This window comes from Nicotiana tabacum, chromosome 5, assembly GCF_000715075.1.
Source record: "Nicotiana tabacum cultivar K326 chromosome 5, ASM71507v2, whole genome shotgun sequence".
NCBI classification, from domain to species: domain Eukaryota; kingdom Viridiplantae; phylum Streptophyta; class Magnoliopsida; order Solanales; family Solanaceae; genus Nicotiana; species Nicotiana tabacum.
This window is the reverse complement of record NC_134084.1, coordinates 2,254,224-2,326,312: the sequence shown is the minus strand read 5'-3', so window position 1 is coordinate 2,326,312 and position 72,089 is coordinate 2,254,224. Positions and strand designations below refer to the sequence as shown.

Below are 72,089 nucleotides of genomic sequence, written 5' to 3'. Positions count from 1 at the left end.
TTTAAAATTTTTTTTTTTATTTATTTGTTTATGAAAATGCCAAAATAAAAATAAAAATAAAAAGGGTCGGGCGTTGAAAGTGGTTTTATTATTTGTTGCAAATATATATATATATATCTTTATTTGTTGCAAAAATATTTGTCAAAATTTATATATATCTTTATTTGTTGCAAAAATATTTGTCTTGCCAAAAAGTCTAGAAAAGTTTTTTAGACCCCCAATTTTCAAAACAAAAAATCCAAAAATATTTATTGACTTCTTTAGAAAGTTTTTTTATTAAAAAAAAAAGATAAAAAAAAATTATAATAAAATAAAATAAAAATCCGAAAATATTTTCCTTCTTCTTTCAAATTGAAAAGAAAATTCAAAATTCAAAAAAATACTTTTAGAAGCATTTCTTTCATTGAAAGTAAAATTCCAAAAATGCTTTCTTAGAAATCCTTCTTTGCAAAAATGCTCCCTTTCTTCTTTATAAGTCTTTCCTTCAAAAATAGTAATAAAAAAAAAGTTAGTTCATTTGCTTATTCATGATATGCCCGAACTACGCGGGTTTGATTCTCACCGGATGTGAGATACGTAGGCAACCATCATCGGGTCCAACCCCCCCTTTTGCTAAAAAAGCCAAAAACAAATAAATAAATAAATAAATAAAAACATGTCATAAATAAGTCGGGTGATGTCCAACCCCACCTTTTGCTAAAATAGCCAAAAACAAATAAATAAATAAAAAAATAAAATATCAAAATTTTAATTTTATCATAAAGAAGTCGGGTGACGTTGTTTTGTCAAAAAATAGCCGAATGTTCCAGAAAGGGACGTCGGAAGGCTGACTTTGCATAAACAGCCACTTTTTGGGTCATGTTTAAGATTTGGTCCAGTTGACCCCCACAGCCTTAAAAATCTTCGTCCCCGAGGCGTTGAAAGGCCGTGTTTGCAATATTGAGTTTTCTATTTTGAAAACACGATAAAAAGAGTCATAAATAAGTCAGGGTGATGCTGTTTTTGTCAAAAATAGCCGAATGTTCCCGAAAGGGACGCCGGAAGGCTGACTTTGCATAAACAGCCACCTTTTGGGTCATGTTTAGGATTTTGGTCCAGTTGACCCACACAGCCTTAAAAATCTTCGTCCCCGAGGCGCTGAAGGGCCGTGTTTGCAACACCACGTTTTCATTGTAATTTGAAAAAAAAAACTAAGAGTCAGCGGTCAGGTGAATACCTTTTGAATATTTAGTTAAAAATAAGTCGAGCCAGCTTCGGCCGCGTCTTAAACCGTTCTTGCCGAAATAGCCTTAGAGTATCTTTCAGTTGTCGAAAGGCTATTTTCGTAAAAGAACGGACAAGTTTGTAAAGTGTCATAAAATAATCCTCCCCGGCCTCAAATTCATGTGAAATTTGGAGGGGGCCACGTTTGCAAAAAAATAACCGTTCGGTTGCATTTGTCAAACGAAGAAAGGAAGCTGGCCATTTGTTTTTGGAGTTTGTAAATCTTTTTATTAGAATATGTGGGTTGTTTGATTTTCGAGATTGTAGGTCATCTTCAAACCTTTGAAACCCAGTTTTGTTTAATATGAAAATTGAAAAAAAAATGTCTATTATTGTTTATCTTTTATTGGTCTGAACTACGCAAGGTCTGATTCATGCGGGGTCATGATACGTAGGCAATCTCCATAAGATTCGACCACGACAAAAAAGAAAAAAAATGAAGAATAATGAAAAAAAGAATGAAAAAATGATGAAAAAAAATCGAAAAATCGAAGAAAAAAAAAGAAAAAAAAATGTTGTTAATAATGAGGACCGACTGAGTCCATTCTAACCTGTTTTGTTTTGAATCACAAAGAAAGAAGGTGGTTGGTTTGTGGTAAGCCGGAAATACAAGATCCAAAAGCACACTTTGCGGGGATCAGGCCTGATGACAGAAGCATTCGAGTCCTATTGGGAACTTGTTGACTAAGGTTGATGATATTGAAGCTGGTAATGGTCTTGGCAGTATTGATGCAAAGCTCAGTGGCTAAGATGTCAGTTTTGATAAAGTGGGAGGACGCTCCGTTCCTTGGTTAGCAAGAGAGAAGCGTGTGGTGGCTTATTTTGTTGTCATTTATGTTGTCCGGATTATTCTTAGGGTTGTAATCCGAATATTGTCTTGTGTCAAACCTTCTTATCTTTCCAGTTTGTCATATCAGTTTGTTTAAGTTTTGTCGAGGCTGTGTTAGGATTTTATTCTGGTTGTTTTGTTTGCTTTATTATTCAAACCATTTCGCCGGTAGTCTAATATAAAAGCCAGTCTTTTATTGTTTTCAGTCATCTTTTTGTTTAGTCCTTTTATTATTTTTGTTCAGCACCGATTCTCGTGACATGACATGCGCACACAGTTTGGGCCTAATCTTAAAAGTAAATCATAAAACCCTGGGAATGTGATCAAAGCATTTAAAGGAAATAAGAACGGTTTGAGATTATTTGAAGCCCGAGTCATGTGGAACTGGGGCAAGTAAAACATAAAGGAAACCGTTAAATGCAAGATTCGCCAAATTGGCATGAGGGTCGTGCATGAGAGTGAGAGTGTTGCCCGACAGTGCTTTAGAAATGACAAATGAAAAAGCAAGTGTTTAACATAATTGTCAAGTCCAGCACCATCGGAAGAGACTATAAATCTATGTTCAATTGTGTTGTTTGCACTTGGCATGTTTTGAAGACTGGAATGACGAAGACATTTTGTTCTGCTACCTAAACACTTTATCCTTCGTTACCCCTTTTGAGCCTTATTTATTTCCTTCATACACCTCGTTCGGAATCAATAGCAACGACAAGGAAATACGAGCCTGGAAGGTAAAAACAAAATCAACAAAAAAAAAACAAAAAAAAAAAGAAGAGAAAAAAATGATAACAAAAAAAAACAAAAGAAAGTCAGAAGAAAACAGAGGAATTGGGAACTACGTTTGACCTGATTCCTCAAAGAGGATACGTAGGCGCTTCACGGCTCGGTCATAGTTTTGAAAAAATGAAAAAAAATCAATTAAAATATCCCCAAGCAAGAAACTGGGGCAAAGGTCGCGTTCGTTGTAAATAAGTCTAGTTTCGAAGGTTGTAATTTTGAACCCCGAATTTATTTTGTTTTTGGGCCTTTAATACCCTTTCTTTCTAGCCCTATCCAAAAACCCACATTACGGTCCAAAGAAAGACCTTCTGATCAGTCTTCAAAAGATGCCAAGTCAGACAAATGAGAGTCTTACCGGTGAACATAACATTCTGTTCCACAGCAGAAAGGACTCTAATCCCCAGCAGGAAGAGTCATACCGGCAACACTCCAAATCCCCAGCTGGAAAGTAATGCAAATGAGAGAGTCTTATCAGTGAAAACCTTCACAGGAACCATAAGGCGATGAAAGCTGAGAGAAAAAAAAAACTAAAATGAGAGAGGCTTGATAGTGAAAACCCTTTGGGCACTACAAGTCGAATAAGATTGAGAATCAGATGGGGAATCGTCAAGGGAAGGTCTTGAAAGACGATGGACGACAGAGGATAGGCCACATATGCATGTCATCACCATTAAAGTCGGTGTCTGCGTTTGATAGGTTTTTATTTATAGTTTCTTTTGTTACAGAGTCATCTTTTTCATTTGTCTTTTATTCTGTTCCTTTTTATCTTTCTCATTTCATAGAAAATTCCCCAGTAGAGTCTGTTTGGTCAGAACAAGTGAGAAATGACTTCAAAATAGGTCATCAGCTTTCCAAGATGAGATCTGACTAATACATCCAAGTGGTATAGTCAGCAAGGAACAAACGTGAGGCCAGTGACAAGAAAGATATCTCCAGCAAAAGGAGATTGACAAAAGGACTGACGAGTGTCAAGAGGGATATCCTTGCCAAAAACCAAAGGTTATAAACCTCAAGGCTGAGACCCGTGGACAAAGCCAGGAGAGCAGTGAGCATGATTTGGGAAATTCATGCGGGACTAAAAGGTAGGGAAAATGCAAGTTTCCGAGCCATGCCACGAAAGAAGAGGGATATCCCCAGCAGAAAGGGATTATCCCCAGCAAATAATATCATCCCCAACAAGTTGTGGAACACATAGCAAGGAAGGAGAAAGGGAAAACCATCCCAGTAGGAGTATCACAACCAACCACCACGTTTTAAAACTAACAAATTTTGTTTGATTTGAAACAGGTAAAGGAAATGGCATTGATGCCAGAAACGCATGCCACAAGGGATATCATCAAACTGGGGCAGAAAATTTTCCTTCCATTTAGAAAATTTTTTGGAAGTCAGGTACCCATTTGGGGAAAAATAAAGATAACAAGGGAAGTGATCTCTGAACCAGTGTTGCCCCCAACATAATAAGTTTCAATGGAGGAAGTTGTTCCCCAGCAGATAGAACAAAGGGATGAAGCTTGTGCTCAGAAAAACAAAAGGCCAGTATCATTCCCATCAGCCTTTCGAAGAGTGATGCACTAGTTCTGAAAGAATCAGAATCCCCCAGCAGTGTTATCCTCGACAGCGTTATCCACAGCTGATAACATTTTATCCCTCAACAGGTAAGTAAATAATTCCCCAACAGTCTCGAGGAGTCCAACACAAGTTTAGTGAAAATCGGTATCCTCAGCGGTTCCTTTCGGGGAAAGGCAAAACGAGTCGTAAGGGAGGTAGTCTTCGAAGGAAGAAGCTATGTAAAAAAAAAAGAAAAAAAAAAGAAAGAGAAAAAAAGGGGGGAAGTAGTTTGCAGAGGAATGAAACATCCTACTCAAAAGGAAGTAATTTTGGAAGGAGTAAGATAACATATTTACTCAACAGAGTTATCCACAGCAGTGTTATCCCCAGTGGATCATCGAGATGTAGAAGCATCCTCGACAGAGTTTCGGGCAACCCAGAGTGGGTAAGGAAGAAAAGGAAAAGTCATCCCCATCAAAATAATCCCCAGCAGTTTCGAGGGAAGACAACACAGGTAAGTAAATAATTCAGGAAGAAGGAAATGGTTCACCCATAGGAGATGCATTTCCTCCTAAGTTTGTTTAGTTTCACCCATAGGAGAGGCATTTCCTCCTAAGTTTGTTTTAGTTTCACCCATAGGAGATGCATTTCCTCCTAAGTTTGTTTTCACCCATAGGAGAGGCATTTCCTCCTAAGTTTAGTTTTACCCATAGGAGATGCATTTCCTCCTAAGTTTAGTTTCACCCATAGGAGATGCATTTCCTCCTAAGTTTAGTTTTACCCATAGGAGATGCATTTTCTCCTAAGTTTAGTTTTACCCATAGGAGATGCATTTCCTCCTAAGTTTAGTTTTACCCATAGGAGATGCATTTCCTCCTAAGTTTAGTTTTACCCATAGGAGATGTATTTCCTCCTAAGTTTGTTTTTACCCATAGGAGATGCATTTCCTCCTAAGTTTGTTTTACCCATAGGAATGACGTTTATTTTCAAAATTGTTGTTGAAGTTGGGAGCCCGCCCATAGAACAGAGGCATACATTTCAGTATTACATTTCAAGTGTTGAAGTTGGGAGCCCGCCCATAGAACAGAGGCATACATTTCAGTCTTTATATTTCAGTTGTTGAAGTTGGGAGCCCGCCCATAGAACAGAGGCATACATTTTAGTCTTTTCATTTCAAGCATTGAAGTTGGGAGCCCGCCCAGATAACAGAGGCATACATTTCAGTCTTTACATTTCAAGTATCGAAGTTGGGAGCCCGCCCATAGAACAGAGGCATACATTTTTCAAGTGTTGAAGTTGGGAGCCCGCCCATAGAACAGAGGCATACATTTCAGTCTTTTCATTTCAAGTGTTGAAGTTGGGAGCCTGCCCATATAACAGAGGAATACATTCAGTCTTTTCATTTCAAGCGTTGAAGTTGGGAGCCCGCCCATATAACAGAGGCATACATTTCAGTATTACATTTCAAGTGTTGAAGTTGGGAGCCCGCCCATAGAACAGAGGCATACATTTCAGTCTTTTCATTTCAAGTGTTGAAGTTGGGAGCCCGCCCATAGAACAGAGGCATACATTTCAGTCTTTTCATTTTAAGTGTTGAAGTTGGGAGCCCGCCCATAGAACAGAGGCATACATTTCAGTCTTTTCATTTCAAGTGTTGAAGTTGGGAGCCCGCCCATAGAACAGAGGCATACATTTCAGTCTTTTCATTTCAAGTGTTGAAGTTGGGAGCCCGCCCATATAACAGAGGCATACATTTCAGTCTTTATATTTCGAGCATTAAAGTTGGGAGCCCGCCCATACAACAGAGGAATCTATTTCAAGATCAAATCAGAAGACAATAAAACAGAGGTTACAACAGGAATCCCCAGCAGGAAACAATAAAAATCCCCAGCACCGGGAAGTAGAAGATTGCAACAAGAGGTCCCAGCACAAACTCAAGTGCATGTGTCAAAAGGAAGAAAAGCATCGGAAGAAAAGCACCGGAAGAAACGCAAACAGACAAGAAAGCAAGGCAACAAGAACAAATTACAGTCTAACCTAGCTTCTTGTTTTCTTTTAAGCACGGTGTAACAAGGAGATCGGTAAGCAGTGGTAATAACATGCAACAACAGTAACATTGCAGTCCCACGGTAGTCCCAGCTACCAAAACTTCCCGAACTACATTGACCTGATTCCTGTTTAGCCCAGGATATGTAGGAAACCTTTGAAGCAAAGGTTCGGTCAAATTTTTTTCAAAAAATACTTCACACGGAGTACTCGGATGGGCAAAAATCGCTCGCTTTATCTTTGCACGAAAACCCTTCGTGTCTTCGGGCAAAGAGGGGCAGCTGTAAGCACGTGATTTTTGCCCTATATGAGAATTACTCCCAAAAATTCAAAAAATAAAATGATTTTCCTTGGTGTGCAATTTTGTGGTATTTTTGTGTAATTATTTGTATGTTTGTCTGTGCATGTTTATTTGTTAAATTAATAAAAATACAAAAATATGTCGCATTTTGCATGTAAGATTTAATTCTACAATTGTTAGTAATTAAGTTTGTTTTACAAAAAATAAAAATCACAAAAATAAGCATCGTGTGTATTTTTAGCATTTAATGTCCAAATATACAATTTTATGCTTAATTATTACTTAATTGTGCGTTAATTGTTATTGGGAGTTAATTTGCGCTTTTATAACTTAATTTAGTTCTTAATAATAATTTAAGTATTTTTATAATTTAGTTTTAGAGAAATAAAAGAAGAAAAGAGAGCGAAAATATAAAGAAAGTCGGAATTGGGCCTCTTCTTCGATTTCAAGCCACAGGCCCAAAAAATGGCCCAATCTTCCCAAACGACCCAGTCCATTTCGAATGGGGTCGACCCAATCCATACCCAAAGACCCAATACCCCTATTATCTTACATTTTTACAAAACAAAACAAAAGAAAACCCTAAAAAAAGACCTAACCAATCCGCCACCCCCCCCCCCTCCATTTTCCTTCTTCTTCCTCAAGCTTCACCAAGCTCCATCAATGGCTTCCTTCCTTCCCCTCACGCTACACACACTCACTCACGATACACACACACACACTCACGGCACACACACACACTGTTGCGTCGTCTTCCTCCTTCAACCAAACGACCTTCGCGCTGCCGCTCCATTATTTTTCCATAGCTGTTGCGTCGTTGCTCCAGCTTTCTTCATCGCCATCTTCCTCCTCGATGACCATAGCTGCTGAACGCAGCAACAGTTGACGACCATAGCTTCTTCAGCTCCTTTATCACTGCTTCTACGGCCTCGTCCGCTGCTGCCCGTCCGAAGCCACCATCGCCGCTGCTTCATCGTCTTTCTCCTGTTGCGTCGCGGCTGCTTCCCTTCCTCCTTCCAGCTGCTATTGCTTCATGCTGCTTCTTCTTCCTCACTCGACGGACTGCTGCTGCTGCTCATCGCAGTAGTTGCTCCTGCTTCACGTTGCTTCATCTTCTTCGTCTCGTCAAAGTTCGAAGGTCTTTCGTTGAGTCGAAGCTCGGACAGATTTGTTTACAATCGAGTTCGTCGTTGATTCATCTCCGGTTAGTTGTTTTTGAGTTTTGTTTTTGTCCATATTTCGTTTTTATATTTCTCGAAGTTAAAATCGTTAAATATTTGATTCTTGTTTTGTTCGTTGTTCATCGTTGAAATAATTTTCTAGTGTGTTCATGTGTTTTGATTGAATTAATTTTCAGATTTCAAATGGAAAGTTAATTAGTGGTTTTTCATGTTTATTTCATGTTTGTTTTATTGTTTAGGTAAGAATTTGTTAGTTTGATGTTTGTTAGATTCAAATTGAAATTTAATTGATTATTTCTTCAATTTGTTTCATGTTGTTATATATTTTCCAGAAATTATTAATGTTGTTTGAGTCATTTAATCCGTCATGTTTGTTGTTTTAAAAAATAGATTCATTCATGTTCATACTTTGTTTGGTTGATCTTGAATCCGAAATTTGTATAGTTTGATTTCTTGTTTATCACTTATGATTATTTCTTGAATTTGTCTCATAATCTTATTTAAAGTTTAATATAGGAATTGTTTGTTGTAATGTTGTTAGAGTTGATTTTAAGTTCAATATTATTGAATTTAGAAATCTGAATATACTTGTTTGTTATTGTTGTTGTTGAATCTGAAAATAGGATTGTTTGTTGCTAAAAAAAATATTGTTCAATCAAATTTTAGTTGTTCTTTGTTGTTCAATTTGTGTTCATGTGATTTGTTGTTGAAATGTTGAAGAAATCATGTTCATGTGATTTGTTTTTTAAATTTGTGTAGAAATTGGTCATATTGGCTATATTTTGGTTGAGTGTGATTAATTGATTTGTTATAGCTGATGGGGTAGTTTGGTAATTTGCAGTACGTTCAGGGGGTAGTTTGGTAATTTCAGCAAGGTCGGAGGGGTAGTTTAGGAATTGTACATTTTTGTAATTTTGTATGTGAAGCATGGGGGACAAAATGTAATGGGGTGGGTTGTGATATAATTGTTTAATATAAAGGGGGGACAAGACAAAATTTAGTGGGGAGGAATCTTGTATTTGTTTAGTGAAGCATGGGGAACAAAATATAATGGGGTGGGGATGATATATTTAGTTAATGTAATGAGGATGAGTGGGAAGATAATGGGTTTGGTAGGGGAAAGAGATTGATTTTAATTGATTAGAGGGTTAGGATTATATATAGGAAGTCTTGAACACAAGAGAGAGAGATAGAGAATAGAGAGAGAAAAAAAAGCTGAATATTTAAGAGAGAAAGAAAAAATCCGAAAAATATTATAACTTTCAAGAAAGGAAAGAAAAGAAAAAAAATACAAATAAAAAGAGCTGAAAATTAGAAGAGAGAGTAGTACACACCTGATAAATATTCTGATATACGGGTTTAGAAATTAAGGGTTAAACATTAATTAGCTTTTCAAATCTGAAAATTCCCTTGGTTTCTGACCGTTGTTTGTTGACAGTGTTTCTGGATTTTATTTTGATTTTCAAATCTGTCACTGAGATTTTTGTTGACTGGATTGCTGGTTATTATTGTTGTTGTTGTGTTACGTACTGCGTGGCTGACTTTCTTCTTCTTATATTGGCAATACCAGGTACACAACTGTAATTTTGGCATTTTGTAAGCTGAAATGAAGAACGGAATGTTAAATTTCTAATTTAGTTTTAATTTTTTTTAATTGTATTTATATTATTTCATGTATTATTATTCTGTAAATCACTGTCATTAGGCATGTTATAGCGATATATTAAATAACGCCTTAACCGGATTATTAGGAAATATATTTAAGCCTGATTACTAATTAAAACTGTTTAATAATAAAAATAGAAGAAATAACGTAAAAATGGCGTTATGGAATCAGTTTGGCAAAAATTGACTAAGTTCTTTATTCATAAGGTTTTTTTTTTGTCAACGTTAAGTTAATCAGAATCATGTAGTTAATTTCAGTTAAAACATGAATTAGTTTGTGAATCAAGTATTAGGACATGATGTGAATTAAAACAAGGTTAGTTAAGGTTAAATTGTTTTAATTTTAGAAATATGGTTTAGTAATCAAGTTTTTTTTTAATTTTCAGCATTTGTAAATAATTAATTTCAATAAGCTTAAGTCATACTAATAATATGAATTTTAATCCAACTATGGGATAATTAGTTTTTTTTATTCCATGTTGTTTGTAATTATAATTTTAGTAATATTACTTTCCATTAATATTTGTTTTAAATTAGTAATTAATATGTTATTTTTAAGTATGTAGAGATTGACTTCATAATTATAGATAAACTTAGTAATAATAAAGATGTAGTCATTAAAGGGTATTCATAAAATAAGGGAGGATCTCGCTAAAAAATAAATAAATAAATATAAATAATACAAAAATTGCGGTCCTCCAATCTTATTTTTTTTTTAAATATAAGAAAATACCTAGATTCCGAGATGGACAATTTAGTAGAATTCACAATCCTACCTAATAGTATCATAACGCGTTGTATTTTGGCGCATATTTAATAAGGTTATTTTCTTAAATACGGGTGTACATTTATGTAACCCAAATCACGATCTTGACGAAGTCAAAAATGCGTCAACAAATCACGTGTGCACTGGTTGTGGCGTGGTTCGAGATGTGTTTTCACGACGTTGCAATTTTGTATAAACTAAATAATGATAAAAGCGGTTTTTAAAAAAGTTAAATTTGCATATAAGTTCTTAATTGTTTAAAAATCAGATAAATGAGCCAAATATGACAATTGAGCGACCGTGCTAAAACCACGGAATTCGGGAATGCTTAATACCTTCTCCCGGGTTAACAAAATTCCTTATCCGGATTTCTGGTTCGCGGACTATAATACAGAGTCATTCTTTTCCTCGATTCGGGATTAAAATTGGTGACTTGGGACACCCTAAATCTCCCAAGTGGCGACTCTGAAATAAATAAATAAATCCCGTTTCGATTGTCCTTTAATTGGAAAAAACTCCTGTACCCCCGCGGGGGCGGAAAAGGAGGTGTGACAGGCATTAGTAAAACAGTAGTTCTCAGCCCAAAATATCATTTATAAATATCATATAAGTTTCAAATCTGAGTAAAAGTGGCTGAGTTTGTAAAACAGTAGATATCAACAGGACTGAGTTCAAATAATAAGTCAAAGAAGTGAGGAAATAGTGATAAAAATCCCCGAAGGCTTTAAATAGTTGGCACGAAGCCCCCTAATATGGCAATCAGCCCAAATCATGATGATAACAAACAAATTTCAGTCAAATACGTGGTAAAATCATCAATCAGGATGGACCAAGTCATAATCCCCAGTAGTAAAAGACCCCACGCCCATCATCCAGCGCGTGTCTCGCCTCAATATAGCACTACGATGTGCAAATCCGGGGTTTCAAACCCTCAGGACATCATTTACAATCATTACTCACCTCGAGCCGGCTACAACTCTAGCTCGCGACGCCTTTGCCCCTCGAATCGGCCTCCACGTGCATCGAATCTATCCAAAATTAGAACGAATACGTCACAATATGCTAAGGGAACAAAACCCAAACGAAAACATTCAAAAAATATCAAAAATCCCGAAATTAGCAAAACCCGAGCCCCGGGCCCACTTCTCGAAACTCAGAACTTTTCACATCATTAGATTTCTCGTCTTTCCACGAGTTCATACATATCAAAAGCACAAGAATCGGAGTTCAATTGACCCCTCAAATCCTCAATTTAAGCCCTCTTAAACTCAAGCCCTAAACCTCCATTTTAGTCCTTTAATCTCTTAAATTTCAGTCCCAATCCATGAAATATTACCATAGAAGTATGTTTTAGGTCCTAAATCCTTACCTTATCGAAGTTCTCTTGAAATCTCTCTTCAGAATCGCCCAAAAACTGTCCGAAGTTGAAATGAATAAACCTTTCAAAAATCGCGAAGAAGAAACATATATACCTTCTGCCCAGACAAAACCGCATCTGCGGTCCAATAGCCGCTTCTGTGGTACCGCTTCTGCGATCATTTCTCTGCATTTGCGGAATTTCACTTACGGATCCACACCGCATCTGCGGTCCACTCGCCGCATCTGCGGCTTTGTAGGTGCGGTTCCTTTTTTGCATCTGCGATACCAGGCCTCCCTCAACCCTCCGCTTCTACGACCCTAACAACGCATCTGCGAGACCGCACCTGCGGTCCCCAAACCGCAGGTGCGAAAACACCAGAAGCTGCAAAAAATCTGCAATCACTCAAGTTCCAAAACTTCCCGTTAGCCATCCGAAATCACCCCGAGGCCCCCCAGATCTCAACCAAAAGCACCAACATGACCCAATACCTTCTTCGAACTTGTTCCAATCATCAAAACACCTCAAACAACATCAAATTTCCCAAAATTCATCGAATTCAAGCCTAAGTTTTCTAAAAACTTCCGAAACATGCTTTCGATCGAAAATCCAACCAAACCACGTCCGAATGACCTGAAATTTTGCACACACATCCCAAATGACATAACGAAGCTATATCAACTCTCGGAATTCCATTCCGACCCTCGGACCAAAATCTCACCTATCGGCCGGAGATTGCTAAAATACTAACTTCGCCAATTCAAGCCTAATTCTACACCGGACCTCCAAAACCAATTTCGATCACACTCCTAAGCCATAAATCACTTCCCAAAGCTAACCGAATCATTGAAACTCTCATCCGAGCCCCCCTAACACATAAGTCAACATCCGGTAGACTTTTCCAATTTAACCCTTCTCAAAAGAGACTAAGTGTCTCATTTCCTACCAAAACCACTCCGAACGCAAACCAACCATCTCGACCGCAAAAAACACGGATAACGAAGCATAATGAAGTAGAAATAGGGAAACAAAGCGGTAACTCATGGGACGACTGGCCGGGTCGTCATACCCGAATTCATGAAGATGGCATGGACATTAGCACACAAAAAATTGACAATCATGCTTGATGATAGACTATAATTATGTATTTTAGTCGCTTATTACACTCAAATTTACTACACTTTAATTGAGTTTGAGCTTTAATCGCTAGTGTCTTGCACTAATTGTGTGTTTTATGCCTTGTAGGAGTGATTCCGAGCTATGTAGATGTAATGGAATGAATTCAAGTGATTTGGAGCTTTGAAGTCTGAGTAAAAGCCCAAGTAATTAAGTCGGGATCGTATTCCTGGATCGACAGATGATAGAGCAACCAAATGAAGAATCGAGTAGGCATATTGCATACTGTATAATAAAATGTACATAACCTTTTACTCATAACTCCATTTGGGCTCCACAATATATGGTTGAAAAGCTAACTCAAAGGAATAAAACGTTCATGTTTTACGTTTTTCCAAATTCCAAACGGAATAGGGTGAAAATGCAGTCAAAACCGCAACCGCGGGCTGAGGCAGTATACTTGCCAAATACCGTGTCCGTGCCGCACCCCGACCGCGGCCGCAGCCATCCAGGACTGAAAACTTGTCCTTTTTCGCTTAGGAGAAGGCATAATTGTTGGGGCCCGACCCTAATTGGTATATATAAATGGAAAAATGGTATTTTGAGGGGAGGAGACCGATTTTTGACACAGATTAGACCTAAGGAGGCAGAGACACAATAGGAGCAAGGCGGAGAATTCTTCTACGAGTTTTTCCTTCCTCTTCCTATTTTTTCATTGTTGGTTATGACTTTTAGTATTGTAGTTTTACATACTATTATGAATAGTTAATTTGTTATCTAGGGTTTTGATAGAACCTTTTGTAGGATAAATTCTTGTTATGTTTTTATATAAGCCGTTGGATTTCTCTGCTTGTTCAACTACGTGTTTGTTGTTGTAGATTGAATGGACATCAATTGACTGTGCTTATTTAGTGTGCAGTGCTCGAGAGAGAGAGAGTACATATTTACGTAGTTGTTGAACAACGACACTCCTAACGTATGTGAGAAATCAATACAGTGGGTTTAAAGGCAGGTTTAGAAATAACAAAGTTTTGACGTGGTCATAGTGAGCGGTTAGATAAAGCCAACTAGCGTAGTTCGAGAGAATATGTCTAGTAAATTGTTGTAGTTGCTCGAGAGAGAATTACAACATCTAAAGTGCTCACGATCAGTAGAAAATACATTGGCAAAATTGTAGGGAACATAGCTAGAAGGATTCCGACAATTGGGAAAATCATAACTCTAGACCTCCTTAATTTAGTCTCCAACCCTTTGTCTTGTTAGTTGATAATCTTACCGTTTTCTAGTATTTTCTAGTTAATTAGTTAGAAATATAAATATCAATCTTTATAATTTAGAAAATTGTTCAAACTTGTCTTTTTAGTGATATTAAACTGATATAGCTAAGACTTAGTTCTCTGTAGGATTCGAATCCGAACTTTTAGACCGGATTATATTTGTAGCGACCGCTTATCCTTTTTAGGACTAGAGTTGGGCGTGATCAAATTTTGGCGCCGTTGCCAGGGAATTAACGATGTAGTTGTAGCTGTATATATTGCTAGGGTTCAAGTTTGAACTTTTATTTTGTTTTTTTTTTGTTTTTTTTTTTATAATTGTTGATTTGAGAAACATGACATCTTGGAATTATGGGAATTTAGGTGTAGATAATTCTACTATTAATCTCCATACATATTGTGAAGGAAACCACCCGTGGTAAAAGTTTTAAAACGTTCCTAAGAGCGAGTTATGTGCACCAGCTCAATCTTATTTATGGACTGCGTGTGATGTGTGTGGTGGTAAAAATGGTCACTTTTATGGTTGTGCTTATATTCCTTATCTTTCCCCAATCCCTTACTATGATAGTTCTACCTTTTCTTGAGAAGTTAACAGGAACAAAGAACCTGAGAATGCAGACTTGAAAGAGATCAATGATATGTTAAAGTGCCTTCTAGAACAAAATAATGAAAAACAATTGTAGATAGAAAGGCAAGAGGCAACTATTCGCAAGTTGGAGGCTCAATTGAGTCAAGTGATTGGAGCTTTTAATGCTCAACAAGTCAATATTGAGGATACTAGACAAGAAGAGCATTGATTTAAGGTGTTAATTGGGGAGGTCAGAGTAGAACATCAACAACCTAGCCAACTACAATTTGATGATGTCAATGTTAAAGAAGTGAGACTAGAGCCAGTCAAGGACTTTGAGGATATAAATTTTGTTGACTCTAGTATCATTGATGTTGAGGATGTTGAAAGTCCTGAAGTTCATGTGTTTGAGCGCATTGGTCCACACTCCAAGCATTTCTCCACATTATGTTTGGATGATGATATGGAAATAGAGTCATCCGAACCAATTGAAGAGTCAAGGAATGAGGAACAAATTGCATATATTTTGGATTTTTTCTTGCCAGAAAGTCAGGATTACATACCTCATACAAAGGCCAATGAGTGCAAAATACTACATTATTTCATTGGGCCAGTCAAATTCGTTCCACCACCCCAGGAGCATGATCATAGAGCAGACTCAAAACTTGGGGTCCAATTTATAAGTTCGAGGTGGAGACAAAAAGTGATTTGCGTCGTGCCACGATGTTAAATCAAGCGTTTTTTGGGAGGCAACCCAGCTTTATTGCTTTTATTTATTTATTTATTTATTTATTGTATTATTTTTGTAGTGTTAATTTTTTTATTTTCTAGGAGCATGAAAAGCAAAGGTATTGGAAGGATGCAACAACAAACCAAATGGTTGGAACTAAGTGTGAAGTACCCGCACAAAGGACCAAACTTGGGAGAAATCTGAGTACCCCATGAGCTGTTAGTGCTTCAGCCTTTGGCCTATCAAGGAGTCTTTGTTACCCTTTTATTAGTTATGGTGTATATTGGGGACAATGCACAATTTTAAGTGTGGGGTGAGGAGATTGTCTGGGTGACTTTCTATGCTATTTTAATTGTGTTAGTTTAATTGAATAATTTTTATTTTTTTTTAAAATAGAAAAGATTGGACTTTTCCCGACGATGGATCTAGTAGACAATTTTCTTGAGGTATTTAAGTCTAAAGAAAAAATAAAATAAAAAGATTTTCTTTTGTTAGGTAGTGTAGCAATTTCCTCTTGGTTTTTCTTTGTGCCGCGGTTCTTTTCCAGGGATTTTATTTGAACCGGGTGTAGTTAGTTTTTTTAGGTATAAGAGCCATTGTGTTGTGTTTTGAAATGAAGCAATATCTCTTGACTTTGTTATGCTTTGAGAATAGTGAGTACTTTGGTTGTGACGCTTAGGCTCAGGTTTTGACTCTTGTAGAAGTACCTTAAATTGTATGATCTTAACTTTACTTAACTTCTTTGACTAGAGTATCTATAAAACCAATCCTAAGTGAGTTATGTGCCACGTGTGGGTAAGTATTTGTTATATTATGTGCATTGCATTTGATGCCTAGAACTTACCCTGTGTGTTTGCAAAACGAAATAGTAGTTCTATTTAGTCTAGGAAGTGATATAGCCATTTCTTTGTTGAGCCAGATATGTATATTTCATCCGCCTAATTATTATGTATCGTAGTTAACCCCTTTGAGCATGTAATCTTGTTTCTTTGACAACCACATTACAAGCCTTACCCATTTGTTTGAATTAACCATCTATTTGAACCATTGTAACCTCTCATGAGCACTCGAATTGTTTATGAACTTTGTAAAGGTTAAAGTATGGGGTGGTTGGTTTGGCTTTTGAGTGGAACTAACTAAATAAGGAGAAAGGTGCACTGTTTTGAAAAAGTAAGAGACACTTGAATTGGAAAAAAAATAGTTGGATTGTTGTGAAAAAAAATTCCTTGATAAGTGGTAGCTCTTGATGTAAGTGTGCTTAAATAAGAATGGGGTAATATACATTAATGTGAAGGCGGAGTTTGGTTTGACATAAGTATGGGATTTGAATGTTAAAGTATATGTATTAAAGTGCTTAGGGAGGTGTATTCACTCTTATGTATAAATGTATCCTACTCGTCCCGCAGCCTACATTACAACCAAATAAAGTCCTAGTTGATCCTAGATTAAATGAGCTCGATTAGTGGAGTAGTACACTACGGGCAAGCGTATGGTGCATCTTTTGTGGCATATGAATGTTATTTCTAAGAGTGAGTGAATTCTTTCTATCTTGAGTTGCTAAGTGTTCTTAAATTTTATTGTGTGGAACTACTCTCTTTTGTTGTGTGAGGGCACTTGATTCATGAAGGAAAGGTAATGTCAGTGAATCTATGTTAGAGTAAATGGGTGAGTTGTGAATAATGCGTGGTACTTGTGAGTCAAATCTTGAGGTGAAAATGTTACGCTTTTGTGCTTAGTCTATTTTAAATACTCTTGGTGTGATGAGTTAGGAGAATTGTTTAAAAAAGTCGTGTCTATAAAAAAAGTACAGTTTGATTGATCAAGGACGAGCAATGGTTTAAGTGTGGGATGTTGATGATAGGATGTAATTATGTATTTTAGTCGCTTATTACACTCAAATTTACTGCACTTTAATTGAGTTTGAGCTTTAATCGCTAGTGTCTTGCACTAATTGTGTGTGTTTATGCCTTATAGGAGTGATTCCGAACTATGTAGATGTTATGGAATGAAATCAAGTGATTTGAAACTTTGAAGTCTAAGTAAAAGCCCAAGTAATTAAGCCGGGACCATATTCGGGGATCGACAGATGATAGAGCAACAAAATGAAGAATCGAGTAGGCATATTACGCACTGTCTAGTAAAATGCACATAACCTTTTACTCAGAACTCCATTTGGGCTCCACAATATATGGTTGACAAGCTAACTCAAAGGGATACAACGTTCATGTTTTACGTTTTTCCAAATTCCAAATGGAACAGGGTGAAAAATACGGTCAATACCGCGACCACGGACCTGAGACGGGCTGAGGCAGTATACTTGCCAAATACCGCGTCCGTGCCGCGCCCCGACCACGGCCGCGGCCATCCAGGCCTGAAAACTTGTCTTTTTTCGCATAGAAGAAGGTATAATAGTTTGGGCCCGACCCTACTTGGTATATATACATGGAAAAATGGTATTTTGAGGGGAGGAGACCAATTTTTGACATAGATTCGACCTAAGGAGGCAGAGACACAATAGGAGCAAGGCAGAGAATTCTTCTACGAGTTTTTCCTTCTTCTTCCTATTTTTTCATTGTTCATTATGTCTTTTAGTATTGTAGTTTTACATACTATTATGAATAGCTAATTTGTTATCTAGGGTTTTGATAGAACCTTTTGTAGGATAAATTCTTGTTATATTTTTATATAAGCCGTTGGATTTCTCTGCTGGTTCAACTACGTGTTTGTTGTTGTTGATTAAATGGCCATCAATTGACTGTGCCTATTTAGTATGTAGTGCTCGAGAGAGAGTACATATTTAGGTAGTTGTTGAACAACGTCACTCCTAACGTATGTGAGAAATCAATACAGTGGGTTTAAAGGCAAGTTTAGAAATAACAAAGCCTTGACGTGATCATAGTGAGCGGTTAGATAAAACCAACTAGTGTAGTTCGAGAGAATATGTATAGTAAATTGTTGTAGTTGCTCGAGAGAGAATTACGACATCTAAAGTGCTCACGATCAGTAGATAATACATTGACAAAATTGTAGGGAACATAGCTAGAAGGATTCCGACAATTGAGAAAATCATAACTATAGACCTCCTTAATTTAGTCTCCAACCCTTTGTCTCGTTAGTTGATAATTTTACCGTTTTCTAGTATTTGCTAATTAATTTGTTAGAAATATAAATCTCAATCTTTGTAATTTAGAAAATTGTTCAAGCTTGTCTTTTTAGTGATATTAAACAGATATAACTAAGCCTTAGTTCTCTGTGGGATTCGACTCCAGACTTTTAGACCGGATTATATTTGCAGTGACCGCTTATCCTTTTTAGGACTAGAGTTGGGCGTGATCAGTGTTTAATTCCTATTTTATGGCTCTAAAATTCCAAACATGAGGAACAGTCATGGAGAAGCAATGACTATTGTTCATTAGGTCCTTTCTGATAAACCCATAACATTTTAAGCGATTCGGGGCTGATAGCCCGAATTCGTAAGAATGGCGTGGACTAATGCACATGAAAATTAGAAATCATGCGAAAATCCTATTTTATGGCCCTAAAATGCCAAAAATTGAGGAAGAGTCATGAGGAAGCAATAACTATCATTCATTAGGTTGTTTCTTACGGGTCCACCAAATTTTAGGCGATTTGGAGCTGTTCACTCGAATTCATGAAGATGGTGTGGATATTAGCATATGAACAATCAGAAATTGTGCTGAATTCCTTTTTTAGAGCCCTAAAATGCCAAGAAATGAGGAAGGGTCATGGAAAAGCAATGACTATTTCTCATTATGTCATTTTTTATGTGCTCACAAAATTTTAAGCAATTTAGGGTTGGTCGCATGAATTCATGAAGATAGCGTTTACATTAGCGCACGAAAAATTAGAAATTATGATGAATTCTTATTATATGGCCCTAAAACGCAAAAAAAAAAAACAAGGAACGATCATGAAGAAGCACTTAGTATTGTCCATTCGGTAATTTTTGATGGGCTCACAAAATTTTAGGTGAGTCGGGGCCGATCGCCCGAAGTGATGAGAAGATGGCGTGGACATTGGCACACGAAAAATGGAAAACCATGATGAATTCCTATTTTATGGCCTTAAATACCAAAAAATGAGGAACATTAATGGAGAAGCACTGACTATTGTGTATTAGATCGTTTCTGATGGGCCCACAAAATGAAAGGTGATACAGCACCGACCGCCCGAATTCATGAAGATGGCGTGGATATTAGCGCATGAAAAATTGAAATCGTGCTGAATTCCTATTTTATGGCTCTAATACGCTAAAAAATGAGGAACGTTCATAGAAAAGCAATGACTATGGTTTATTAGGTTTTTTCTGATGGGCCCACAAATTTAAGGCGAGTCGGGGACAGTCACCTGAATTCATGAAGTTGGCGTGGTCGTTAGCGCACGATAAATCGAAAATCGTGTTTAATTCCTATTTTATGGCCCTAAAATGCCAAAAAATGAGGAACGATCATGGAGAAGCAATGACTATCATTCATTAAGTCGTTTCTTATGGACCCACAAAAATTTAGGCGATTTAAGACCAATCGCCTAAATTCATGAACATGGTGTGGACAATAGCACACGAAAAATCAGGAATCGTGTTGAAATCCTATTTTATTTCCCTGAAACGCCAAGAAATGAGGAATTGTCATCGAGAAGCAATTACTATGGTTCTTTAGGTCGTTTTTGATAGCCCACAAAATTTTAGGTGATTTGGGACCGGTCACCCGAATTCATGAAGATGGCATGGACTAGCAGACGAAAAATCAGAAATCATGTTGAATTCCTATTTTATGGCACTTAAAACGCCAAAGGGGAACAAACATGGAGAAGCAATTACTATGGCTCAGGAAAAATGAGAAATCATGCTGAATTCCTATTTTATGGCCCTAAAATGCCAAAAAATGAGGAACAGTCATGGAGAAGCAATGACTTGTTCATTAGGTCGAATTCATGAAGATAGCATGGATATTAGCACAAAAAGAGGTCGGTCGCCTAAATTCATGAAGATGGCATGGACATTAGCACACAGAAAATCGGAAATCATGCTCAATTCCTGTTTTATGTCCCTAAAATGCCAAAAAATAAAGAACGGACATGGAGAAGCAATGACTATTGTTCATTAGGTCATCTTCGATGGGCCTACAAAATTTTAGGTGATTCGGGGCTGGTCGCCTGAATTCATGAAGATGGTGTGTACAATAGAACAGGAAAATAGGAAATCTTACTGAATTCCTGTTTTATGTGATTATATTCACTTTTTCGTGTGTATTAGTATATGCTGATTTTATAGAATTTATTTGACGGATTCCGATTGGCATGAAATTTCGTAGGTTCATAGGAAACAGCCTAGTGACCAATACTCATTGCTTCACCGTGACTTTTAGGTTCATTTTATAGCATTTCTGGGTCATGTAATACGAATTTATGATTATATTCACTTTTTTCGTATGTATTAGTACATGCTAATTTTGTAGAATTTTTTTGATGCACTCCGATCGGCCTGAAATTTCGTAGATCCTAGGAAATGGCCTAGTGACCAATACTTATTTTATGGCCCTAGATATAATTACAAATTCGTATTGCATGACACTGAAACACCAAAAACTGAACTCAAAAATCATGGCGAAGCGATGAGTATTGGTCACTAGGTCGTTTCCCATGGACCTACAAAATTTCATGCCAATAAGAGTTCGTCAAAAAAATTCTACAGAATTAGCTTGTAGTAATACACCAAAAATTAGATATAATCACAAACTCGTATTGTACGACACCAAAATACCAAAAATATGAACCCGAAAATCATGGCGAAGTGATGTGTATTGTCACTAGGACGTTTCCTATGGACCGATAAAATTTTAGGCCAATAAAAGTCCGTCAAAAAAATTCTACAAAATCTCTTCTTCTTTAGATCCCTTGTTTCACTCCGATAGTAGTATTGATCATGTCAATGCAGAGGAAATGAATACATTTACAAAATATTTAATCTTATAAGTGAACTAGATAAAACGGAATCTTGATTCCGTTTTATCTAGTTCACTTATACTGGATCTTACGGAGTCTGCTCATGTACAACATGATTCGGACCTGATGATAGAAAAGATTCTCTTTAAGCGAACCATCCTATCCTCTGATACACATGAAAAAATGTATAATCACAAATCCATATTGCATGACCACGAAACTTCATAAAATGAGCCCCAATGTCATGGTGAAGCAATAAGTATCGTTCACTAGGCCATTTCCTAGGATCTACGAAATTTCAGGCCGATCGGAGTGCATCAAAAAAATTCTACAAAATTAGCATGTACTAATACATACGAAAAAAGTGAATATAATCATAAATTCGTATTACATGACCCAGAAATGCTATAAAATGAACCTAAAAGTCACGGTGAAGCAATGAGTATTGGTCACTAGGCTGTTTCCTATGAACCTACGAAATTTCATGCCAATCGGAATCCGTCAAATAAATTCTATAAAATCAGCATATACTAATACACACGAAAAAGTGAATATAATCACAAATTTATGGTGGGTAAACGCCATATAGCAAGTTAATTATAGTATTTTCCAAGTTATTATACTTCATAGATGATGTATGTCTGTTACTTATATACGGTTACTAGTTGTTACAATTAACTTAACATTATGGCATAAAATTGCGATAAGTTGGCCATGCACAAAACTTGAACTCGTACGAAAGTATAGTATACAAAATAGCTTTTTATCTGCACGTCTAAAATCGAAAAGAAACGCACTTCTTTATGTTTCGTAGTACTAATACCTAAAGTCTTCTTTTCTTTCTTTTGTACTTAACTAGCAATTAAGTCAAATTATTAACTTTGTACAGAAGTGAAAAGATACTATATAGTAGAGAAAGGGTATGTTTATTCTTTACTAATGCGATGCAGTTATGTTTGTATGAACAAAAAGTAATGCAACAATGCAACGCGCAGGATTTTGCGTAAATTCTTCAATGCTTAATTGGCAATCTATTGGTTCAATAGAAACATGAGATTTCATGATAGTATATGATATGCCAGACTTGGAGAATTACAAATTGAAAATAGGGTTATATGCACATATAGTCAGTAAACTTTACAAACTGTAACAGTAAAGTCATAAAACTATTTTTTTGCCCATATTAAAGCAAATGAACTTTACCCATTATAACATTAAAGTCAAACTGTAATGTAAGAACTAGGAGTGGCACTTGGGCTAGGACTTCCCAAAATATGTGCACTAGGTTTTCCCTATAACCTGAACTATAGCACTGGTACCAAAGTGATTAGGGAAGCAAAATCAGCTACGTTATATACACCCTCATGTCACATCCTTAGTCTTAAACTAAGTGCACGTGCGGTACTTGACAACTCACTCACGATCTTGCATAACTTACTCACATTCTTGCTATGCCAAGTCAGCCCTACTACACTCATGATCGCTAAGAAATGTTAGAACACATGAGAATTGCCAAAGGAAGCTTTTGTATTAGAGAGAACTTGATTGTTTTGCTTGGTTGATGAATTACAAATGAATGCCCCCTATTTATACTAATCACCTAGGGCTAGTATGTAAATAATAATTGTTTTACAAGTCCTTCCATATTTACAACTAAATCCCTTCTCTAGAATATTCTACACATCTAGATTCTTCCAAGGATTTTCCTAACAATTCTATAGGAATTCTAGGGTCTTCCTAAGGAAACCTCTATATTTCTCTAGAACCTTCCTACAAATGCATAAATATCTAGAGCTTTTCGAAGAAAATTCTACATAGTTCTAGGATATTCCACCAAGATCTTGTCCCTAACTTATGTAACCCTTCCATATGGCAAAAATATATGCCAAGTGGAATCTACGTGGCATGACGATGTGGCGGGTCATGACACTCTCCCCCACCCAATTTTGTGCCATCCTCGGCACAAAACATCGACACGTATGCGCGCACCTCACCTTGGCGTCGCCGAAGATCTTTATCCATTACCCTTGATGGTCTATGAAGCGGTTCGCCTTACCATTTAACAAGGTACTGGTCACCTCTCTTCTTATGCCGTTTGTACTTTGGACGGCTAGCAATAATGGCCTCGATCCTCCGCCCATCTGATGTCTCCCCTTTCTCTTGGCCTGAATCTCCCCATGACTCAACCAAGTCCAGAAGCTTCTCAAGCATCGGGTTTATGCTTTCACTCCCTATTTGGCTGCCCTCCGTGGTCCCATCCTTGCTAGCAAACTTAACCCCTCTGCTTGGTGCATCATCTAAGTCTGATAGTGTGCCATCATTTTCTACTTACCATCCTCTTCAACTAAGTCCGCCCAACTTTTCTTGCTACCACCATGCTCTATTTGCATGGCGCCAAGATAAGCTTCGGAATCCCCTACTTTTGGCTTAGATTCCAAGCGCATCCCTCCAATGCAGGCGGTCTCTCGTGTGTCACCCTTGTGTCCCTGAGCAAAATTCCCGATCATTGTTGCAAGCTTACCCAACTCTGGGCATTCACTTGCCCGATGTGATCCTTTACAAAAGTAGCACCCTCCCTTAGGCACGTACTCGCTATTGTTTTCCGGCCCCTTGCCGTTTCTCTTGGACCCCTATCCATTATATGATGACCCCTTGCCATTACCCTTGTATGCATCGGCTATGCCTTTCCCATTGTCCTTGTCATGATCTCCCCCATCCCTCTCGGCGTTGCCTTCTTTGGACTTGGCAGGCTCCATCTTGAACTCAATAAGTGACTAGGCTACTCTGATGGCCCCGTTCACGTTGGCTACTTGATGTCTTCTTAACTTCCGCTTTGCCCAATTTTGCAACCCATCCATGAAGTAGAAGAGGAAATTTTCCTTAGACAATGACGAGATTTGCAGCATTAAGGTAGTGAACTCGCGCACATACTCCCGAATTGTGGCCTCTGTCGGAGCTCCCTTAGCTTCCGCCAGTCTGCCACCTCGCGTGTCCCGTGCACCGCCATACTGCTTTCAATTAGGGACCTTCACGTTGATCCCTTCTGCAAGTACCAAGCCCTTGGCAATTCTTGCCACGGTTCCCTACAAAACTTCCTTATAACAATCTCTTGTATTCTTTCTAACATTCCTTAGTCATAACATTTGCTATAATACCACGTTGTCACGCCCTTAGTCTTAAACTAAGTGCACGTGCGAATAATGCATTACTATTGACAATTTAAACTTACAAGCGAGTGAAGCGATTTAGAGTAGATTAGAACCTCATATAGGCATGCTTTCTATGTGTTTGTTAACTTAAAACATGTTATCTAGGTGTTGCATTTTATTGCGAACGCGTTATCTGATTTCACTGGTTGTTAAAACCTATAACATGTTTGCCTAATGAGAGGCGAGTATACAAGAATCAGAAAGGACTTATAGGCATATTATCTACATGCATGTGCATCCTATTAACATGGTATCTATATACGAATGCAGAGATTCTTATAGTCATGGTATCTAAATGGGAATGCAGAAGTTCTTATAGTCAAGTTATCTACATTAATGCAGAAATTCATAAAGACAGGTCATCTTCAGGAATGCAGAAATTCCTATAGATAAGTTATCTATGTGAATGCAGAAATCAGAAATTTCTATGAGCAGGATATCTATATAAATGCAGAAGTGCAGAAAACCCTATGAGCAGGACATCTACATGAATGTAGAAGTGGTGAAACTATAGACAGGGTATCTGTATAAATGCAGAAGTGCAGAAAACCCTATGGGCAGGACATCTACCTGAATGCAGAAGTGCAGAAACTATAGACAAGGTATCTACCCCTTGCATGCATGGTTACCCTTCCCTTTTCACTAATCACCCCAAAAGTTTATTACAAGTTTATTACAATCAAAAAATAAAATAGAGAAAATACATCAGAAAATTGAAAATTACAACCCAGGAGAGCCTGATTCAGACTTCTTGTCTGAAGTATGAAGTAAACCAACTCCCAAGATCAAGACCCAAAGCCTTTCTATCATTTGGATGTGTCAGAGTTCCCTAAGAGCCTCATATGGACTCCGGGCAGTGCTCACATCCAAATACATTGCAGGATTAAGTCATAGTGCAGTGTGGAAGGGCCAGCCCTCAAGTGTCCAAGTTCAGATGGAACTCAAGGCCCCAAGGCAAGGCTCACATGAGGGGGGCAGAACTTAGAAACTAAGAGTGAGTGCAAGTGCAAAGTTCTGAGAGGGGGAAAGGAGAAGGAAGTAACTTAAAACCAGTGCACATAGGGGTATAGGGGAGTGAGGAATGCTGGAAGAGTAGGCAAAGGGGCATACCCAGCAATAAGACATACTGGCACACCCTCCAACCTACTTAAAGGTTAAGACCTCAGGAGTTCAAACCTCAGTTCATAGACAACAATTCTTGTTGCCAGCCCTAAGTCTCGACTTACAAACATGTAGGGGTAATGGGATAGGGAGCAAGTGTTCACAGAAAGAGGCAAGCAGTAGCACATAGGCATATTAAGTTAGATGCTAAACTTTACAGAAAACAACAAAGTAGACATGGATACAAAGACTGTAAGTAAACACATTAGCGTGATGTTGAAAATTATGTTAGGACATACCAGTTTCAAAGGGACAAGTAAAGAAGATAGCAGTAGTCTTGTAAAAGCCAAAGTGCAGACAAGAAGCACGAACACTCTAAATATGAATTCAGAAGAGGTTGTGAGCTTGTGAAGTCTGAAGTGTGTAGTGGTGAAAAGGGGTCGTGCCTTTTATAGTGTAGAAAGTAAGCAGAAATAAGGTAAGAAAATAGTTTGAAGACTGATTACACAAGGTTTCCCTTAATTAAGGGATTCAGATTCAAACGGGTAAAACTAATTAAGGAAAGAAAGTAGTCAAACACTTTGTGCAAAGTAGTAATTAGAGGCAAATAGATAAAGGTTATTTAAGGACAGGGTCTTGACAGTACACGATTTGTGCAAATTAGGCAAGGGAATCAGTTAACAGCCAGGAAATCAGAGATCACAGATTTGGTATGGATGAACCAAGTCAGAAAGGTGGAAAAGGTTTTAACTTAAGGAAAATCAGTAACAATCAATTAGACCTATTAAAAAGGAATTCTGAATCAATCACTAGTTTGAAAACCTCTTTGAAGAAAGAATCAACATATATAAAAAACATACAGACACGTTTAAACATGAAAGAAATTTGTCATGCCCTTGTAAAATCAGCAGAAAGAATCCAGTGTAGAAGAGTTTAGCAAAAAGGTTCAACATTGTATGAAAACAAAGGCGTCCAAACTCAGTTGAGAGATTCAAAAATCAGTTTGAAAGAATTAAGGGTTCTATAAAAATAAAACCCTAGTTCACATAATCAAACCTCGGCGGAAGCCCCAAATTCAAGGGTTTCCACCTTGAATCAGATACAGAGATGAGGAGGCAAGTAGTCGAAGCATACTTAGAGGTTTCTTTCAGAAACTCATGAGAAAACATGAACAAGTAAAAAGGTCTAAGCAAACAGAGTGAAGAGACTAATTTGAGGCATAATGAAAGAACAACTGATAGTAAAAGAAACAATAGAAGCAAAACATGCTTAAGCAGGTTTTTTTAGAAAAACTTAAATAAGGTAAAATAGTAAGAACACTTAAGAACATGGTAGAAGGAAGCAATAGGCGAAGCATATCAGATCGTAGTGGAAGAAAATAACAGAGCATAGTGAAAAGCATACAGGCACATAGTGTAGAAACACAGTAGAAGAGCATGGGTGGTAAAAGAAGAACATAAGAACACAGTAGAGACACACATACACAAAGGAAAGGGAAAAGAAAAAGTCAGAGAAACGCTTTAAGCATTTTCAGAAAACCCTAAATCGGAAAGAAGTGATTTTGAAAGTAATTTTTGAAAGAAAAGTTGGGGAAATCGTTTGAAAACTCAAGTAGAGCATAGATACATAACAGATCTAAAAAGATCGGAGAAAACCTCGAAGAGTTAGGGTTTCAAAAGAGCCCTAGAAATGAGAAAGGCTTGGGAAAAGGTCTGATCTGAGTCGGAGACGTCAGAACCAGGCCCGAAACACCATTGTATGCCGGAGCAAGGCCGGAGATGGTCGTAGAACCTTGAATCGGCGGAGATCTGAGCGAAAACCTTTGAGGTCAAGCCTCGAATCTTCAAGTATAAGAGCAAATGGAGGTGAGTTTAAGACTCTTATGGCCTGAGAGGCCATGGATTCCGGTAGTTTCAAGGTTTGAAGACGGTGAGAGGGGCTAGGGTTAGGGAATGTTCGAGAAAGTCTGAGAGAGGAGAGGAATTTAGAGCGGCGGGTTAGGGCAAAATGATTTTAGGGTTGTGTGTATGTGAATTAAAAAAGAAAAGGAATGATTGTGGTCGTTGATCAAAATGATCAACGGCCTAGATCAAAAGGGGAGGTTGGGCGGGTTAGATTAGTTGGGTCAGGGGCGGGTTAAATAGAAATTGGGCCGGTCAATTTGGGATTTGAAATAGGGTTAATTGGGGGTTGATTCAGGCTATAATTGAAATGAAATAGGGCTAGCATTTAAATAACCACTTTCTCCCTTTTATTTTATAAAAATAGTAAAATGATTTCTGAAAATAAATTAAAGGTACTAACTTAATTAATAATATATAAATATTAAATTAAAAATACTGGAACCAATTCCATAAGTATAAAATGCAATTAAATCGTAAAATAGGTTAAACTTGCAATTATATGCAATTTAGCCTTAAAATACTAAATAAATTTGTAAAAATGTGCAAAAATTACCTTAAATATATTTTGGTATAAATATAAGAATAAAATACAGTAATCACCAAAATGATAATTTGAGGAACAATTATTGGTTTTTGTATTGTTAAAATAGGGCAATAAATTGATTTAAAAATCTTTATAAATTAGGAAAAATACTGAAACACTTGGGCATACTTATATATGTATATATATGCTATTTTGAAAGTATTTTGCATATATAAAATATACAAGAAAAAATTGGGTATCAACAGAAAGCAGACCAGCTGCCTTTGGACTTATTGCTCGATGATCATATGCCAGCAGATCATCCCCAGCCAGAGCAGTCACAGAGGCCTCCAAAGAGAAAGAAGATGATTCCCAGAGTGGACGATGTAGTCATCTAGTTGGCAGACCCACCGGAGGCCTCCTCTAGTCAACCACAAAATGCACCTCAGGAGCCTGTCCAGGCCCACGTCCCAGCAGCACAGTAGCAGGCCATAGGGAACCAGTCTGAGGTTCCCGAGCGCAGTGAGGACCCAGGGGCCACCCAGGAGCCCATGCAGGAAGACGGGCCATATGGAGTTTCTATATCCTTTTCTCTTTCATTTTGGTGCTTTATTTCATTTAGTTGGCATTGGGGACAATGCCATCTTTTATTTGAGGAGGTAGGCCCTACTTTTGATGGATTCATTCGGAAGATTGTATATATTTGATACTTTTTATGCTTTCTTTATTTTTAATCTTTGGTTTGTATATAATTTTAGCATTTCGTTACATTTCTCGGACTTTTATTTTAGTTTGGGCCTGTATATAAAGTTATGTTACATTGTACATATTCATCCCATCTATTGTATATTCGACAAATCCCCTTTTGTATATATTCATTTTACTTTCCGCAATTTTTCTTTCCATAGCTTCTTATTTGTGATTCGTAGCTTCTTGTTTTGAAAGTTTGCAATAAGCCTTTGGTTTTTCTTAATGTCACGGTTCTTTCCAAAGGTGGAGTGTTGTGTGAACCGGGTGGCTCTTCCCAATGATGGATGAAGTGACAACCTTCTTAAGGGTTTGAGTCCGTTTTTCTTTTGTTTTTAGTAGTTAGTAGTTAAAGGTGTCTCAAGCAAAGCTTCACTTGAGCCTAGCACATTTGTCTTTGATTTTATGGTCAAAAACAAATTGTTGTGTTTAGGATGGTGAAAGTCATGGCCGTGAGGCTCTTGTGTTGGCCGATAATCATCAAGTGGTTTTTCGGGACCATTGTGTGCTCAAATATTATCACAACTTACTCACGATCTTGCATAACTTGATCACGTTCTTACTATGCCAAGTCAGCCCTACTACACTCATGATCGCTAAGAAATGTTAGAACACATGAGAATTGCCAAAGGAAGCTTTTGTATTAGAAAGAACTTGATTGTTTTGCTTGATTGATGAATTACAAATGAATGCCCCCTATTTATACTAATCACCTAGGGGCTAGTATGTAAATAATAATTGTTCTACAAGTCCTTCCATATTTACAATTAAATCCCTTCTCTAGAATATTCTACACATCTAGATTCTTCTAAGGATTTTCCTAACAATTCTATAGGGTTCTAGGGCCTTCCTAAGGAAACCTCTATATTTCTCTAGAACCTTCCTACAAATGCATAAATATCTAGAGCTTTTCTAAGGAAATTCTATATAGTTCTAGGATATTCCACCAAGATCTTGTTCCTAACTTATGTAACTCTTCCATATGGCAAAAATATATGCCAAGTGGAACCTACGTGGCATGATGATGCGGCAGGTCATGACACTTAGCTACATACCTGCTCTAGTTCTACTGCATACCTGAAGAAAGCTCAGGTAAAGAGCCCGAGATATCGTATGCATTGGCTGGTGTGGTGGATGGATGATTTTCTGCCTGGGTATGCACGATTCGATTAGCCAAAAAGGACTTCCAGTTGGGGTGGCATATTAGGTGGAATAGATAGTCTGGGAACTTGAGCTTGCTGTGTTAGCTTATGTATGTACTGATTCAGTGTTACAGAATAAGCTCGTCCTGAAAGGCTTCCACGCATACGACGTGTAGGGCGCCAGTTTAGATCTAGTAGGGAATCCCTGGAATTATCTGACATTGTGACTGGTGTTGTGCCTCCCGTATGTCCCCTGTGGTCCCAGGCCAATGGTGTCCTAAACCCGTCAGCATTCCCTGGGAGTGGAGATGGAGTTCTAGGAGTCTGAAAAGGCCTCACCACCTGTGTGATTTGCTGAGTAGCGACAATCGGGGCGTGTTGCCCTCCAGCAAAACCTGTTGCCCGAGCAATTCCAACTGGTGAACTTCTTCTCTTCAGTGCTTCCCATCTATTCCAAGTAGATTGTTGGGTCAGGCCTTGAAACTGGCTCATCGAGTAGGGTGTTCTCAAGTTAGGAGTTTGATGGCCAACAACCAGTTGAGATGGTTGAAGAGGAGAAAAAGAATGCTAGCACACAGGAAAAGGTAGTTAGAAGACATAGGCAACATACAAACATAGAGGAAGTTGGAGATATATTATGAGTAGCCTAAAAAGGAGAAATCTGCAATAGTAAACAAAACAAGCTAATTTACATGCGGTGACACTGCTAGAAATTCGGGTTTTAGCGACCACAAAAAGCGACCAACGTTGGTCGCTTATCTCAATATAGCGACCAAAACGTGTCCAAACAGGCTTGGTAGCTATATTGGCGGTCCCTTTACCTTAGCGACCAACTTTGGTCGCTTAGCTAAACTGATCAAATGTTCACTGTAAACAAAATACCGACCAACTTTGGTCGATATAATATTTTAATAATATAAATTTAGCGACCAACGTTGAACTCTGCATTTAAATTACGATATTTTTTAAATTATTATATATTAAAAATTAGCGACCAACGTTGGTCGCAAAATTAAAATATATATTATTTAAAGAAATATATATTTAACAATCTGGGTTCATAAGCGACCAACTTTAGTCATTTTTTTTATAAATAAGAGATCAACCTTGATCGCTAATTTCCAGTATACTTTTTTTTAAATAAAATCTAGGTTCAGTAGCGACCAACCTTGGTCGCCAATTTACAAATTTTTAATTTTTTTTATATATAAGCGACCAACCTTGGTCGCTAACTCCCAAAATTATTTTTTTTAATAGGTAAGCGACCAACTTTGGTCGATTTTCTAGGTAATAACTTTGGCATAAAATGCCTGATTTGGAAGCTACACCACCTACCAGCATACCAAAATCCCTAAATAACAATATAATTCAATTCATAAACTACAATTTCAATACTAAAATCTCCACAACCCAACAACAACACCACAACCACAACAACAACAACACAATTCAAAAAACATATTAAAACCAACAAATTAAACTAAGTTAACGCTTATTACACCTAGTTCAAAACCGGTTCTATTTGTCTAGTTCAAAGTATATAACAGTCAAGGAGTGTTTTGTACAACATCATTATCACCACCGTCTGATGAACTTTCATCAACAAGACAGTATACAGAAGGGTCTACTTGTCGAGGACGAGAAGAACGATCACGGGAAGGACGGGAGGAACGAGCATGGGGAGGACGGAAGGAATGCTCACGTCCAAGTCGAGCCTCTAGCAATGACTCACGAGACCAAGGAATCGGAAAACCTCCAGAAGCTAGGAGAGATTTGAGCTGCTCTTGCATGCCCTGGTACTGAGCATCTCTAAGCTTTTCTCCGCTTTTAGCTCGGATGTGAGCTTTGTCACAGTCTTCCACATAACGAAGAGGCTCTCCCCATCAAGTTGCTCGTCTTGCGAGGAAGTCCATATTCCTTGCATTCCACACTTATAGCGATGTAATTTCTTAGTAGGAAGCCCGTATACCTTCCCCCATTTTGGACCGCCAACAGCCTCCGTCCACATTCTTTCAGAATCCTCGTCCGAAGGTTGGATTAGCTCGCCCGACTCATTAGGTGGCTGACTGCGTATGAATTCCTCCACGGCTGTTGTGAAGCGACCCTATAAGAAAAATTACATTGAATTAGTATTTCAAAATTTATATAAAAGTAAATCAAAATACTTAATGAAAAGTGAAAACTTACATGTACAGTCGAGGCTCGGCCCTCGACCCACCTTTCTTGATCCATCTCTTTCTTTTTCTTTACAATATGAGTCTTCTTGAATAGCTCATCTTGGTTCATTGGATGCCCCAACTTCTTTTCCTGAAAACTCATAAATTTTAGTTAATAAACAGAATAGGTATACATTGAAAATTAAAATAAATTAAGCAATTACGTACCAATTTTCTTTTTATTGTCTCTAGGCTGATCGCACCTCCAGTGTGCAAGGATCCTCCCTTCTCAGATGCGTGAGCTTTCTTTCCTTTTTCGCTCTTCTCTAAGAACTTTGCGGTAAGTCATTGCCTTTGCAAATCCTCCCATAAATTCTGAAGCAACCAATCAGGCTTCTAGTTCAAATTTCTAGCTTTGGAAAAACTATGCGACAACCGTTTGCGAGCTTTGTGGTAAAAATTTGCAACCACTTCCGCGCTATAGCGATGTTCCCATACACACTTGCTCTGTATTTCAAAAGTTAAATATTATATGGAAATATCATAAATATAAATAATTATACTGCTTAAAAGAATATTTATACCTTAAATTGATTAAAATTTTGCTCCTTCAGCGAGAATGGATATTCATTCCAAGTCGCATAAGGGTCATCATAAAGCTTTCTGGTGGCTTTAGTGATTATCCTCGTAGTAATATTACTCGGGATGAACCTGCAATTTAATAAAAAACACATTAATATCTTAGTACAAACTGTACAAAACAATAAACGTAAAAATAACAAATAACTCTTACCCATCACCCTCAGGGACTATGATGATCCTGCCATATTGATCATAATGCACCTCCTCGTCATTATCAGCATCACCGTCCGAAGCATATATATCAGAGGCATGTGTGGAAGGTGTAGGGGGTCAGAGCAACTATCTCACAGGCGAAGGCTTGAAATAGATGGAGTCGCTGATGAAGATGGTCGCGATCCCTGTGACTGCGACATAACTTGATGGACCGCAAGTGATTGTGATACTGATGTCTGTGACCCGAGTGGCTGTGACACGGATGAATGTGATCCATGTGGATATGACATGGATGGATGCGATCCATGTAATGCAGATGGTTGCGATCCACGTGGTCGTGAGGCAGCTGGACTGTATGTCAGACGTATAGTCCTATGGCCCTGTGATGAAAGACCTGGTGTCTGCACGAAGATATAGGACTCGTGATGCTATGGCAGCTCAGAATAGCCCTGGGGTGGAGGATAAGACATAGGCATAAACATAGGCATCTCTGAAGAGGGTGGAAAAGATGCAATATTATCTTCTACCCTCCTCTTTGCCTTCCTATCCTTTTCTCGACACCGAAAACTAGTAGAGTCATTGTTACCTCGACCCTTGCCTGTCATCTACATAATATAATACATATTTAGATTGAAACATATAAGAAACTAGCTATAAAACGAGTTATTAAAGAAACCAACTTTTTAAAGCTCATCGACGTATTGTTCCTCGTCCGAGAATTCTTCTTCCTCACTAGTTTGAGCTTCATCAGTTGATTCTTCTTCCTCATTTTCTATAATTCTTACTTTATTTATATCAACTTCTTCCAATATGTGTTCAAGATGTTCCAAATCATTTTCTAAAAGTTCGTCCACTATTTGGTGAACACTGGAGATATCGTTTTGATATGCAACATCTAACACATTCTCGACTTCCACCTTACCTACATGCTTATTTTTTATTACCACCCACCAATCAGACTTATTCTGACGCAATGGATAAGGAGCATAATACACTTGCCTAACATTATGTGCAATTATGAAAGGATCATAGCGATCATACTCCCTCGTATGATTAACCTCAATTATGTTGTATTGATTGTGTACTCTTGTACCTTTTGTTGGATAAAGAAGATATAATTGCTCTCAAGGTTCTTTTAGGGATTGATAGACTTGTCAAGATCCTAATTAGTATATATAATTTTTCATCAAATATATTTGTGTGTAAATTGATTCATCGACTTATAACCTACTCAGATTCATCGTTGAATATTAAAAACAAAACATCTCGACTTATATCAATTAATCTGTTATAATTGATATATATATATATATATATATATATATTTAACGCTTCGTTGTACTACTTTAACTACATATATAGCATGTTAGAGTATATTTTAGTGTATTCATCCCTTGTATTACAAAAGTGTTAACGGATTACATTTATATTATTTAGATAGTAAATACAAAAGTGATTTTTAATTTTGACCAATGTTGACCTAGAAAGGACCAACTTTGGTCGCTAATTATCCAGGATTAAACAATAACAACCAACGTTGGTCGCTAATTTTAAATAAGATTTATTAATATTTTATAAAAATATTTTAAATAATAATATAATTATTAAACATTAGAACTGGGTCGCAAAATAGCGATCAAAATTGGTCGCTACTTGCTTCCCCTTTCATAACCGACCAACTTTGGTCGTCAATTTTAAATATTATTTATTTATATTTTATAAAATATTTTAAATAATAATATAATTATTAAAACGTTATAATTGTGTCCCACTTTAGCGACCAAAGTTGGTCGCTAATTTCAATATTTCTTTGACCAAGCAAGTCTGACCAGCACAGTCAATATGTTGACCACTTTACCAACCAAAAAGCAACCAACCTCGGTCGGTAAATTATTTAAAATAATTATTTAATAATTTTCTCCACATTAGCGACCAACGTTGGTCGCTTTTATTGACCAACCAACTTTGGTTAGTAGTGTGAAGGAACTCCTAAAAAATGGAAGGACGCACACTGTGTAGAGACATGTGATGGTCTTCCGAACCATAGCAACAAGCAATGTTTCGGCAATCACACATGAAGGTAAAAAAAAAACTCAGAAACCAGAACCAGCAAAGAAGACTAAATATAGTTTTATGACAAAATGAAAATAGCTGATAAACTAATCACCTGTGCAGTCATCTGCTGTGGTAATGCTGACGATGTCATGCGTGCCTGAAGCAGATTCAAGCCAGGAAAGGAAAACTGCTCTCTCCAAGACACTTCTTACATTGGAACCATCCAATGATTCAGTACGCAAATCCTGAGTAGCTGCTGAAGGGCTAGTGTGGAACAAGGGATTCATTATGTTTTGTTGTCTCTGCTGACAAACAGGAGTTTGCATATGGGCTGTAACTGCAACTGGAGTTCTATTTACATCCCTGGATGCAGATGGAAACCTTCCATATTCATTGCTAATTGAAGAGTTTCCAAATTGGAACTGTTGTAACTGCAGTATATTGGGAGAAGATAGTCCACTCTGAAGTACAGAGGTAGGAATAAGACCATTTCCTTCTGGATTGAGAGCGGGAGATATTGCATCTGTTAAGACAGGTGGTTGCAACAAATTGTTTCTAGCAGGCTCAGAAGCACCGCCAGTCTGCAAACTTGCCAAATATATTCCTGGCCAGAAATCATCCGCCACATAAGAAGCACCTGTTTGAGAGATTTCACTTGGATTAATCACTGCTGTCGTGTTCTGTACATTGATTGATGCAAGATTTTCACTGTCTTCAGTTCCAGCAGTTGTCATTGGATTCATTTCATCATCTATCTCAGTAAGATCTAGAACATCACTGTGGACATTTGAAAGCCCATCAGAACCTCGCTGTGGACTATCTTGAGCAAAGTCAGGGGTTTATCCTTGGGCTTCTCAGTATGGTCATCACTTTCCATAATCGCTTTCCATGAACCATCTGAGGATATCATGACATCTATGACATCATCACCCACCTCTTTCAAAACCTTTAAAAGAAAAAGAATATTACTTCTAGACAGGTAATTTGTGTAAAGCATAATACAGCATTCCACTTGCCTTGAACATATCTTGATCAATACGAATATCAGTGAAACACACATGCTGATTACAATGAGGACAACGCCATGATGGTCTCCTTGAATTTATGTCGACATAGTTTTCAAAGTCAAAACACTGCCAAGAAAAACACACAGTGCAAACACATAGTAAGAGCAGGTGAAATGGTGAAGAAATAATGACTAAAATAACATATCACATAGGATATTCTTAATTTAAAACATCCGTCAATGCTAATATGAATCCATAATCTTCATGAACATTTTTTGAGAAACCTATATATCAGAAGTCTTTTGGAGGATCAGCCATGTCCATAATTCTAACAGATTAAAGAACTTAAATAAAAGCTAATGAAAGACGAAAAGCAGAGGCAAGTTTCAAACATGCATGCCAGCTATAAAATACTCTAGCATAAGAGATCGGATAATAATTTATTTTTAATTACACAAAAGGGCATGCACCTGAAGATATTTGCAAGAATGTCCTTTCACTGGAATTTTAATACGTCTGAAGCTGTAAAAGCGAAGAAAGAGTAATCAGTAAATTTAACACACTGCAGCCAGCATCAGAAGAAGTTGAAAGGAAACGAAAAAAGCGCATCTTTTGGGGCAAGGGCTAGTAAAAGAGGTAAATACACTTGGAGTCCCCAAGGTTAATTACAACTACAATGGGTCTCTGTTTCGAATTCTAGGCTCTTAACCAAGTAATCCTTATTCATTTAGAAAGTCTAGAGTTCAGATGAATGGACACAATCGTCCTGAAACCTAAAACCTTAAGGTATATATACTAAAGTAACTCTGATCAAAATTTCACACAATTAAGATGATTCTATCTTTCTACATGACAGCTGACGTTTTATCTTTGATATGTTGTGATCAAAATAGGTTTAAAAAACATAACATAGCCCATCAACTTACTAGAATGGCAGAATAAGGTCCAGTAGGTTCCGTATTCTTCTTTACTTTCTTTTTGGACACTTTTTCTGATGATAATTGAATGGTACTGTATGTCACTCGTGAGAAAAATTTGATGACCTTGTTGGATACCAGAGTCAAATGTGCTATAGATGATCCTCACGTGCCCATCTTCTCAGATAATTTTCTGATTTAAGTTCTTTTTCCTTGTTTCAGTTGGCATTGACAGCTTTGCCTAGGGCTGATACAGTGCATGGCATATTCGAGGCGTGCGGGACATCTTAGAAACACAACTTAGGTCATCAACTTACTAAAATAGCAGACTCCTTCCTCCTGTCATTTTGAGTTTTGGGATAATGAGGGGGAGGAAAGAAACATAAATGGGAGCACAGAAATTTGTGTCTTTTACTAAGACGATAAAAAAAAATGAAGCTAATCATGCATATCAACTTCTTTTATTAATCATCATTAAATAGAAAAGGACAGAGGGGAAAAGAAAAAGTTTCACACAGTTCAAGATAATGCCATTTCATATACACAGCCTTATCAATTTCCGAAGTACCAAAGATTAGAAGCATACCTTATGGGGCAATTCAGAGAAATTCTTGATGGCCCCTCAATAATCTCAGAATCTACATAAACAAAGTAGTATATTAATCATATCTCCTTATAAGGATTTCTATTCAGACTTTCAGTTGGGGGATGATGGGAATGGTGAACTTCAACAATACATCTAGTCAAGTTGGCTAACAAGAACATGTAACAAAGTCAGTGTAGAAACGCCAAAAACTGACAAAAAGATCTCAGCAGTAATTTTCTTCCTGTGAATAATACAATAAGAGAAACCTGGATCAACAGAAGAAACAGGAGGCTGCTCATAATCAGGGAGCGTGGCCTCGACAGGGGTAGAGATCTCACGCATGAAGGCGACAGCTATGACATAATTTCCTTCACAATGAACACAAAGAAGAGTTAGTACTATACAGTTTTTTTTTTTAAATCCGGAACGTATTTTCAAACATACCATTAAATTGGCCCACAGCTTGAAGAAGATTCGTTCCAAATTTAAGCATTTGAGATACAGGAGTTGGAAGCTGAGGTCCAGGGTCCTACCAAAACAAACATATAAGTAAGTCGAGCCCCAATAAGACATAAGACATCCCTATACAAACACATCTCCAAAGTTTTAGCAGTAACAAACCATTAACTCAATATTCCTCTTTCCCACTGCCGTCCCATTTAGGAGAAAGCTGCACAAGTGAAATGAACGGCAATCAGAATTGTCAGAGGGATTAACCTGTCAAATATGAAGTCAGTAAGCGGACATCATTTCACTCAGTAAAAGCTAAAAGATTTTCATACTTCACTTGAGGAGGCGTTACAAGACATAGTGAGGTCTGCAGATAAAAGGGTACATATGATTTGTATGCTCCGGCTTGAGGGGGAGTGTTAGATATAGATATGTAGTTGTCCCACATTGGAATAGGTGTAATATGCCCTTTGTATAGAGTAGCTATAAATTAGCCCATCTTGTATTGCATTAGACACACAATATCAATATATCATATTTTCTCCCGTGCCTTCTCACATGTATCAGAGCAATCGTGAGAGATTTATCGTTATGCATAAATTCCAGCTACTCCGGGAAGGAAAATCAGTTGACCGGAAGCCTTTTTCGGGCAGGTCTGCCGCAAGTAAAAAAAGCCACTTTTCGGTCAATGTTGTGCAAAAACCAACACCACCACGAAGTAGATCGGGCTCCGGCAACCAACCCATAAAAAAATCTCCGTTAGAATACCCTCCACACACCGCCACTTGCCACCGGAAGAAAATTTTCCGTCGAAGTTCCGACGTCGCGTGGGCCACCTTCCGGCCATTTTTTGGCGACGGCTCTTCAGGACAAATTGTTCACCTTGCAATTATGAGCCTACCCATCCAGGTCACACCAAATTCTAACAACTTTTATATTTTTCCGGCGTGAATAGTGATTTCAAAAGTGGACTTCCGGCCATTTTTTGAAAACGTTTCTTCAGAACAATTGGGTCATCTGGTAATTCCGATCCTACCCCAACTGTTTTTATTTCATTCCAACCACTTTGAATTTTCCCGGCAGCTACAGTACTATTCCGACAGCTACAGTATTTTCTTATTCCATTGTTCCTTACTCTGTTTCAGTGGATTACATTTGATTATTTCTCTAATTTGGTAATAATTTGCAACGATGTCTTTGGGAATTGATGCTTTTGGGTCTAAAAACATGAGTTCTGGAAGCTCTAGTGTTATGATTACTTCGGAACCTTTAATGGGAGGTTCAAACTACTTAGTTTGGGCTTCATCTGTCGAGTTCTGGTATAAAGGTCAAGGTGTTCAAGATCATCTAATTAAACAGTCTAGCGAAGGAGATGAAAAGGCGATAGCGCTTTGGGCAAAGATTGATGCTCAATTATGTAGCATCTTGTGGTGTTCTATTGATTCCGAGTTGATGCCTTGTTTCGTCCATTCGAGACATGTTATTTGGTTTGGGCAAAGGCTCGTACCTTATACACTAATGACATATCTCGCTTCTATGATGTGATATCACGGATGACAAACTTAAAGAAGCAAGAATTAGATATGTCTACTTACTTGGGTCAAGTACAAGCAGTCATGGAGGAATTTGAGACATTAATGCTAGTTTCTGCTAGTGTGGCAAAACAACAAGAGCAGCGACAAAAGATATTTCTAGTTCTTACACTCGTTGGACTTCCTAATGATCTTAATTCAGTGCGAGACCAGATTTTGGCTAGTCCAACTGTTCCTACAGTTTATGAATTATTCTCTCGATTACTCTGCCTTGCTGCAGCACCAAGTCACCTAGTGATCTCATCACAAATACTTGATTCCTCTATTCTCGCATCGCAGACAGTAGATGTTCGGACGTCTCAACTATGGAGAACAGAGGAGGACGAGGTCGTTTTGGGAGATCTAGACCCAAGTGTTCTTATTGTCACAAACTTGGACACACTCGTGAAATGTGCTATTCCTTACATGGTCGTCCACCCAAAAATGCTTACGTTGCTCAGACCGAGACTACAGGGAACCAAGGTTTTTCTGTATCTAAAGAAGAATATAATGAGCTCCTTCAGTATCAAGCAAGTAAGCAGACATCTCCACAAGTAGCCTCAATTGCCCAGACTGATACTCCTGTTGCTGGTAATTCTTTCGGTTGTGTTTCCCAGTCTAGTACTCTTGGACCATGGGTCATGGACTCAGGCACTTCTGATCACATCTCTGGTAATAAATCACTTTTGTCGAATATTGTATATTCACAGTGAGAAGACTTCTCACTGTTACTTTAGCCAATGAATGTCAAACTAAAGCACAAGGAGTTGGACAAGCTAACTCATTGTCTTCTATTACCCTAGATTCCGTTCTTTATGTCTCAGGTTGTCCTTTTAGTCTTGCATCTGTTAGTCGTTTGACTCGTGCCCTCCATTGTGGTATATATTTTACTGATGATTCTTTTATTATGCAGGACCGCAGTACGGGACAGACAATTGGTACAGGACGTGAATCATAAGGCCTTTACTACCTTAATTCACTCAGTCCTTCCACAACATGTCTAGTTACCGATCCTCTGGACCTAATCCACTATCGTTTAGGACATCCAAGTTTATCCAAACTTCAGAAGATGGTGCCTAGTTTATCCAGTTTGTCTACGTTAGATTGTGAATCGTGTCAGCTTGGGAAACATACCCGAGCTTCTTTTCCGCGTAGTGTTGAGAGTCATGCAGAGTCTGTTTTCTCCTTGGTTCATTATGATATATGGGATCCAAGTAGAGTTAGTTCAACCTTGGGATTTCGTTATTTTGTTAGTTTCATTGATGATTACTCAAGATGTACTTGGCTTTTCTTAATGAAAGATCGTTCTGAGTTATTCTCTATATTCCAGAGTATTTGTGCTGAAATAAAAAATCAATTTAGTGTCCTGGAAAAGCAAGAAACAGAATGTAGTTGTTCGGTCTAGTGCAGAAGCAAAATATCGAGCAATGGCTATGGCAACATGTGAACTAGTCTGGACTAAACAATTGCTCAAGGAGTTGAAATTTAGTGAAATCAGTCAGATGGAACATGTGTGTGATAATCAAGTTGCCCTTCATATTGCATCAAATTTGGTGTTTCATGAGAGAACTAAACACATTGAGATTGATTGTCACTTCGTAAGAGAAAAGATACTTTCAGGAGATATTACTACGAAGTTTGTGAGGTCGAATGATCAACTTGCAGATATTTTCACCAAGTCCCTCACCGGTCCTCGCATTTGTTATATATGTAACAAGCTCGGTACATATGATTTGTATGCTCCGACTTGAGGGGGAGTGTTAGATATAGATATGTAGTTGTTCCACATTGGAATAGGTGTAGTATGCCCTTTGTATAGAGTAGCTATAAATTAGCCCATCTTGTATTGCATTAGACACACAATATCAATATATCATATTTTCTCTCGTGCCTTCTCACAATAATGTTTCATTGAGGAGTTGCTGGAACGAAAAATAAGAAGTCAAGAGCAATGAACTGATGAATAACAAAATACAGGTAATGAAAGCACACATAATGTCCTCAATCAATACTGAGACTGTCACGTCCCAAACTACCCCCAAGACGTGACTGGCACCCAACTAATACCACCCGCCAGGCGACCCATACTTTCTTACCTTAGCCATTAATTTACAGTATTTGATTAATCATAAGAGTATCAAAATAATCTGTCAACTAAATACACACAATTTATATCTCGAAATATTATACTGAAATTCTTGCCCAAATCCCATACCAACCATGGAGCATCTAAGGGAATTGAAAAAGACCTCATATGAATAAATGATAAAGACTCATTGAGCAGCCCCCACGAACAATGCGGCGGCTCACCTCAATAACTGAATCAACTATAGCGAACTTGTCGGCTACTAGCTCCACTTTCACCAATAGTATCTGCATAGACAAGCATGTAAGGAGTGAGTTATACGCAAATATAACCCAGTAAGATCCTCGACCCGCAACTCTGAATACCTCTGGAACAAGTGCTAGAAAATACAAACACATAACAAGCACACAAATAATACGCAAAGAAATTCTTTTATCATATAATTACTCTATAAGGTCCAAACAATAATTTAACAACAATACTATATATATCTCAACACAATCTACATGAAGGACTTGTCGTTAACGACAGTGCAGGAAATTAAGCAAACACTCCAACGAGTCCACGGCAGCATACACAATGCCCCAAATCTATCATAGCGGCATACACAATACCTCAAATATATAGCGGCAGCATACACAATGCCCCAAATCTATCACGGCAGTAAACACAATGCCCCAAATATATAGCGGCAGCATACACAATGCCCCAAATCTATCACGGCAGCATACACAATGCCCCAAATCTATCACGGCAGCATACACAATGCCCCAAATCTATCACTGCGGCATACACAATGTCCCAAATCTATCACGACAGCATACACAATGCCCCAAATCTATCACGGCGGCATACTCAATGCCCAAAATATATAGCGGCGGCATACACAATGCCCCAAATCTATCATGGCGCACAGCTGTATCAAACTCAACATCATGGCGCACAGCCGTATCAAACTCAACATCATGGCACACATCCGTATCAAACTATCAAACTATCAAACTATCAAACAACTTATAAAATAATTTTTTTTCATAAAATAATATATTTGCGGCTAGTCTAAGACCACCGACTCTGCCAAGCGCACCCTTGTCCCAACACATGGACCAGACAAAGAAAATACATTTGTAAAACGGGTTTTACAAAAGCAAGTATCAAAGCTTAAAATCTCACTTACCTCCCTAACGACAAGCTCTCTATTCTTGTAACATCCAAATACCAACCAAACAGGCTCCAATGGTATCAATCTAAGCAAAATATTAATTAACATTGTCAATTATGCTAGCCGAGGTCAAACCTCAATTACCTAAATTTCAATTTTAGACCTCAAATACGATGCTTTAAAAAGGTAAAAACATGTCCCAATATCTCCATCCAAACGAAACATTGAATTATAATCCCTATAACTTATTATCTATATTCCATCCAATAATAATATTCCTAAAGAAAAATTAAAGTATCTCCAATCCAGTATCATATGGAGGGTCACGAAATTTCCCACGTCCCCCCTACTTTCATCAAACATGCAAGACAGCTTAAGGCAATTAATTGATATTGTTTCTTCTTCTCAAGTTCAAAATAGTTTCAACTATATCACATTAGAATAGAGCATATTGATATTGCTATGGCGATAACAACACCTGACCCTCCCTTAGCCATCAGATATTCTAAGATATTAAAGTTCGAATAGACTTTTTAATAGGCCAACTCTCAGTTTACACACTTTATTATGCCATTATTATGCTAGATAAAATAATTCAAAGTGCATATTAAAGTAACGATTCATACCTGAACCTTATAAAATTGTAAAAGATTTTCATGGTAGTAAGTAGTTACTGTCTCTGGCGCCGTCAATACTCCTGATGCTCTTCATCTAGTTTTTTCACGTTTATAAACCAAGAAAATTATATTCCTTATTCTAATACCCTAATGTTCTCATATAATGTGGGCAGGGATGGCTTGGCCCAATTCCTTAATTTTTATTAATTTAGGCCCATAATTATCCAACTATTATATGTAATATGAATTATCTCACTAGCAAATTAACTAGTATACTATCTCATATATATTATAATAAATGTTTCTTCCACTAGCTTAGTATTTTGACTATAGATACACACTAAATTAATTTTTTTTTCAATCCCACAATTAATAAATATAAAAAATATTTTAGGTTATTACAGAGACTCGTGTACTTGCTGCAAAGGGTTACATAGATGTAATTTATGATAATATGCAGAAGTTTTCTTACTGCTTTCTCTCCTTTAGAAAGGTTTGTATTCTTCGTTATTTGGAAATCATTCACGAAGCACCAAATCCAGGCTACAAGATTGACAAAAAATATGGCATCAGTATCACCAGCAATACAGTTACACTAGCTCACTGGCCACCCGTAAGGGGCTGTGTTTTAAGTTACTACCTTGGCTTCGAGGAAACAAATTATCTGACCCATTTTCAGTCGTGGATAAAATCTGCAAATTTGCACACAAGCAAATGACTGAAATGTAGTTAAGCACATATTCCAAGGAAAAAATTGAACTAACCAAGTAGACTCAACTATGGAAAAACTAACCTCTAACCGAACAGTGGAAGAAAGCCATGAGATATACATGTCACAGCACCAAATAACAGCTAGCAGCAAATGCTGAATATGAGTAAATTATAACTTAGTGGCCATAACATCAGACAATTCCTGAAATTCATACAGAAATATAGGACCCAGCATTTTGTATTAATTTAACTATTTATTGAGTATCACTTTGACCACTCAATCATCGTACCGATCTCTCCACTTTGACTCCTCTGTAGTTATTCAAATAAGTAAACTGATAATGTAGCCAGCATAGGTACATCAAAGATATTCTCTACCATCATCGAGGACCTCAACAGAGACAGAAATCAAAAACTAAGGGCTATACCATAAACGGCACATGACATTTTGTACTAGTAGAATGAGTTTTTGAATTAGCATACTCTTTTTAGCTGCTTGTTAATATTATAAAATTACTTTAAGCACCTTTAGGTCTCTCCTCTTTTTCTATTTTCCTACCCTTCTGAGATGGATATATTGTCAGAACTAATTCCATAGAATTTCTTAAGTCCTGTTTAAAGCCCAATCATTCTAATTCATTACAAGGTCAGCTAGCTAATAGGATATTTGACATAAGTAGGGAGCCTTATCACCTCTCTCCTATGCAGTTTGGTACCATAACAGCAACTACAGTATTTTAACACCCAAGGTGAGGTTGGAGATTTTGTCCAAACAGTAAAAGATCAGTGGGCAAATAAATGAAGAAGGAACCAAGTTCATCATAGTTAAGAAAAAAGAAACAAAATTTTGATAAAGGATATAAGAAATAAGGTTATGTAAGAGAGTTGCTGAAAGTGAAAACAATCTACAATTTTCATGAAGTACCTCATAACCAAAATTTTCCCTTTAGTAACAATAACTCATCCATGATCAAAAAGGAAATGGGATTCCCTTCCTCTTTTTTTTAAGTGGCATGTAATTCAAACAAACTAAACTCCAAGACCTCTTCCTGGCTCAGGAACAAAATGATTCGAAAAAAGGAAATAGAAACCTTTTTTTTTATAAGGGAGGAAATAGAAATAATCAACCAACATAAAACACTATGTTCCCTGCATCTTTAGGATAATCCCTCTTACATGAACTTTTAAGTTAGAGAAGTGTAGCATAAAAATACAACCTCTATGGTCAAGCTTCAAATGCGACCTTTTTCTTCTAAAGGAAGATTGGGATTTTCCTTATCAAAAAAAAAAAAAAAGCAAGATTGGGATTTGTTACTTTCACATGTTAGGCATTAGCCTTCGGCGTTGCAATATCACTTAAAAGAATTGACAAAATGGTAATGTGAGTAGCAGTAATAATCAACAGAAAAGAAATGGAAGATATACAAGATTCTTCGACCATAAGAATTTATAACACCAGCACAATTAAACCCCCGAGTAAAACCACAAATATTCTTATGAAAATTAACCTTTGATATACAAGGCAAATTATTCATGTGAGGTAAATTGACCAAAGCATAAAAAAGATTAATAAATTCAGATGTCATTCAAGGATAAGAATTTTTACATACAAATTTTTACTTCACGTCGAAAGTTATGGGTTTAGTTGAACCCGCTGAGAAAACACTAGATCCGCCTCTATAATAGCGCTTGGGCCACCACATATAAGCTTCTATCCCTCCTCTATCATTTCTCAATTTGGAATTTTGGACCCATTCCCAATATATGTAAGTAATTTGTTTTCTATGACACATTAATATTCTCTAAAATAGAGGTTCTCTGCACCTAAACTCATCCCTAAATAAACTTAAGGCTTAATCCAAGAAAAAAACAAATAAATCTTAATCCCATAGGTTAGTGTGGCATATATGGATCCTTTTAACTCCACTGTATTCTATTTTTAGCTATATCCAAATTAAAACCACAGAGATAGCAGCTTGAACCAAATTGATGACTTTGGACCAAATGGAGAAAGAAGATGGGGATAACAGAACGGAGATTCCCTTTGGTTAGTTGGAGGAAATTGCCACCGCAGAAGAATTTCGTGGAGACAAAAGTCAAAGGTTCTGTAGCTTCATAATGGACATAAAAATACGAGTTTCTTTCATAAGATGATGAATGCTCACAAAAGGTACTACAACATAGATAAGATGGACATTAAAGGAGAACTGGTTGATAATCACGCTAGGGTTGAAAATCATATAATGGATGTTTATGGAAATTTGTTTAAGGAGGAGGAATTGAGGAGACCTGATTGGTGTGATAAAAATCTGGTCACGCTGGTATGAAAGAGAATGGCTCCAGAGCCCCTCTGCTGAGGAAGAAGTGCTTAAAGTCACTAAAGGTGTTGACGATAAAGCACCCAGGCAGGATGGAATTACTATAGAACTACTAATTCATCAGCTAATATATTCCCCAGAAATCGAAAACTAAGTGATAAAAGTTTTGTGAAATCTTCTAAACCCCTTTCCAAACTATACAAGCTTCTTCCAAAGCATACGGCATTCTGGATGTAGATGATAATACATACACAGATAGATCTTATATATATCGTAGAATGAAGTACCACATGGTGGATATATGTATATACACAAATCTGCCGAATCACTCATGTTATGATCTTCTACATCGTGGGTTTTCCCATTCCACCACTGGCTTACGTTCTTAGCCATTTTCCAAAAATGATGGTGCATCTTGAAGAATGATATTATGGATACATTCGAACATTTCTTCTTGAGAGGATGCACGGAGAAAAGCTCTTACGCAACATTTATTGCACCCGTACCTAAGAAGCTGGATGCAAAGGATGTTAGATATTTTAGGCCAACTTGTTTAGCGGGAAGCATTTATGAAATCCTCTCAAAATGTATAATGTGGAGGATTTTGCTTGAAAGGAACCAAAGATGCTTTTATGGAAAGAAGAAAACACCAATTTAGTTACCAGCAGTATTCAATATCTAAAAAGGTGACCTATGCTGTTTATAAAAACGATTACAATGTAAGTTTAGACATTCTGGACTCGACATAGGATTCTCTGCTTTGTAATGGTTGTTCACATTCAGTACTAGCTTGGTACTGAATGTTACCAGTAAAATTTCCCTGTAACACACATCTTTCAACTTTATCACATAAAAGTTGACTAGTTTCCAAATTTACCTGGACAGAAATCATAAGGACCATGACATGTGCTAGCATTGAGGAATCACAATGGCATTTGCATATCTACATCATGAGATGAATTTAGCAAAAGAAGAACTTAAACTTCGGTTATTTATCTGATAAATAGGTGAACTGTTACAGATAGGAAACTATGGCCTAAATAAGAAAATTTGCACACTTGGGATTGAAGAGTACATAATCTTTGCAACCTGGATTTTACAGATCACATGGTTTGCAATCAGTCAACGGATTGCAGCAATTCGCAGCTCAATCAGAACAACATCAATAGATTTAGAGCAAAAACATGATTGGAAGGACGATACTGCATGTAAATTAACTTTCTCAAACGAACTTACAGGTCTTCTATAGTAGATGAAAAACAATGTGACTGAAAATACAATGTGATTAACAAAAGAGCAATATACAAGTCTTTTATAGTTCTGTAGTAAATGAAAACATTGTGATTAACAAAAGAGAAGCATAATTTGGGGTACCAACACCGAAAACACAAGAGGGTTTCATAATATATTAGGATATAACCAAAATGGCACACCAGAGCCAGCAAATATGAAGGTGTTTTCAAGAACCAAATTTTTTTTTATCTCTAACTCCTATGGGATAAAGATGTCACACCATCATCGACAAGACATCAGTAAGGAAATAAAATATTTACAATATAAAAAATCACAAAAAAAGAAGATAATATAGCATAGCAAGTAACCATATTCATCATCATCACCAAACATCAACCTATAAAGTACTGCGCAGCATCACAAATACATCCATCCCCCTTGGTCAGAACTCGGGTGTTTTACAGATAAGAAGACTGGTTTCATTCAGGTCATAATCTGACAACCATTGAACTCACTTCACTTTTTGTGTTAACTATTCTATTTTGTGCACCATCAGCAGAATTAAAAAAGACATCACTTAAAGAATACCCAACCAACTAATCTTTAAACCCGAGTTTAACATTATAAGAAGGTTGCACAATGCTTTTTGGATCCAAGAGTACTAGAGTGATGATAGCATTGGAAGGTCTAATTCTCAACCCCCCCCCCCAACACACACACACAAAAAAAACCACCACCCCCCTCCCCCGACACCGTGGAGCTGAATATAGAGCTCAAGGAAAGGTTAGTGTTAATCCAACAAAGTCGCAATAAGTTAACATTAGAACAAGCATTAACAAGTTAGAATCCCCAAAAGTAATTGAGGCGCCCCTAAAGGTCCATTTTTTATCCTCAACTTCTCTTACTTGTAGTATCATTGATAGCAGGATCCAGGGGAAATTAAATTGGCAATCTCATATCTAGATTTAAAATTAGCTTAAATTCTCCACTTATACGAATGCTGAGAAATGCTTCCAATTATGATCAAATGTAGCTATAGACTAAAGTTTTGTTGGAGAACAAATTACTGCAACAAACAACAACAACAACAACCCGTATAATCCCACTTAGTGGGGTCTGGGGAGGGTAGTGTGTACGCAGACCTTACCCCTACCCTAGGGTAGAGAGACGGTTTCCAAATAGACCCCCGGCATCATTCCCTCCAAGAACTTCCCACCTTGCTCTTGGGGAGACTCGAACTCACAACCTCTCGGTTGGAAGTGGGGGTTGCTTACCATCAGAGCAACCCCTCCAAGAACAAATTACTGCAATGAAAGGATAAAAGGCATAGATTATGATGAATCATAAATCATAACAAGTACATAGTTATCTTTCTAAATTATCAGTAAATTGGAAGCGCAGATACATGGAAAGTTTGGACTTATCTAAAATATGCAAATCGCACTTCATGACAAAGAAATTTCTTAATGGGCGAGAATGACGGCATACAGATTCTAAAAGGTTAAACAAACCCAACTTTGTATAGACTTCAAGGGAAGCCAACGGATTAGGCCACTCAAAGCTCAAGAAAGTTAATCGCCATCATAATCAGGAAGCAGCAACTGAAGAACTGACCGATTTCTCAATTTCAGAAGTAGTTTCAAAATTTGACACTGGCAATTATTAGGTTAAAAAAATATTCCAACATATGAAAGCACATGTAGGCATTCAAAACTTCTGCTTTCACTTTCTAGGTTTTTTCTGTTCAACAACATGTCCACCAAAAGAAGTTGCTATATTCTAAGCAGCCCATATGCCTCTACGACAACGGAGAGGAAAATTTAATATTTGCTCAGCTTATTTACATGATGCAGGGCTGCCACCACAGATTCAACTGAGAACACAATTGACATCATCCCTTTCACCTATTTTCCTGATCTAACTTTAGAGCCTTATGCTACACAACTCATAATCAGATGAATGAAGTTAACGCAATATGATGAAATCGGTGTCATGATAAAAGAGAACCTGCTTCACCAGTAGAGGTAAATCTTGAGCATTATTTGGAACCTCCTGTTTTGCAATGGCATAATCAATGCCTCTGCATTTAACAAAGATCAATCACTCAGGAACATTGATAAATAAAAATAGCTTATATGTCCCTTCTCCAGCTCTCTAGAAAAGGACAACATACAGAAAAAGAAAATTGAGTAAAAAAATCACCACTACCACTTTCCTAGCTGATTTGGCACTACATAGAAGAAAGAGACTCATATTCCTAATTTAACCGCAGGATTCTGAAAGAGATGGAGGAAATAAAACCATTTTGCATGATGAAATACCAATGTGTCACTCTTGCGGACAACGAGCTAATGAGAATTAAAAGAGATATCACACGACCTTTAGCCTTTCATTCCAATTGGAAACATACTGAGATATTACATGAGAGCATAGCAAATGTGAAATTTAATACCATAATAGATTGGTCAAGAATTTCCATTCAGAACGAAGTTTCAAATACTACATAGAAAGTCCTCTGAACAAGCCATATATCTGATAAGCTCTTCCTCAAAAATAAGGAAAATATTAGGAAGTAATTGCCTACTTCTTTGTTTATATGTTTATTTGTTATTTGGTTAATGCGTTTAGTAGTTAAAAGCTAGTTTAATATCACTAGGGAGCATCTTCAACTTAGAAAGGTGGATCCAAGATTTAAGCCAGTTAGGTGCAAAATACATGCACTCATTACTCTTGTGTGACAGTGGAAGCGCCCACGCCTACCACCAATAGCCTATATCAACAACTAGTAATAAAGTCTTAGAAAACCATCAGGAAAAAAAACTGCTTTAAAATTCATCTATCTGCTTCGAAACAACTAAAACTCTCAAGCTGAATAAGTAGCCGCACATTAGACACCACATCCACATTCTTCTAGGAATAAATTGTAATCATAATTAAGCACAAATGCACAATACACTCTATAAAATGCATCAATATCCCCATATAAAAAAAAACATAAAAATTCAAATTTTCATACTTTTAACATGCAATGGCTAAAAACTCGAAGAAAAAGTAGTAAGCACCTCTATAAATTTTTGAGAGAAGTAAGCGCCTATATAGTAAGCACAAAATATATAGTTTCTGAACGTGAGAGCGCGAAGTACTCAAATACATTTGAGCAAAAGAACCTAGATATAATGCAGAGTACAGAAAAGATGCGCTGATATGCCCAAAAGCCAATTTATGTATGAAGGCTAAAACTAGATAGAAAACTGAGTAAAAACCCAGATATTAAGCACAAAAAGTATTTTTCCTGAAAGCGCAACTAAAATTCAAAAAAGAAAGAAGCAAAAAAACTAGATAGCAGTAAGCTAAAAATGCAATAATATCGAGGGCTAAAAATCTTTTTTAACAAAAATTAGATATTAAGCAGAGTATGCATTAAATAGAATTATTTGGTGAAACAATAAACGTGAAAGCTAAAATTCAAAAAACAAAATCACCAAAAACATAGATATTAAGCACAAATTTGAATGCACGAGCGTTATAAACTTGCATATTACATGTAGTAACAATTATAAGGAAAAAAATAATTTTTAATGGCAATCACTATAAAAGTAGCGTATTTATGTGTTTCCGTCATAGAAGATTAAGGACAGTCCAGTGCACTAAGCTTGGGAAGGGCCGGATCACAAGGGTCTGTTGTATGCCGCTTTACCCAGAATTTCTGCAAGAGGTTGTTCATTCAGCTCGAACCCTTCACCTCCTATTTACGTGGCAGCAACTTTAGCAGTTGCATCAAGGCTGCCCTTCTTCTGTCTTAGAAGATTCGAGAAGAAAAATGAGAAAAAATCTATTAACGCGCGAGAGCTAAAATTCAAAATAAAAATCAGCAAAAACCTAGATATTAAGCAAAAAAAAAAAAAAAAAAAAAAAATTTTGATCGTGCGATGGCTAAAAACCTACAGTATATTATACCAAACAACTATAGCAACTACAAAGAAGGTTCGAGAAGGAAAATGGACCTAGCAAGTGAGAGGCAAAGCTGAATGAACTGCTGAGGGTCGATTTTAGGTTGAGAAAACACGTGCATTGCTAATCGATCAACTCCGACGTCGACGCCGGCCGCCGGTACGGAGTTCACCGTCATTGTAGTTTTTGGTGGTACTGTTTTTCAGATATAGGCAATGAAAGAGTATATGAGAAGGTGATGCGACGGAAAAGGGCGGGATTCAGCGAGACATTTTAAAAAGAAATTTTAAATAGTGTACATTATTCTCACTATCCTAGACAAGAGAGGTTGCGACCCCACTTCCAATCGAGAGTTTGTGAGTTCGAGTCTCCCCAAGAGCAAGGTGGGAAGTTTTTGCCGGGAAGTATGCCGGGGGTCTATTTGGAAACAGTCTTTCTATCCTAGGGTAAGGTCTGCGTACACACTACCCTCCACACCACTAAGTGAGATTATAGTGGTTTGTTGTTGTTGTTGTATTCTCACTATCCTACGTGACAGTAGACACTATTTATTTGTGAATATCTTTTTTAACTTGGGTCGGTTAATAGTGAAATTGTTTTTGTTTTTATTTTTATTTTTTGTTTTACTTTAGTTTTTATTTTCTTGACGAGGGACCATTAGTGGATTTGAGGAGGAAAAACTGCCCACCAAATAGTTTTAATTGCATTTATGATGTCATTTATGTAATAGTTTTAATTAGATTTATAATATCATTTCTGTAATGACACAGTCAATATTAGGAGAGATAGTCTTTTTATTTATAGGAAGGTGACATTCTATTTTTGTTACTATAAGTCATCAATATTTGGAATTTTTCATTATTATTTTCTTATAAGGTTATTTGGAATTTTTCATCTTGCTTAGATTTTCTTGGTTAAATCGCTTTCAGGGGAGATAGAGCGTAGTTATTTATACAAATCTAAAATCGGGTTAATTTCACATATGGCCACTAAGCTTTACCTATCATAATAGTAAAGTCATAAAATTATTTTTTGCCACGTCAAATCAACCGAACTATACTCGCCATAACATTAAAGTCAGAATGTAGTGCATGAACTCGGAGAGAGCAGTATTTGGACTTTAATTTTACAAAATAAATACATCACATTTCCCCCATAACTGAACTATAACACAAAACTAGGTATCTGTACTGTAACGTGACCACGGAAGCAAAATCAGTTGCGTTATATACACTGTTACCTACAAGCCTGTCCTAATTCTACTGCATTTCCGAAGAACGATCAGGTAAAACGCCTGAGATATCTGGTGCATTGGCTGGTGTTGTGGATGGATGATTCACAGGCTGGGTACTATGAGCACCTCTATTAGCCAAAAAGACTTGCAGTTGGGGTGAAAGATTAGGTGGGACAGATGGTCTGGGAGCTTGAGCTTGCTGTGTTGGCTGAAGTATGTACTGATTCAGTGCTTCAGAATAAGCTCGTCCTGAGAGGCTTCCGCGCATACGGCCTGTAGGGCGCCAGTTAGGATCTAGCTGGACATCCCCGGAACTATCTGTCCTTGTGACTGGTGTTGTGCCTCCTGTATTTCCCCTGTGGTCCCAGGCCAATGGTGTCCTAAACCCGTCAGAATTTCCAGGACTCTGAGCGGGCCTCACCACCTGTGTGGTTTGCTGAGTAGCGACAACTCGGGTGTGTTGTCCGCCAGCAAGACCTGTTGCCCGAGTAACACCTTGTGAACTTCCTTTCTTCAGTGCTTCCCATCTATCCAAAGTAGCTTGCCGGGTCAGGTCTTCAGACTGGCTCATCGGGTAGGGTGTTCTCAGGTTCGGAGTTTGACGGCCAACAACCTGTTGAGATGGTTGAAGAGGAGCAACAAAACGCTAGCACAAGGAAAAAGGATAATTAGAAGCCATAGACAGTAGACAGAATAAAGATATATGCAGAGACAAAAGGAAGTTGGATATGTTATAAGCAGCCTCAAAAGAAGAAAATCTGTGATAGTAAGCAAAACAAGCAAATTTAGGCAGTCAAGGAACTCCTAGAAAGTTCAAGCAAACACGCCCTATACAGACAGGTGATGATCTTCTCAACCACAGCACATGCAATGTTTCAGCAACCACATCTGAAGGAAAAATCTCAGAGACCAAAACCAGCAAAGAAAGACTTACAGTTTAATCACAACTTAAAAGATATAGCTGAAAAATTATTCACTTGTGCACTCACCTTCTGTGGTAATGCAGACGAAGTCATGCGTGCCTGAAGCAGATCCAAGTCAGGAATGGAACACTGATGTCTCTCCAAGTCACATCTTACATTGGAACCATTCAATGAAACAGTAGGCAAACCCTGAGTAGCTACTGAAGGACCAGTATGGAGCAAGGGATTCATTGCGCTTTGTTGTCTCTGAGGAACAGGAGTCTGCATCTGGGCTGGAAGCGCTGGAAGAGCCTGAACTGCAGCAGGAGTTCTGTTTGCATGCATCGCTGCAGATGGAAATCTTCCATATTCGTTGCTGACTGCAGAGTTTCCAAATTGGAAGTGTTGTAACTGCATCATATCAGAAGAAGATAGTCCACTCTCAAGTAGAGAGGTTGGAATAAGAGCATTTCCTTCAGGATTGAAAGAGGGAGATATTGCATCTGTCAAAACAGGTGGTTGCAACAAGTTGGTTCTAGAAGGCTCAGAAGCACTGCCATTCTGCAAACTGGACAAAGAACCTGATGTCCCTATTCCACACGAGGACATATACATTCTTGACCAGAAATCGTCTGCCATATCAGAACCACCTGTATGATTGATTTCACTTGGATTATTCACAACAGTTGTGTTCTGACCATTAGAGTGAATATTAGGGATCGATGGGAAATTTTTACTGTCTTCAGTTTCAGAGGTAGCCATTGGATTTATTTCATCATCTATATCAGTAAGATCCATAACATCAGCGGGGGTATTTGAAAAGCCATCAGAACCTCGCTGTGGGCTATCTTGAGTAAAGTCAGGAATTTTATCCCTGGATTTCTCAGTATGGTCATCACTTTCCATGATTGCCTTCCATGAACCATCTGAGCTGATCATGACGTCGGTGACATCCTCGCCGACCTCTTTCAAAACCTTTAAAACAAAATCAATGTTACTTCAACAGGTAATTTGTGTAAAGCATAATACAGAATGCTAACTTGCCTTGTCCATATCTTGATCGATACGAATATCAGTGAAACACACATGCTGATTACAATGAGGACAACGCCACGATGGTCTCCTTGAATTTATGTCGACATAGTTGTCAAAATCAAAACACTGCCAAGAAAAACACAAAGAGAGCAAACCAGTAAGAGTAGGAGAAGTGGGGAAGAAATAATGACCAAAACAAATATCACATAAATTCCGCACAAGCTATGCCCATGAAGCTTCTCGCTAGGATATTCTTAATTTAAAACATCCGTCAATGCTAATATGAATCCATAATCTTCATGAACATTTTTTGAGAAACCTATATATCAGAAGTCTTTTGGAGGATCAGCCATGTCCATAATTCTAACAGATTAAAGAACTTAAATAAAAGCTAATGAAAGACGAAAAGCAGAGGCGGCCTCTCAACATGCATGCCAGCTATAAATTACTCTAGCATGAGAGATCGAATAATAATTTATTTTGGATCACACAAAAGGACATGCACCTGAAGGTGTTTGCAAGAATGTCCTTTAACTGGAGTTTTAATACGTTTGAAGCTGTAAAGGCAAAGAAAAAGTAATCAGTAAATTTAACACACCACAGCCGGCATCAGGAAAAGTTGAAAGGTAAAGAAAGAAGCGTAGGGGCTAGTAAAAGAGGTAATTGCACTGGGACTTCCCAAGGTAAATTACAACCATAAGGGCTCTCTGTTTTGAAAAATTAGAGATATACCACCTCTTAAGTTGACCTCTTACGTTGACGGCCAACAATCTTATGAAATGACCAATGCACCATTATTTATCAAAAGTAAATTATTTTTTTTGGGAATGTTATCAAAATAAATTATGTTGATGCAAAACACAATACACTCTTTTTTATGACATTGGTGTTCGTGCCAGCTTTCGCACACCTTGGCTATTCTACCGGGTACCTGCTACCCCCCACCGCTAAGGATAAGAAATATGCTTATAAATTATGCAAAGAAGTACTTTATCTCAATCATTTCTTTGCCATCAACCTCAATTCACAAACCAAAACTTTCATAAATGTAAGCATGTTCCTAAATGGATGGGGAAGAGGATTATGATAACTCCAGGAGTCCTTATTCATTTAGAAAGTCTAAAGATCAGATAAATGAAGACAATCATCCTGAAACAATAAAAATCTTAAGGTACATATATTAAAGTGACTCTAATCGAAAATTTCACAGCTAAGGTGATTCTCTCTCTCTTTCTAGATGAGAGCTAACTTTTTATCATTGATATTTTATGATCAAAATAGGTTTAGAAATACATAACATAGGCCATCAACTTACTAGAATGGCAGAATAAGACCCACTAGGTTTCTTTTTCTTGCATACATTTTTTTTGGGAGGGGAGGGGGGGTCTTACCAACCTCTTACCAACCTCTAATAACTGAGGGGTACCAAGATGGCAGCTATGTCGTCGTAGAAGAAAGCACAAAGAGCAGTGTCATTTCGAGTTTGAGGTAATAAGGGGGTAGAAAGAGAGACAAACGGGAACACGGAGATTTGCGTCTTTTACTATCACCATCAACGATGAAGCTAATTATGCATATCAAATTTCTTTTATTAATCATCATCACATAGCAAAGAAGGACAGAGGGAAAAAGAAAAGTTACACACATGTCAAGAGAATGGAAGCCACTTCATAATGACAGCCATATCAATTTCCAAAGTAACAAAGATTAGAAGCATACCTTATGGGGCAATTCAAAGAAATTCTTGATGGCCCCTCAATAATCTCAGAATCTGCATCGACAAAGTAGTGTATTAATCATTTCTCCTTATAAGGAGTTCTTTTCAGACTTCCCATTTGGGGATGGTGGGAATATAGAACTAGAACAATACATTTAGCCAAATGGGCTAACAAGAACATGCAACAAACTCAATACAGAAACACCAAAAACTTTGACAAAAAAGATCTCAGTAATATTTCTTCTTGTGAAAAATAGAATAAGAGCAAACCTGGATCAATGGAAGAAACAGGAGGCTGCTCATAATCAGGGAGTGTGGCCTCAACAGGGGTAGAGATCTCACTCATGAAGGCAACAGCTATGATATAATTTCCTGCACAATGAACACAGAGAAGAGTTAGTAATATACAGTTTTGGAAAAGAAAAAAAAAGCGGAATGTATCTTCAAACATACCATTAAATTGGCCCACAGCTTGAAGAAGATTTGTTCCAAATTTAAGCATTTGAGGTACAGGAGTTGGAAGCTGAGGTCCAGAGCCCTAGCAAAAGAAACATAATTTAAGTAATTTGAGCCCCAGTAAAACATTAGACATCCCTATACAAACACATCCCTAAAGTTATAGCGGTAACAAACCATTAACACATTACTCCTCCACCCCACTGCCGTCCCATTTAGGAGAAAGCTGCACAAGTGAGATGAATGGCAATCAGAATTGTCAGAGGAATTTAACATGTCAAATATGGAGTCAATAAGCCTACGTCATTACACTCAGTAAAAGATAAAAGATTTTCATACTTCACTTGAGGAGGCGTTATAAGACATAGTGCGTTCTCCAGATTATCTATTTGTGCAACAAATAATCTCTGCAGAATAAAGTAAACATAAAATGAGCAATATTTTCCAGAGCTAACCAGGGTCTCCAACTTTGACGAGCAATGAACATATGAATAACAAAATACAGGTAATGAAAGCACAAACAATGTCCTCAATAAAAACTGAGACTCTTATGTGCCTGCTGCAAAGGAAAAAAGATACATAAATGTAATTTATTGTAATATATAGAAGTTTTCTTACTACTTTCTCTCCTTTAGAAAGGTTTGTATTCTTCGTTATTTGGAAATCATTCACGTAGGCACCAAATCCAGGCTACAAGATGACAAAAAATATGGCATCAGTATCACCAGCAATACAATTACACTAGCTCACTGGACACGTCCAAGGGGATGTGTTTTTACCTTGGCTTCCAGGAAACAAATTATCTGACCCATTTTCATCCGTGGATAAAATCTGCCAATTCGCAGAAGCAAGTGATTTTGTAAGAAAAAGAAACCCAAAACTAAGGGCTATACCATAAGGCACATGACATTATGTAAGTTGAATGAGTTTTTGAATTTGCACACTCTATTCAGGCGCTTAGTAATATGATAAATTGATTTAAACACCTCTAGGTCTCTCCTCTCCTCTTTATGTTTTCCTACCCTTCCGACATGGATATACTGTCACAACTAATTCCTGAAAAAAAAATTATGTCCTATTTCAAACCCAAGCTTTCTAGTTCATTACACTGTCAGTAGCTCATAGGATATTTGACATAAGCAGGCAGCCTTATCATCACTCACCTATGCAGTCTGGTACCATAACAGCAACTGAAGTATTTTAACAATGAAGGCTTGGAGATTATCCAAAAAGTAGAAGATTTTAGGATAATCCCCCTTATATGAACTTTTAAGTTAGAGAAGTGTAGCATCAAATAAACCCCCAAGTAAAACCACAAATATTTTTTATGAAAATTAAACTTTGATCTATAAGGAAGATTATTCATGTGAGATAAGTTGAGCATAGCATGAAAAGATTCAGAAGATGTCATTCAAGGACGAGATGCCTACCTTGACATTATCGTTGAGATAATTGTCAGAGAACTGCTTGGTTCAGTTTTAAAATCTAATGTACTGCAGAAGCTGCTAGAAAGCTAAACATGCAAACAAAAAAAGAAAACAAAATCAATGTAACATCAATTTCAAGTAGCAGAGATAGGTAAGCACCAAGCACATAGCAAATCAGGAAGCTTTATCAACCTCGTTTGCAAGATTACGAAGTTCTTCAGTATCTTTCTCCGTAAACCACCCGCAGTGACAAGCATTCTATCAAATAAAGAACATGGTCAATGAAGAAATTGCAGAAAATGCCAAGAACATGCATTTTTAAGGCATTTAAACATGGTTATCAACAAGCTAAAGTATGTCCTGGAAAATACCATATTACTTTCATAAACAAACAAAGCACCAACCTAGGCTTAGAGCTTTGCAGCGTATGTCATTCACAATAGTGGAAGATAGAACCACTCGACCCAATTCACAGGAGAATTTCATAGGAGAAAATCTTTATCCGTCCAATAAATCTACTAAGCCTCAACCCTACACTAGTTGGGTTCGGCAATATGAATCGAAGCTTCTTGGCACTTGGGCCACCACTATAAGCTTATATCCCTCGTCTATAATTCTTCTATTTGGACCCACTTCCTTCCAACATAATAAGTAATTTGTCTTTTATGGCAGATTAGGGTTCTCTAGAACTAGAGTTTCTCTGCCTGGACATCGCCGTTATTAAGAAGAAGAAAAAAGGTTCTCTACAACTACACTTATCCCTACCCGGACATAATATAAGTGTAAGAACAACAAAGAAACCTTAATCCAAGAAAAACAAATAAGCCTTAATCCCGTAGGTTAGTATTGATGATATGATCTTTTACCTCGATTGTTTTCTATGTTTAGCTAAATCCATGTTGAATCCTCGTAGAGATTGCAGTCTTTTGGTACGAATTTCTTTCATGAAATTTTAGGTGTACATCCCTTTTTAGCCATTCAATCCTCATGGTATCGTACCAATAGATTTATGTATTTGGAAATCCACATAGGACATGGTCAAACCACCTCAAGCGACTTCTCATTTTACCTCTATGTGTGCTACTTCCACCCTTTGTCTCTAATGTGGTCATTTCTAGTCGAATCTTTTAACTAAATTAAGCTTAATTTGACATCAACTGCATATAATACCAGTAGAACAACCAAATAACTTGACAGTAGTCTATTTTGAAGAAATGAAAGCTGAACCATCACTTGCAATGTAGGCGATTGAGGAAGCTAGCAAAACACACATTCTTTCAAAATTATCCCATAAAAGTTGACCAGTTTCCAAAATTACCTTAACAGAAATCATAAGGACCATGACATGTGCTAGCATTGAGGAATCACAATGGCGTCTGCATACCTACATCGTGCGATGAATTTAGCAAAAGAAGAACATAAACTTCGGTTATTGATCTGATAAATAGGTAAACTGTTACAGCTAGGAAACTATGGCTATAAGAAAATTTATACATTTGGATTGAAGAGTACATAATCTTTGCAAACTGGATTATACAGATCACATGGTTTGCAATCAGCCAACGGATTGCAGCAATTCACAGCTCAATTAGAGCAACAGCAATAGATTTAGAGCTAAAACATGATGGGAAGGGCGATACTGCATGTAAATTAACTTACTCTAAACGATTTTACAAGTCTTCTATAGTTCTATAGTAAATTGAAAACAAAGTGATTAACAAAAGAGTAACATACTTTGGGTACCCACACCAAAAGCACAAGAAGAAGGTTCATACTACCCTAGCATATAATCTATATATGTCGCACCATAGCCAGCAACTCCCAGCATCACAAATACATCCAATCCTCCTTGGCCAAAACCCAAGTGTTTGACAGCAAAGAAGACTGGGATTTTCACTGAAGTCATAATCTGCCAACCAATGAACTCGCTTCACTTTTGGTGTTAACTATTCTATTTTTGTTTGGCAGCCTACCAGCCTCGAACTCTTGACCTAGTGGCATGAAGAGGACTCTCTCAACCATTTATGAACAAGAATGGCCGGTCTTTTGGTGTTAACTATTCTAGTTGATGTACCATCAGCAGAATTAAGAAAACATACTTACAGATTACCCATGAACTAATCTTTAGAAAATTACTGCTCCATAACCCAAGTTAACATTATAAGAACTAAGAATGAAAATGCTTTTTCGATCAAAGAGTACCAGGTTAGATGAGGTGATCATGAGCTAGTTGATTGGCACTTGAAGGTATATTATCGAAACCAATACTCTACCCCCCCCTGCCCCGCCCCCTACGCCGCCCCTCTTCCCACCCACCCACATCCCACCCTGGGACCTAGGTATGGAGCTTAAGGAATGAATAGAGTTATTCCAACAAAGTCACAATAAAGTTATCAGAACAAGCATTAACAGGTTAGAACCCTCTAAAGTAATTGAGGCGCTCCAAAAGCTCCATTTTGTTCTCAACTTCTCATACTTGTAGGTAGTATCATAAATAGCAGGATCCAGAGGAAATTGTATTGGCAATCTCATATCTAGATTTAAAATTAGCTTAATTTCTCCACTGATACCAATGCAGAGAAGCTTCCGTTATTATCAAGTGTCGCTATCTGACTAAAGTTTAATTGGAGAATGTTACTGGAATGCAAGGATAAATGGCATAGAATATGATGAATTTAACTATATAATAAGTGAGAGTGGCATGTACGACGAAGGGCATTACGGGAAATTACTCTTGCTTTGTAGCTTTCCACGTGTTAATTGTACAGAGACCTAGGTGGCACTTTCTAATCTCTTCTGTACAAAATTCTCATTTGTGTCTCTTCCATTCTCCGGTCTTCGTCGGTTCTTCCTCCTTCCCATGGTAGAGGTTGGGAACTTTTGTTGGATTGTTTTTTCTTTCTTATTGATGATTCTTCCAACTTGGGTAACATGCAAGGGAAACCTTGTTGAATTTCAACACCCGAAAACTCATCACCATTTACTCCATAAGTAAGTTCTGAGCTTCTGTCTCTGGAATGTTTTCTTCTCTAAGTCTCTCTACATAATATTACATATACTTCAAAACTGACCCACAATTTGTCTATCGTTAATAAATTAATTACTGTTCAATTCAAATAATCGGAAAAAAATTAAATTTTGCTTTGGATTTTGGATTTACGATAAATGATTTCTCTTGTGAATTCAGGGAAGTGGACACATTACTTTGGCGTTTTCCTCTATTTTTCAATCATGCATGTATGATAATAAAATTCTAAAGTCAAATCTTCTCTGATTTTTATGAAATTGTTCTCTGCACTGCATGGTTGCTCTAATTCTTTGATGTATTTCATAATGTTGCTTTGTCTTGAGATGAACTTCGTGGTGCTCAGATCGCTATATATTTTTTTTTTTGTGAGTTTCATTGTCAAATCCCTCATGTTAATATATTTACACTATCTGATTACGCTGATAGAATGTTGGGAGTTAAGTCGTAGTGGTGTTTATTCAAACTATTAACTGACTAAGCCCTCGCAGGTAGTTTTTTATTTCATGGGCGTTGTTGCTGTTCTTACTGAATTCTGCCTCTTACTAATGGATTTTGCCTGAAGAGATAGAAAAATTAATGAAACTCCAATAGATTTTCTTTTTTATTTCTCATAAATTATGGTGAACATTGTCACTGCTTGGATGTGGAGATATGGATATATTTTTTGAGCATGTTTATTTATCCTTTTTCTCTCTTCTGATTTGGATGATCTAATTCTTTTTAGTGTGTGCAATGGTGCAGCTCAAACTTCTTAAAAAAGTTTGGATCATCTAAACAATATTTGAATTGTTAGTAATATGAGCTTATGACTTTCTGTGTTGTTTTGAAAATTCACTGTCAAATAATAAAATTGTTCTGCGTTGTAGGATAGACTGAAAGGAGCAATTGTTGTTTTAGAAGAATACCAAATAATAGATTCTACATAAATTCAAGGTTTAAGATGAACTGATAGAAATTACATTTTGATATGTGGATTTGCCTCAATATTGAATGTTGGATTTGCAAATGATTGTCGTTGTTCATTACACATGTGGTCTTGGTTTATTTATATTCCCAATGTTCTTTTCGGAAGAAATACACAAGTCTGTTGGTATTCCTCCTTTCTTGAGCAAGCAATATCCGATGTATGAGACAACTCAATTAGATTCGTCGTATAACAAATGTTACTTTCACCTAATAATTTTTTATTTGCATTTTAATATGAAAATTACAACTTATGCTATTCCCTGAAACATCAGCGAAGAAAAGGTTAGAGCTTATGTGTCAATAAGTGCTACCATAACTCAAAACCATTTTCCGAAAAGACAGGACTTGAGGTAACGGCGGAGGAAGTTGTTGGGGATCAAGGTGGTATCAGATTGACTACAAGATATACTGGTGCAAAGAGAATAACTTACCGGTATTTATTGTTCCATGAAATCGTCGTTCAAATATATTTCTCAAGTTCTACTGATTTTCAATGTCATTTAAAGTATGCAAGTTCTTTATAATTTTTATACAGTCGGACATAAGTGCACTGGCATAAGGAGATTGTATTTATTCAAGAAGTTACAAAAAAATATTGTTAATTGATCGAAGTGAGAAGCAAAAATATTTTGATAAACGCGACAATTGTTGGTCTGTGGGATGGTGTTTGTGACAGATTCGGGAAACAGTTCTCTCAAATAATGTAGAAAATTGCTGAAGGTAATGGCTTTCTGTTGCTAGAGTTTTTAAAATAGAAACTATTGATAAATAAAGATCCTTTCAGATTGTCCTGTTAGAGAGTTGTAGAATTTTAACTTGTCCTTTTCTCTTAAACATCATATTCCAGCGTCTATAGTCTACTATGAAATTAATGTTACGTTTCACTTAAATTTGTGTTTAGTTTCTGATTTAGGGAAGTGCGCGGGTGCATCCATAATGTTTCTGAGAAAATCAAGCTCCTAATGTCACTTTATGTTGTGTTGTTAAAACTAGGCTCATTAGATATTCAAGCAAGTAAAAGATAGAGAGGCAGCCAACAGGAGAATGTAAAATTTAGCACATGTCTTACACATAAAAATTTACAGAAAAGAGGATGTGCAGTAGGTGTTTTTATGTAGAAAGCATGTTAAAGCTGTTGGTCAATTATTTCTGCACTGTCGCATCAATGATCAGATATGGAGCTTGTTCTTTAACGCTATTGGCATGAAGGGGTCATGCCAAGGAAACTTACTGAGTGCTAAAGTGTTAAAGAGTAGAAAGGGCTGACGAGAAAGAAAACCTATTGGGACACACTATTCCAGCTGTTATTTGGTGGACTGCTTAGACGGAAAGAAATAGAAGACCCTTAGAAGATGATGCAAATAATATCCAGCAACAGAAATATATTTGTAGCTTTTGGAGTAGAAGGAAACATGTAAAGAAGGCTGAATTAATTCTAGAGAATCCCTCCATTAGTAGAACGAATATACCTTTGGTAAATGTATTTTTACAGGTGCACCCACACAGTTCTCACAGTGCTCTTAGTGCTGCTTCAGTTATAAAACTTTTGCCTTCTTAAAATTATGAGGAATCATTGTGCATTGACCATGCAATTCAGCTTGTTGAACAGAAGATTTGACATAATGGGTATTGAACTCTTGGTTTCAAGTATGACTCATACAGGTAATTACTCTTTTGCATTGGTACTTTGTCATGTTAGTCCTTTTATGTGGAGGCCATGGGCTCAAGTTTCATCTGTTGGTTGAAAATGAACTTTACATATGGTGTAGGTGTCGTAGCCCATTATTAGATTTGGCATGAGATCTATATCTGCTGGTGTATTTCAATTCTCAAATCTCAAATACCTACTTGATTTGTGCAGGTTTATCCATCTTCTGCGAAAAGCAAACGAGGACGAGATGCTTCTAACTATGTCGTCTATCATGAACTATAGTTACATCACACCCATTTATGCAAATTATGTGTAGTTGAGATACCCTCAGTTTGTCAATCTTAGTGAAGCTTGAGAAACTGTCTTTAAACTGAGGAAAGTGACATATGCTTGGGAATTAAGGTAATTTACTTCTATTTTCGTTTCCTTTTTGTTTGAGCATTTTTTGTGCATGACAGTGGGAGACCCAGTCAACCTGATAAGCAAATTCAAAAGTAACTTCAAACATGGAAAAGAAATTGCAACAACTCAGCCACCAGAAATAAACTGGGAAAGATTTCTAGCTAGAAAAGGTCAGAAGTATGTTGGACAGATTGGTCTATATGTGCATGGCCTGTCCAATTTTTTGTTGCTCCGGTGGAACTGGGGTACACCATTTCTTAAGCTTTATGATGGGGAGGGTGCAATTCTCCTGCTTGATGCAGAAATCTTGCCTATGTGACTCATGAATCACACTAATCAATATGTGTCTAAAGAATGACCAGATGGATTCGAGATCTCAATTTCTACAAAAGAAGAGAGCAGCAGTTGAATATTTTTAGAACCTGCTTTTCAATGCTTAACTTGATTTTACTGAAAACCTTTACAGGGAAGAAAGAGAGTTCTGAATTGTCAGGCTCTTAGTTTTCTATATATCAGATTTTCAAAGTCGACACCTTTTGTTTAGATTCTTTTAGATTGTTGTAGTTGAATTGAGTTTTCATGTGGTCTCCCATATGTTTGTCTCAAGGGCTGTAATGTATGAATCATTTGATTTACTTTGTGAGATTTCAGTTCACAACGAGAAAATGAATGGGAGGAAGAATGTACTTGGTCAGACTAACTCCGCATTTCGCCAGCTAAGGTGTTTGTGTAATATCATTAGTTTATCAAAGACCAGGAATGATAAAGACCAAATTACAACAGGTTGGTTCTTAGTAGACTAATCTTGCGATGAGTTATAAGTTTTTAAATTTGTTCTGCCCTAAAACCAAGTTTAGAAGCTCTAAACCAGCTTAAAAAAAGCTTAAAACCAGCTTCATAAGTATTCTCTACTAAAATGAACTTTAATGTCGGGCATATGCCCGTGCTGTGCACGGGCACATCCCATCTAGTAAGAATAATAAGAAGAGGATTTTCATTGTCCTCTTTCTAAATTATTGGTAAATTTGAAGCCATACGTGAAAGTTTGGACTTATTTAAAATATGCTAAATCACACTTCATGACAAAGAAATTTCTTATAGTGGGCGAGAATGAATGAAAGGCATACAGACTCTAGAAGGTTATACAAACCCTAAGGTTGTGTAGACTTCAAAGGTAGCCAAAGGACTAAGCCACAAGAAAGTTAATCACCATCATAATCAGGCAGTGGCAACTAGAGAACTGACTGTTTTCTCAGTTTCAGAAGTATTTTCAAAATTTGAAACTGGTAATTATTAGGTTTTAAAAAAACACAACAACATGTATCCTGATTTAACATTAGCGCTTTATGCTACACAACTCATAATCAGATCAATGAAGTTATTGCAATATGATGAAATCGGCATTATGTTACAAGAGTACCTGTTTCACCAGTAGAGGTAAATCATGAGCTTTATTTGGAACCTCCTGGTTTGCAATGGCAAAATCAATGCCTCTGCATTCATCAAAGATCAGTCACTACTATAAACAGCTTACATCAACCACTACTATTGAGTATTGAAGTCTTAGAAAACCATCTAGGCAATAAAACAGCTTTATGATTTCATCTATCTGCTTCTAAACAACTAAAACTCTCAAACTGAATAAGTAGCCACAGATTAGACTCCACATTCTTCTCGGAATAATCGTGTTTTGTTAATCACAATTAAGCACAATACACTCCGTAAAATGCATCAACATCCAAATTTACATACTTTTAACACGCAATGGCAAAAAATTCAAAGAAAAAATGAGTAAGCACCTACGTATTAAGCACAAAAGAAAAATTAACGTGAGAGCTAAATATTCAAACATATATGAGCAAAAGAATCTAGATATAATCCAAAAATCGAAAAGATGCACTAATATCCCCAAAAAACAATCTATGCACGAGCTCTAAAGATATAAAGAAAATTGATTAAACCCCCAAATATATTCTTTGGGTACATGATAATTGGCATTAGGTATGCAACACAAGAAACCGACCCGCGAACGAGCCTAACTTGAACTTGTGCCATGACTGAGATGGCATGCGGGATAGGACGCCGTTGCCCAAGCAGGGATCTAACCTAACACATGCCACTCACATAGCATATGTTCTCTAAAAGCATGACTAAAATTCAATAAGTTCAAATTTTTAAGCACTAAAAGCATTTTCCCTAGAGCTCAACTAAAATTTAAAAAAGAAAGAAGCAGAAAACCTAGATATTAAACAGAGTACACTAAAAATGCATTAAATCCCCAAAAAACTACACACGGAGGCTAAAATTTCAATGAAAAATGAGAAAAAACTAGACATTAAGCAGAGTACCATAAAATGCAACTATTTGCCCAAAATAATTAAGGCATGAGAGTTAAAAATTCCAACAAAAAAAACCTAGATATTAAGCAGAAGAAATTCTTTTTTGAATGCCCGAACAATTATAAGTAAAGATACAAAATAACAGAAAATTTTTACAATAGTAGCGTACTTATATTTCCGGCAAAGAAGGTTCAAGAAGAAAAATGAGGGGAAAAAACCTATATTTTAACCACAGTACACTAAAAATACAAAAGAATCAGCAACAAACCTAGATATTAACCAAAGTACACTAAAAATGCAATAATTTGCACAAAATATCAAAGCGCGACAGCTAAACATTCAAAACAAAAATCAGTAAAAACCTAGATATTAAGCAAACAAAAAAAAACACTTTCTTAAACAATTTGAAGTAGCAATTACAAATGTAGCCCATTTATGTTTCCAGCATAGAAGGTTCCAGAAGAAACATGAGAAAAAAACTAGATATTAACCACAATACACTAAAAATGCATCCAGAAGATGAAAGTAGCAGAAATGAGGATGTTGAGGTGGATGTGCGGGCACACTAGGATGGATAAGATTAGGAATGATGTTAATCGGGAGAAGGTGCACGTGGCTCCAATTGATGACAAGATGCGGGAAGCGAGGCTCAGATGGTTCGGGCATGTTCATAGGAGAAGCTCAGATGCTCCGGTAAGGAGGTGTGAGCGGCTAGTTGTGGAGGGCACGAGAAGAGGTAGAGGGCGGCCTAAGAAGTATTGGGGAGAGGTGATCAGGCAAAATATAGAGAGGCTTCATATTTTGAGGAGTGAGGACATGACACTTGATAGGAAGATGTGGAGGTCGAGTATTAGGGTTGTAGGTTAAGAGCTAGTTGAGTCTTGCCTTACTTCGTAGCTTTGTGAGATTAGTCTGGTAGGGTTCTTGTCTAAGATAGCTAGTGGCAATGTTGTATCTTACTATTTCGCTTTTCAGTGCAGGGCCTATTTACTATCTATCACTTTTGCTTTGCATCTTTCTTCTGGATTTCATGTTGTTCCTATTTTTCCTATGGTTTCTGTGATGATACTAATATTGTCTCCTTTTGTCTTTTTGTTTTATTGAGCCGAGGGTCTTTTCGAAAATAGCCTCTCTAGTCCTTCAAGGTGTGCGCCCAGACCCCACTAGTGGGATTTTACTGGGTTGTTGTTGTTGTTACACTAAAAATGCAATAATTTCCACAAATAGCAAACACGCGAGAGCTAAAAATTCAAAAAAAAAAATCAGCAAAAACCTAGATATTAAGCACAAATAACACTTTCTTAAACAATTTGAAGTAGCAATTACAAATGTAGCCTATTTATGTTTACAGCATAGAAGGTTCGAGAAGAAGTACCTAGCAAGTGAAAGACAAAGGTGAACAAACTCCTGAGGGTCAATTTTAGGCTGAGCGCAAACGTGCATAGCTAATCGATCAACAACGGCGGAGATGCGGAACGAGTTTACGTACGACGCGCTGCTTACCCTATTATTAGCTCCGCCATCAACTCCGACGTTGACGCCGGCCGTCGGTAAGGAGTTCACAGTCGTTCCGGCCATGGTAGTTCCTCACTATCCCTCTGGCTCCTAATGTGTCAAACGGTTTCAACTATAGAAATTCAAGAAGCACGGTAAATTTCCTTAAACACCCCCCCTAAAATAAGCTTCAGGTATAGCTACACCCTCCGTACTACAAAAATCTACACAAATTACAAATACACCCCTTAATTTTTTAAAATAAACATGTACACCCTATATATTATAAATATCTACACATTATAGTTACAGATACACCTAATATATTTTAAAATCAAACACTTATGCTCCTATATGGTATAAATCCTACATAAATATTAACTGGAGTGCTATTTTCATTTCACTATGGTGCTAAATGTATAATTTTAAAAACATAAGGTATATTCATCATTATGTGTATTAAAATATATTACTAAGACTAAGTAATGAATTTAATCAAATTTAGAAAGATGATGAATATTCTTTGTTGAGATTTTATATTCATGTATTTGATAAAAAGGGATGATAAATAGTTTTTGAAATATGTATCTTTCAAAACTCTTAACCATGACTCATAAATAACTTAGTAAGACATAAAATATATTACTATGTTATAAATATATTATATTATGGATGTTTATTTAGTACTCCGTTGTAAATAATCTTCCTGAAGAAGCTTATCCATGTAAGCACATGATTTTTGCCCTATGAGAGAATTACTCCCAAAAAATCCAAAATAAAACAATTTTCCTTTGTGTGCAATTTTAGAATTTTTTTGGCATTTTTGATAATTATTTGTATTTCTGTATGTGCTTGTTTATTGGTTAAATTAATAAAAAAATTACAAAAATATGTCGCATTTGCATTTAGTATTTATTTAAGTTTGTTTTACAAAATCATAAAAAATAATGTACGTTGCATTTTTAGCATTTAACGTCTAAATTGTGTGATTTTTATAGTTAATTGCTATTTAAATGTGCGATAATTGTTACAGATTTTTGAAGTTATAACAAATTTTGAATCAGGGCAGTAACAGTAGTTTTAGGGGTAATACGGGAATTAACCAATTGCATATTATTTAATTATGGTGGGGGACAAGACGTAATGATAAAAGCAAAAAGGAAAAGGTGGATAATGATGTCTTCTTTTCAAAAAGAGGGAACAAGAGGGCCCACTTTGACTACTTTTCAAAAAGAGGGAACGTGGGGGCCCACTTTGACTACTTTTCAAAAGGAGGGAACACGGGGGGCCCACATTGACTACTCTTACTAAAGTAAAAGTGTGGGTAATAATAAAAGTTAAAGGGTGCACATAGTGGAAGAAGATTGAGTCTTGCTTTGTATATAAAGGGGGATGAGGGGATTGAATTAAGGGGGAGGATATTAGGGAAGAATTTTTAGAAAGAAAAGAATTTTGGGAGAGATAAAAATTTCAGAACTAAAGAGGAGATAAGAACATACTTTTAATCTTGAGGAAGAGGATTCCTAAAATATCTGAATACTATTTCCGTGTATTCCTGAGTGTGATCTCTGCCTCCTGTTTGCTTCCGGATTTTTCAATTGGCTTCTTGAGTTAACTGTTGGTCCTTTGTTATTGCTTTATTGAGTGGTTGCTGGAATTTCTGTTTGGTTTTCAAGTCTACTGCTGGGTTTTCTGACTGCTGGTTGTTTGTTGTTGCTGCGCTGTTTCTACTGCTGCTGATCCTATTCTTCCTTTCCTTGTATTCAAATACCAGGTACACGACTGTAATACTAGCTATTGCAAGCTGAAAAATGTGAAAGCACGAATATATGAAGAATGAAACTTTGAAGTTTTAATTTCGCTTTTTCTTCGTTTCTTTTACTGATTGTATTTAGGTTATTTCATGTATTACTGTTTAATAATTGGAATAAGAGAAAAATAACATAAGTTGGTCTTTAGTGAATCAGCTTGGCAAAATGGGTTAATTCACTAGCTATGAAGGTTTTAATATGGTCAACAGTAGGTTAATCATGAATGGATAGTTAAATTTAGTTAAAGCCAAAAAAGACTAGATAATTTTTAAGTTTAATAAACTTTCTAATAAGCTTTAGTAATTATGGTTAAATCTAGTTTCAAATGGTTATGAATAATTAATTTCAATAGTTTTTTTTATATAACAATGCGAGCTTCAATCTAGCTATATTTGATTTCTTTTGAATATTAGTTGTCGAATTTCTTATTTTTATTTATAATTTCGATTTTTATTTTATTTTTTTTAAAAAAATTCTTTCCATTAATATTGGTCCTAATCTAGCAATTAGTATGTCACGTGTTCTTAAATTTTTTTTAGCTCCTAATTAATTAGGATTTTATTTCTTTATTTTAGAGACTAAACTTAATAGAAAAAATGTAGTCATTCTAAGATTATCTTTTTTTAAAAAAAAAAAAGTAATGAGACGAGCCTCGCCAAATAAAAAATGCAAATTGCGGGGCCTTCACAAAATGTATGTGTTAATTACTTAGAACTCGGGATAGGCCGCTTAGTGAACTCCACGGTCTTACCCAAAATAACAACACGCTAGTTTCTTTAGGACGCGTCTTAATTAATATTACTTTCTTAAACTCGGGTGCACATTTATGTGACCCAAATCCAAATCTCAGCGGAGTCGAAATGTGTCTCTAATCACGGGTACATTGATTGTGACGTGGTTCGAGATGTGTGTCCATGACGTTGCAAATTCCTTTTAAAAAATAAGAATGAGATGAGCCTCGCCGAATAAAAAATACAAATTTGTGGGGCCCTCAGTAAATATTTGCTTTAAAATTGCTTAGACTTCGGGATGGACCGTTTAGCAAAATTTCACGGCCCTACCCAAAGTAAATGATACGCTAGTCGATTTAGGCGCGCCTTTAATAATTTAATCTTCTTAAACTCGGATGCACATTTACGTGACCCAAATCCAAATCTCAACAGAGTCAAGGTGTGTCGACGATCACGGGTACATTGATTGTGACGCGGTTCGAAATACATTTTCACAACGTTGCAATTCCCTGTAAAATAATAATAATAATAATAATAATAATGAAAGCGGTAAAGAGTTAAAATCTGCACATAAGCTCATAATTGTATAAAAAATCAGATAAACAAGTCGAATATGACATTTGAGCGACCGTGCTAGAACCACGGAACTCGGGAATGCCTAACACCTTTTCCCGGGTTAACAGAATTCCTTATCCGGATTTCTGGTTCGCGGACTGTAATACAGAGTCATTCTTTTCCTCGATTCGGGATTAAATTGGTGACTTGGGACACCCTAAAATCTCCCAAGCGGCGACTCTGAAATAAATAAACAAATCTCGTTTCGATTGTCCTTTAATTGGAAAAACTCTTACGCCCCTCGCGGGGGCGGAAAAAGGAGGTGTTACAGCTCTGGCGACTCTGCTGGGGAATTAACCCAGAACCACTGGTTCAGGGTTAGAAATTCGAGCTTAGATAAATTGTTATATTTGGTTTTATCTGATTTTGTTACATGTATGGGCTCAATGTGCTAAATGATATTTTTACCGCTTTGATATTATTTGAACTGTATATAAACTGTGCCGAAACCCTTCTCTTCTTACCTCCGGGGAGAAGCTCGCTGGTCGAGACTCCCTATTCTGTTAGTGTCAACACCTGAAATAAGAAAGAGGCCGGACAAGTTACAAAGCCGGACGACCCCGCGAGTCCCCGGTACGTAGCCCCCTCCTCGACTCGAGTTGTCCGCTCGGGTACACAGTCTAGAACAAATACCCAGGTTATGAACTTAGAA

At 37.0% G+C, this 72,089-nt stretch overlaps 2 protein-coding genes across 8 annotated transcripts; both read right to left on the bottom strand.

Moving 5' to 3' along the window:
* Positions 1-31,406: 31,406 nt before the first annotated feature.
* Positions 31,407-51,996, bottom strand: LOC107820588 (E4 SUMO-protein ligase PIAL2-like). Of its 7 annotated transcripts, none has more exons than XM_075253243.1 (19): positions 51,683-51,962; positions 49,686-49,758; positions 47,323-47,388; positions 44,210-44,281; positions 44,057-44,108; positions 43,889-43,959; positions 41,862-41,924; positions 38,152-38,247; positions 37,975-38,059; positions 37,797-37,898; positions 37,531-37,582; positions 36,498-36,549; positions 36,037-36,153; positions 35,133-35,966; positions 32,964-33,570; positions 32,755-32,881; positions 32,399-32,677; positions 32,202-32,321; positions 31,407-32,118 (listed from the first exon to the last, which is right to left on the bottom strand). In XM_075253243.1, exons 1-14 carry the CDS (start codon positions 51,805-51,807, stop codon positions 35,787-35,789), a joined length of 1,206 nt encoding a protein of 401 aa, XP_075109344.1. In that variant the 5' UTR covers positions 51,808-51,962; the 3' UTR covers positions 31,407-32,118; positions 32,202-32,321; positions 32,399-32,677; positions 32,755-32,881; positions 32,964-33,570; positions 35,133-35,786. The 7 variants fall into 7 exon arrangements, with proteins under 7 accessions (XP_075109344.1, XP_075109345.1, XP_075109348.1 ...); XM_075253244.1 differs by having other exon boundaries at positions 32,964-33,366; XM_075253247.1 differs by having other exon boundaries at positions 49,686-51,472; positions 51,683-51,822.
* A 780-nt stretch (positions 51,997-52,776) lies between these two features.
* Positions 52,777-68,435, bottom strand: LOC107781111 (E4 SUMO-protein ligase PIAL2). The gene is made up of 16 exons (XM_016601758.2): positions 68,162-68,435; positions 65,868-65,940; positions 59,719-59,784; positions 58,593-58,658; positions 58,404-58,486; positions 57,753-57,804; positions 57,592-57,663; positions 57,313-57,380; positions 57,151-57,199; positions 56,971-57,055; positions 56,788-56,889; positions 56,520-56,571; positions 55,306-55,357; positions 54,810-54,926; positions 53,853-54,740; positions 52,777-53,509 (listed from the first exon to the last, which is right to left on the bottom strand). The coding sequence occupies exons 1-16, from the start codon at positions 68,362-68,364 to the stop codon at positions 52,889-52,891; spliced, it is 2,649 nt and encodes an 882-aa protein (XP_016457244.2). The 5' UTR covers positions 68,365-68,435; the 3' UTR covers positions 52,777-52,888.
* Between the last annotated feature and the right edge of the window lie 3,654 nt (positions 68,436-72,089).

Excerpts from the sequence above, each read along its gene's own strand:
- LOC107781111 (XM_016601758.2), bottom strand. The coding sequence starts at position 68,364 with ATGGCCGGAACGACTGTGAACTCCTTACCGACGGCCGGCGTCAACGTC. Across the intron at positions 56,890-56,970 it reads AGCTGTGGGCCAATTTAATG|GAAATTATATCATAGCTGTT; the intron begins GTATGTTTGAAG and ends TTCATTGTGCAG. Across the intron at positions 55,358-56,519 it reads TCTTTGAATTGCCCCATAAG|CTTCAAACGTATTAAAACTC; the intron begins GTATGCTTCTAA and ends TTGCCTTTACAG.
- LOC107820588 (XM_075253243.1), bottom strand. The coding sequence starts at position 51,807 with ATGACGGTGAACTCCGTACCGGCGGCCGGCGTCGACGTCGGAGTTGAT. Across the intron at positions 41,925-43,888 it reads TTTCTAAAGGAGAGAAAGCA|ATACTATTGGTGAAAGTGGA; the intron begins GTAAGAAAACTT and ends TTGTCTATGCAG. Across the intron at positions 36,154-36,497 it reads ATTCTTGCAAATATCTTCAG|TGTTTTGACTTTGAAAACTA; the intron begins GTGCATGCCCTT and ends TTTTCTTGGCAG.